This window comes from Archocentrus centrarchus, chromosome 4, assembly GCF_007364275.1.
Source record: "Archocentrus centrarchus isolate MPI-CPG fArcCen1 chromosome 4, fArcCen1, whole genome shotgun sequence".
Lineage (NCBI taxonomy): Eukaryota > Metazoa > Chordata > Actinopteri > Cichliformes > Cichlidae > Archocentrus > Archocentrus centrarchus.
In genome coordinates, this window is record NC_044349.1 from 19700273 (window position 1) to 19755189 (window position 54917).

The 54917-nt window shown below is 41.3% G+C and overlaps 2 protein-coding genes across 2 annotated transcripts; both read right to left on the minus strand.

Annotated features, from left to right (window-relative positions):
• Positions 1–1475: 1475 nt before the first annotated feature.
• arhgef18b (rho/rac guanine nucleotide exchange factor (GEF) 18b) lies at positions 1476–35055 on the minus strand. Its single transcript, XM_030728232.1, has 25 exons — positions 35017–35055; positions 34394–34502; positions 33869–34049; positions 25378–25445; positions 23702–23747; positions 21664–21871; positions 20850–20956; positions 19475–19615; positions 18753–19003; positions 18469–18594; positions 18228–18345; positions 17859–18113; positions 17655–17731; positions 17258–17436; positions 16961–17034; positions 16606–16791; positions 16254–16412; positions 15791–15906; positions 15059–15121; positions 14820–14867; positions 14315–14596; positions 14030–14179; positions 6758–7103; positions 6033–6176; positions 1476–5594 (listed from the first exon to the last, which is right to left on the minus strand). The coding sequence occupies exons 2-25, from the start codon at positions 34418–34420 to the stop codon at positions 5278–5280; spliced, it is 3669 nt and encodes a 1222-aa protein (XP_030584092.1). The 5' UTR covers positions 34421–34502; positions 35017–35055; the 3' UTR covers positions 1476–5277.
• Positions 35013–45171, minus strand: LOC115778865 (uncharacterized). The gene is made up of 8 exons (XM_030727226.1): positions 45155–45171; positions 43614–43720; positions 38723–38871; positions 37853–38475; positions 37107–37251; positions 36275–36401; positions 36116–36170; positions 35013–35091 (listed from the first exon to the last, which is right to left on the minus strand). Exons 1-8 carry the CDS (start codon positions 45169–45171, stop codon positions 35013–35015), a joined length of 1302 nt encoding a protein of 433 aa, XP_030583086.1.
• Positions 45172–54917: the final 9746 nt, after the last annotated feature.

Consider the following 54917-nt stretch of genomic DNA (forward strand, 5'->3'; position numbering starts at 1 on the left):
AATACAACAAAGAAAACTGTTGAGCAGCTTGAATCCTTTATCAGACAAGAATGGGACAACATTCCTCTCCTAAAAGTCCAGCAGCTGCTCTCCTCAGGTCCCAGACATTTATGGGCTGCTGTTAAAAGAGGAGCGAATGCTCCACAGTGGTAAACAGCACCCTGTCCCAACTTGTTTGAGACATACTGCTGCCATCAAATTCAATATTGTTCTTAAAATGATGCATTTTCAAAATCTGATGTTTTCTGTGTTCTATTGTGAATAAAATATGTTTATGAAATTTGAAAATCATCGCATTCTGTTTTTAACTCAGTTTGTAAGCATGACTTTTGCTTTGCTATATAAATATGTTGCACCTTCCTTTGTTTGATAGGATTAAATGTGTCAGGTAATGGTGGGTGTACAGCAATTAATTTTAAGTGAACTTTTTGTACCTTTTTTGGGGGGGGGGGGGGGGCTGCTATGACAATAAAACATGACTGCAAGGGTCGAAAGTATTTATAATGACCTAATGGCTCATACCAGTTAGCACTGCAGTGAACTGAAAAGAGGAGAAAAAAAAAGCATCTAGCAAACCACAGCCGACAGAGAGTCCATCAAACTAAGATTAGTCTCAGTGTTTTATGAGCCTGTTTGTCTGCACGTCTAGGCTCTGCGGAGATTCTATTTGTTTAACTTTGTGGTGAGAACAGGATCTGACACAAACTAACAGCAGCCAAGACTCCTGACTTCCTGCACACAGCATTACATAAAATGCCTTCTAGCTGTGAGGCAGTCGGACTGAGGTAGATTGGAGACGTCGGATGAGAGGGGGGAAAGAGACAGGGAGACACGAATTGGGCAGAGCAGTGGAAGGAATGAGACAGAAACAAAGACGGAGTAAAATGCAGCTTCCCTCCACAGGGGAAGCAGCCTGGAAAAATAATTGTTGAGAGGAGACAGAGGAAAGCCACTAATGACAGCAGACAATAAAAACTGGCCGCTGCTGCAGCGTCTTCCCAGCCAGAGTGACAATAACGGAGGAACTGGCTGCCCCGCTGTTAGTGATGTCCACAGAAGAACTGAGCAGCCACAACCACAGCACCTGAATAGATCTTTGTCTGGGAATAGACTGTTATTAAGTCGTCTAAACACACGGTCAATAACACCGTTACTGCACCTCCTAGACACTGAGAGACGGCAAGGGTGCGAGCTAATTGGGTGGTCAGGATTATTTTGATGAGCAGTGAATAAAATTCCAGATGAGTCAGAATTATATGTTACACATGCATGTGGTAGATGAGAGAGACGACAAGCCCTCGTAAATAGAAATTTAGTCGCACGCTTGACTTTTGCCTAAACAGCAATAATCCAAACGTGCAGCTTTGTCGGCCACGATTGAAAAAGTCACGAGGCAAGAAATTCACAAAGACAAAAAAGAAATAATTTCAAGACTTTGTTTTTTTTTTTTTTTTTATTACTAAATTTCTCTAAGTCAGCTTTTTGTGTCCGCAGGTCATTCTAATGTTGCAGAGTGAATAAAATAAAACGGTACAAAAATCAATTTTGCTGTGTGCTACAAATGTCATTAGACAGCTTTCTGGAAATGAAACGTTCACAGACGGCAACAACGACGAAAACGCCAAACAAAGACGGGCATTATAAACATTCATTTTCCCCTTCAAGTATGCTACTATCCAAAGTGACTAGTGTAAAAATTAGCAGAGGAAATAAAATAAGTATTTACATATTACAGGTCCAACAGGTGCACGTGTGTGTAAAAACAAAAACACTCAAACAAAAACATTCAAAATGTTTCCACACACAGTGAAGTGACTGACTCGCTTCTACATTGTGTCTTTAAAAAAAAAAAAAAAAAAAGGACTACAGCAAAGCAACATTTAAGACTTGAGTTGATCCACAAAGCAGCCTTCATCTCCCCGTTAAGGTTTAATTAAAGTCTGTGACCTGGAGCAGAACCACGACGCCAATACACGGGTTACACACAGGAAAGAAAGAAAGAACACGTAACCAATGGAATGGAAATGTCTCGAAAAGCATGAAACAAAGTCTGACAAAGCTTAAGTAGCTCTTTCATCAGTTCTCGTGATCTCCTGACGAGTGAGTCTTAAATGTTAAACAGCAGATTAAGTTTGGTGATGAACTTATGAACGCCTTGAGCTGCTGGGAATGATTTAGCCGGATTCTACAGATTCCACCCACATGAGCGTCAGTGTGCACATTAATAGTCCATAAATACAAGTTTTCTACAACTGTATAAGAGCCTGATAAGAAACTCACACACTGCCATTAAGCACTTTAAGCAAGCCAGAATACAAAATCTAAATAACCCAATAATTTGTTTTAACTTCAAGGAGATTCTTTGTGAATGAAGCGATATTTGTGATCTGATGACGATGAAGCAAACAGGACCAAAAAATCTGATCTGAAGCAGGAGGGGTTTTTTTTTGTTTGTTTGTTTGTTTTTTAAACGTAACAACACTTTGTGGTCGGCCACACAACCGGCACAGTGTCATTCACGCTTCATGCAAGAGCACAGAAAGCAACCCAGTCAGCTGAATGCCTCTTTGGTTTAACCGACTGAAACAAGCAGATGATTTCATTTTTACGGCCGCGCCGTAAAACCTTGGTGAAATCGTGAACTGTACCAGAGCCAACGGGCAGTCAGTACAGCTCAGCTTCAAAGCTACAACATCAACGCATATCAGGAGATTAAATACGTTCATTTTCAGTCCGTCTATACGGCAGTGATGAGTGACTGTGGTTTCTGGCAAGAGTCTGATTCAAGAAAGGTGAAGGAGTACCATATTGTACATACACAGCCATGTGTGCAATTTAAGTGTATATACACATATACACAAAACAGACACCGTGTGGGAGGACGACAATCAGTATGTACAATAATATACATAATATACAGAAAAAAAATGCTCAAAGCCAAGCTTCAGACACCAGCTAATTTGGACAAAGAAACTCTGACATTCCCCACGCGTGTACAGGAAAAGAACAGGATCATCTCCGAGCTTCTTCTGTGAAGAAACGCTGAAGTCTGAATAAACAGACGATAGCTGTACCACCGCAGCCGTCACAGTATCGCTCTTCTGTCAGGCACTGAGGTTTAAGACCCAGCTAATGAAATGTCTTTAACAATAAATACAACACACAGCCAATGAGACCTCTGGGCCTCAATTAAAACTGACATCTTATTTACCTCAAACCCATCCAGCCCATTTTTTTTCTTTTCAAGTCATCCAAATGAGGTCAAGTGACAAACATGTTAAAAAAAACAATTTATCGCACAGATTAATATTTCATTTGATCAAAAAAAAAAAAAAAAAAAAAAAAGTTAAATAAAAATAAGACTGATGTGGATTGAAATGGAAAATGGAGAAACTTTAAATTGCTTCAGTCCTGTGTAATAGTTTATCTCATTAAAATTTTGTATATATTGATACTGGAGTTGCTAAGAGGGATGAGGAATATGATATCTAAGCACACATAATGAAATGTTTATGCCTGTGGCAAGTACCCATTTTTCCTCACCAACCAGAATCCAGGTACGCCATATCATTAAGTTCTCTATTGTGTCCATTTGTCCAAGACCATCTGGCTAGCTCTGTACATACGGAATATGTAGGGTGCTGAGAAAACTTGGGTTACAATGTAACCACCTGTTCTCTGTCCTGTCAAGGATCTCTCTCCACCCTACATATTCCATATACACAGCGAGAGAGACTCTCTCCACTCAGAGAACCCGGGTTATAATGTAACCAGCTTTTCTATTTCGCTTTAATACTTTTCAGTTTCTCCTGTGAATATCCACTCTCATGAAATGCTCATGTTGTTCTCTGTTGTCTAATTTATTTTTCTTCTGAGGCCACTGACACTGAAGCAGTTTAAAGATTCCCTTTAAAACAGCTTACAGCATGAAATCTCACAAAATGTACAGTACACTCACTACAGCTCCACTGCAAGTGGCAACATATTTCATACAGATGTGTCTCATAATGTGTGTGTGCATGCGGAGGGGTGAGACAAACTCAAAGTGGTGCCTAATAGACATATTTAACGAACTTCCTGAATTAGCGTGGGAAAGTTTAAACCTTAAATTTTAAAGGTGATGTTAATTAAAAGTAAACAAATTTATAATTCACTGTCAACAACAAGTGAAACATAAACATGGCAAAAGACTCATTTTTATGAAACATTTGATTTTGAAGACATTGCAAAAAAGATAACTGTGTGTATGTGAGAACATTGTGACATGTTAATTGTAGGGTATTTAAGGAATCCTTTAAAAAAAAAAAAAAAAAAAAAGTGTTTTTGGGAAAAATAATGCTAAGGGTTACAGCGACAATTCTGAGTTTGTCTCACTCTGCACAAGTTTCAAAAATTGTACAATTAGCCAAACTCCCCCTTGATTGAAATGATGTATTATTATGGGACAGCTTAGAAAAGACTTTAGCTGACTGAGGTCAGGTTACACAATCAGATGCCAAACTAAGGACATAGTCCTCAGTTTTAACCTTCAGTGATAAACACAATTAAGACAAATACAAATAAAATGAAAGGAAGCTTCACAATTTTAACAGCCGTACAATCAAACAGTGCACAGTTTGTCCACGAAAGTTCATTCATTAGTCTGGACCGAAGTATTTAGACTGTGCAAATGAAATGTCGAGCAGACAGTGTTTCTCTATTGAGTTTTTTTCATGTGGTACCAGGTCCAGCACGGTCACCATCGCTTCACTTCTTACGCCTCACCAACTGTCCTGGTTTCATTCCTCTTGAGTAAAACGACAGTTTCTCTTCCACAACGTTTGTTTCAGTCACATCCTCCTTCAGCTCTCACGGCTAATGTCTTTGGATTGGTATAACTTCATTTAAACCTTTTTCCACACTCTACAAGAAGCCTTTGTTTTTCCAAAGGTCTCCTCTACATGATCCATCCAATTAAGTTTAGATATAAAACTAAATAAAATAAGATTAAACTACTATAGTAATATTGACAGTTTAGGAGCAATGAGGGGTATTAAAACAAATACTCTTTCTTTCAGTGTGTGAGCAACTGCAGCTCTTCTCTCTGCAACAAACTTCACCAAGTCTGTACAGATATATGAAACGCCTTACAGAAACAACACATCTGCGCACACTGAACATCCACATCACATTATCGCATGGAAGCTGCTCTTTGTAATGGGCTTTACAGTTAATTAGGGATCAGAAACTATCCCCGGACTGTTTTCTTTCATTTTGTTCTGCTCTCTTGATCTAATTTCAGAAGAAGATGACATCCTCCTTACTGAGGTCTTCTGTGGGTAACTTGTAGGGCGGCGGCATGCTGTGGCTGTGGCTGAGCCCTTGAACATTTACCTGGGTGCTGGGACTGAGGCTCTGCGGCTGCACATGGGAATGGTACTGAAGAGCGCTGGTGCTCTGGGAGTGGGGAGGTATGATGGGAGGCTGCATGGAGGGTTGAGGATAGGACTGTGCAGGAGGCATGGGGGGCTTCTGAACATTTGGAGGGTGGGAGGCACTGATGGAGGAAACAGATTGGGTGTCTGGTCCAGCATTGTCTAAAGAACTGAGCTGATCTGAAGGAAAGGCAATGAGAGAACAAAGAATTACTACAAATACAGTTATTCATAGCTGCTTAATAGAGCCAGGCTTACTCATCTGGAATCTAATCACTTAAAATCCCTCCTCTGTTTTCTCTTTGTTACCTCGAACTGTGACAGAACAGGATTAAAGTGTTAAAATGTGTGTGTCAGCAGCAGAGCTTGCTATTAATCATAGTAAAGAATGTGAACTTGATAGGTGTTTACATAGGGTGAGGTTGGGCATGAAGGCAAACTTTAAAAAGGAATGTGACTGGGTGGGGTCAGCTTTGCCCAGGTGGAGAATTCGCCTCTCTTGTTTGTGTCTATGAGAACCAAGATTAATAATGCAGTAGGCAAAGACAGACAAGAGGAGATTGTGTCTGAGTTTGTCTGATGGAGCGAGGGAGAGAGTGTGTGCGTGCAGAACGATACCTGTGTGGTGATGCAGGGCGTGTGACTGAGGAGGGGCTGACAGCGGGACCTGCTGGTGGGGGCTGACCGAGCGCTTGGCCTTGAGGGTGTTGTCCTCTTTGGTGGACAGTTTCAGCGGGAGCACCTGCTTCATGTCCACCGAGGCTTCGGGGAGCCCAAGGGAGGGGACAGGGAGCAGAGAAAATAAGAGAAACAGAGAGAGGAGGATGAATGCACTGGCAAACTGAAGCAGCCTGGCCTCTTTAGGCCACTGTTTGATACGCCTGACCCAATTAAGACAGCAAATATGATTCTAATTAGGGTGATCAGGCCAAGCTCAGGTCAGGCAACAATCAGTGGGGAATTAAAATCCACTTTAACAGAGAATGTGCTCCACTGATTCACATCACCTACAAGAATGAGAGACTTGAAAACCCAGTGGCCTAAAAGTAACACCCATAGCACTTTTCTAGAAAGCCTGCACCTCAGCCTGAGCTTTAGAAAACTGCTTTGAGTAAACAAAGCGAAAAGGAAAAGAATCTTAATGTCTCTCATGAGTGTGAACAAAACAAAACAAGCACTGAGGCACCTTATATCAGATGCTGTCACCTTTTTGGTAGCTTGTAAATTAAAAATGAATGGCATAGTGCTGGTATATGTGAATTCAATCTATGACCTATGAGTATTAAGAAAACATCTGTAACTACTGGAATATCTGACAGCTGATCACGATTCCGACTCCTTACCGGTGCTGTCGGTGCGATGTGAAGTTTTGCAGCTCTTGCCTCCTTTCCCTTTGCTGCTGTTGACTGCTGCCAGCTTGGTGGGGATCTGCTGCTGAACCCCGACCGGTTTGTGCAGCTGGTTGGTGGTGCTGAAAAGATGGAGTGGCACTTCTGTCTTTAGCGGCAGGGTCGAAGAACCCGTCTCACGTCGCAGCATCACTTCAGGGCGTTCTGCATAGTCGGCTTGTGCCACGGACAGGCTGGAACGCACCAGCGGCTTCGAAGGCAAGTCAGAGACACCGGCGGACCCAGGGAGGCTGGAGGACATGAGGAGATCCCCATTTAGACTTCCAGGCAGGGGAGCCACCTGGAGGAGACAAAAGACTGGACCATTATTGGCTGAAGTTTTAAATTTCAGGACTTTGCATGCTATATGTGTGTGTGCACTGGTAAGCAGCCTTAACTGTGGAATATGCATGAGAGTAAAACTTTAAACAGCTGCTAACAACTACAGAGAATACACAGATCACACACCATCAATCATCTGCCTTTCTGTAACAGCAGGGCGTCATCGAATCTGTTGAGGCGCTGGGTATTTATGGGCTAAAGCGGGAATCAGAAACACATTGGACTCTTGCTGAGCATGCATTTTGGTACATTTGGTGCAAACTTTTGATGTTTTTTTTTTTTCTCTTCCCCAAAGCTGCTCGTGGACAATGCACACACAGACACACAAAATCAGAAACATAAAACCCTTAATAATCCCTGTGCACATAAAGGCATGTCTAACAAAACGGGCAGGACTTCTAAACAAGCAGGGGAACAGGAATATGGCTCAAATGACATGAGTGGATAACAGACATCGACTGCATTGTCCACTTAATTACAAGAAGGGAGGAAAGATGATCTCATGATCGAGTCAACATTACCATCCAACCAGCATTCAGTGAGACTGACCGGGAGAATTTCTGCAACAATGGAGTGGCGTGGTGTTTGTGTTAATAATCCCACGTGTTGCACTGTCAGAAAGCCTCCTTTCAGCACGCTATTTTAAGAATTGCTATACAACCAAACTTTGCTAATCCCTTGTACAACACTGTGACCCAATAACAGTGGACAAGGACATTTATCTCACATTATATAAGAAGACAAAACTACAATGAGTCTACTACAAATCAGTCAGAAAGGGTTAACTTTTCACTGTTCCACTTGCAGCTACACAATAATCTTTAATGCTTGGGTTTACTGGACAGGAAATCTTTGTGGATCCATCTACAACGGCTTTGATTAAAATAAAAGAATAACCTTACTCTATAACAGGGTGTAATGTTGTATAATATCAACATCAGTTTCTATGTGACCAAAACTAAAGCCTGGCAATCGTCTGTCTGCTAGCAGTCCATATGCAACATGATTGATGATGCTGCTGAACACGTCCTGTGGCAATAGGGAATGCACAACTGAACGGCAGACTCATCTGAATGCTCTTGCATGTGGAGACTTCCTCTAGTCGTACGAGCAAAGCATGACGGGTCGACGAGACAGAAAAGGGGCCCTTCTGTTGGCAAAGTCTCCATACAGCCTTTCTTCACCCCTCTGTTTTTCTTCTCCTCCGTAATTTTTCCTCTTTCAGCACTCACTCATCTCGGCACACAGATCTTTCATTGTTCCCACAACAAGGTGATCTGCTTTAAGCGACACAAACAGCAGGTTTCCAGGGCAGTAAACCACGCAGATGCTGCAGAGCACAAAGAGCTCTGACTGACAGCACATAAACAATTAGCACTGGCTGCCTTCCAGAGGGTTCTGGTAATTATAGGTTTGGACTAGCTAATTATAGAGCCAGGTTCCTCTCATCCTGAAAACTGCCTGGATATTCCCATATCATAATGTATCCATGAACCCTGCACAAAGGCTGGCCCTGTATACACTGGACAACACCAGGAAGGAGATACTAGCTGGGTGACTTTTAACCTGGAGTGGTTCATGTGTTGAACAGTAACATTAAATCTGGACTTTTAAAAAAATAATTTTTTTATGGTTACTTTGCAGCTCTGATCCAGGGTGAATTCATGAGATTAGTAGGCAAAACATGTGTAATCCAAAATCAAATTGCCCCTAAGTAAATCATACAGTTCCTGAATGTTGTGATTACTCACATCAAATACCATGTTGCAACATGGCATTTCATATGAGCAGTTATTCATTTGGCAAAATTATTCAGCAACTGTTTTTTTAATGACTGGTGAATCTTTTAAGTCTCGCATGAATCAAAACACATCAAACATTCGCCATTTCAGGCTTTTCCATTCTGCAGAGTAGTGGCCTTGATCTGTTTTATGTTTTAGTAAATGGATTATCTTTGAACTGCTGGATGGATAAAACAGACATCTGGAGGCATATGAACTACTCCAATTATCATGTTAACTGACATTTCAGTGACTTAACAAGAAAGCAGCCTTGTGACAGATCATCTGTCAGAGACTATTCTAATAATCAAATTCTGATAAAAATTTGAAAAGTCCATTGTTAAATTAATATGTTTGGGTTTTAATTAGTTGTTTTGACAAATGAAAACATCTCCTTAGACTCACAAGTGATCAGTACGCTGCAGACCTATCAAAAAGTTGCAACCCATCATTACTGGTCTTAAAAAAAAAAATCATTATTAATTACCAAAATTCACAAGAAGCTCAGAAAAGTGTCATTTTCTTCAAGTCTCCATTAAAAGTACTTTTTCCTCTCTCAGAGCAAATGATTCACTTCAACTACGAGTAATTTGCCAATATTTTGGTTAAAGACAGAACAGTACTGCTCACAGTGTACAGCCAACAGGTGGGGAATAGCTACAGTGACAGATGGCTTAGAGAAAATATCTGCCCCTCGAGCTTAGCGCTCTGTCTTAGCTCCACTGCTAGCAGCTGATTATAGAAGAACCCAGTCACAGACATCTAGGTTTTTGTGCACACGGTGAGGTGTTGATGAGTATTTACTGAGAGTTTTTCAGACAGACACACACACACACACACACACACACACACACACACACACACACACACACACACACACACACACACACACACACCAGCAATAATATCAGTCTGGAGGCTAAAGCCAAAGAGCAGAACTGAAAATCTCTTCCACCAGCTGGCATTTTACAACTTTTTACATTTTTCTTGACTTTGCACACACTGTCATGCTTTAGTAATGCTGGGTTTCCTCACATAAAAACTTGTAGTCAGCTAAAGGGCGTGTCTCTGATAATGGCTGGGGAGTGTGATTGGTACGGGGGGGGCTCTCTGGGGCTGTTGCTGCATATGCCCCAAGTTACTGTGCCTTTGTTACATCTGTTCCCTTATGCTTACAATTTAGGTGCTCATGCTCAACACACAAATCTAATCAGCCAATCATGTGGCAGCAACTGAGTGCAATTAGGCACGTAGACGTGGTCGAGACGACCTGATGAGAAAGAGAAGAGAAAGAAATGAGAAAAAAGAGAAAGCATCCAGTAAGCGACATTTATCTGGGTTAAAATGTCTAGTTGATACTAAAGAATGGCCAGACAGCTTCAAGCTGACAGGAAGGCAACAGCAACTCAAATAAACATTTGTTACAGCCAAGACATGCAGCAGAGCATCTCTTGAACATGACAGTGAGTTCACTGTACTCAAATGGCCTCCACAGCCACCAGATCTCAATCCAATGCTGCAATGATGCAGCATGGCCACAGTTCACCTATCTCCCCATGTTTGTTTGTTTGTCTTCTTGGATGGGTGTTCTGTTAACTGTAATTTCCCCATTGTGGGATCAATAAAGTATCATCATCATCATCATCATCATCATCATCATCATCATCATCATGCCAGTATGAACCAAAATCTCTGAGGAGCATTTCCAGCACCTTGTTGAGTCTGTGCCACCAAGAATTAAGAAAGTTCTGAAAGCAAAAACGGTGGTCCAACCCAGTGCTAGCACGGTGTACATTATAAAGTGGCCTGTGACTGCAGATTAATAAAGCTACGAGATCAAGGTTGCAGTAGGTTGCTGGGTTGATTATGATCACCTATCTAGCATAAACAGCTGTTTTTTTACATTGATGTTCTGTTTGCCTTTGAAGACTGGTGCAGAGAAACTGATCTAGTCTGATTTTTAACAGGTCTGAGTATTAACAGCATAATGCTTCAACTTTTACAGGGTTTGAGAGGATCAAAAAGAATATGAGCAGGTATGCTCACAGAGGAGACATACAGGTGCTGGTCATAAAATGAGAAGAGCCCCAACTAAGTATTGAGTGCTGTACATGCTCATACTTTTCAGTGGGCCAACATTTCTAAAAATCCTTTTTTTTGTATGGGTCTTAATATTCAAATTTTCTGAGATACTGTATTTGGGGTTTTCATTAGTTTTCAGTTATAATTACCAAAATTATAAGAAATAAACATTTGAAATATATCAGTCTGTGTGTAATGAATGAATATAATATACAAGTTTCACTTTTTGAGTGGAATTACTGAAATAAATCAACTTTTTCATGATATTCTAATTTTATGACCAGCACCTGTAAAGGCTTGTCTCTAATAAAAGACCAGTCATCACCTGCAGGTGAGGCAAATGAAGAACTCAGTCAATATGTGAAGTTCATGTGCATCAGTTACTCATGTCAGGTAGTAAATCAGTTTCATAGGTTTCTGTTCTTAAGTTAAACAAAAACAAACAAAACAAGAGACAAAAGCAGTCATAAACTGCACTGTCTGAAACAATCTGGAAAAATGTTCGCCTCTCCCTCCAGGCCAGGGACTCAAACTTTGCCCTTGTTTTCATAGGACCATTTTTACCATTTATGTTTTCTTCAAAACCCCCCCCCCCCAAAACTATCTGTGCATTTTCCCCATTTTCTTAGTTGGTTCTTGATCTGCCGTTCATGTTGTTTACCTTCACTCAAAAGCACGGGTTTTATTACTTTCCAATTACACGCGTATTGTGCAATCAGACCCAAGGTTCTGCACTGGGCCACGGCCAATACAAATCCCAGGGCCAACTATGATCAGATGAGCTCAAAGAAAGCTTTTCTTTGATCTGCGCTGTCAGAACATGTCACGACTTGCACCGTTCTTGCTCACATATGTTAAGAAATGCACATACAAAAGCATGGTTCTTTTTATGAGATCTAATCATAGCTCTCTGGGTTTGCTGATGAGTCTTAATTTTGGTTGGTAGCAAATAAATGTCTGTTGATATCAGCTTGGCCAGGAGCCTGGAACAGATCCTGTGGTTGTAGCTAATGAAAAGACCGTTTGATGTGTTTGACGCAGAGGGAGAAGAAACCACTTCCAAATCTCCCAAAACCGCAGCCAACAAAGTCCCAGCCAACAGTATAGAACTGAAACCCATATAAGCTGCACATATGTACACAATGTACACACACACACACACACACACATACTTAGCTGTCTGTATGTAAATATGATATAGTTCAGGTTTTATCTTACAGTTCATGCAACAAACCTCACAGAAATCTTTTTCACCATCACTGTTTCAGTCAAGACCTCTATAATTAGAAGAGGATTACTCATCACAGAGGATTAGGTCAGAGCAGGGGATGTGGTTCTCCTGGAGTCACTATGAAGTATTCTAGATATAACTCACAGTCAAAGACCTTCAGTAGCTAGTAATCAGATAATAACTGCAATAATTCATGTCAGCTGGTCTTGTTTGTGTACATCGTGAGATAGACTCCGATGAGCTAAGGTCTGAGTCATGAAAAAGGGTTTCTTAACATGAAATCTATGAGAACGCACAAATCAAAAGTCGCCAGTGTGAAGCTGAGTAAAGTTACAGTAGATAAGCATTTAAAAAAAAAAGAAAAGAAGGAATGCACAGTTGCAAAAAAGCACTGTCGACTTTTTGGGACATGTCGGGGCATGAATGTCAGCTGTCAGTTACTCAACATGGTATGCAGGTTAGAGACACTGGCCAATCAGATAACCTTTAGGCATCAATCAAATAGGAATGTCAGGGAGCACAGAAGGACTAACGACGTAACTGTTTGGCAAAACTCGTTTTCAGGTAAGCTGAAAAAGAGTTTCTTTACCACAAAGAATTAGAAAGTGCAGCACTTTCTGAGCCACATTTTCAAACTCAGTTTAAAACCTTATACAACTTTTTTTTTTTTTTTTTAAGTTGAAGAGTTTAAAGTCCCAGGTCTACACTGACTGAGCTGTGTGAGAGTAAATGTGGCAGCACTGATTTGCATATTTCTTACACTCTGTTTTATGATTTTTTCTCATGAGTACACAATCAGGGATCTCTGCCCAGGGATTACCCCCCCCCAAAAAAAAAGCTTTAGTTGCATCTGCTACAAATAAACTAAATAAAAAAGTATGTGATTCAGGTGCTGATTATGAATATTCTCTTGTGCCTATCAATTGGTATTTATTTTGTTTGACAAAAAGATAAGATCTGTATCGAGACAAAACATGCCAGTCCACACTGAAACCCATCCTTAATTTGATGATCCAGACCTCTGAAAACACTAAAGGCTGATATTAAGTAACTCCTTGACAGATTTGTTAGCATCAGGCATGAAATTACAGTCAGTGGATCTTTCTCAAAGCTCCTCTCCCATGAAGCTCACAATGCCATGCATTGTACCGCAAAGAAAGAAAGCAAAGGTAAACACAGGGAGGAAGGGAAAAAAAAAGAAAAAGAGGGGGGTAAAGAGATGGACTGCTCCATGCAGAGGTGGATTACTGGGTTGATTGTTAGAAATGTTTTCAGTTCTCAATATAACATCATAACTGCATCTATGAGCTGAAATTGATGTTTCTTTTCCACTCGGAGAAGACCTGAACACAGTACCTATAAAGGTCCTGTGGCAGCATATTAATGTTTCCGTTGCAGTGGAAATGTGGCAAAATTACAAAGCAACAATCTGAGATGTAATTTTTGCATCAGATAGGAGAAAATGAAAAATTACATATATATATATATATTCATATTCACTAGAGAAAGGGCAGATGTGACAGAAGAAAAGAAATCTTTTTGTTTATCAATGCATAAATTAGCCATCATGTTAATGATTTTAAATTTTTAAAAAAATACAGATATATACTCAGTGTTGTAAAAACAGAACTGCATATCTACAGCCTTTATTTATACATCATCATTTTTCAATAATTATTGTTAACCACAGCAACAGTTACTCAGCCTAACGTGTAAGGTGATCCTGTAGTTTTACTGTTTGTCTACATATGACCATAATCATGGCTCTCACTACAACCACGGGCGCCCCACCTCAATGGTCTTCCTCTTGATCTTCTTCTGGTGTTCCAGGCGTTCCTTTTCTTTCTCCACAGCTCTAGTGGACTCTCTCAGTCTCTCCAGGTCCTGCTGGTACTTCTCCCTCTGCATGTCTAACTCCTCCCTCTCTTTTGCCAGTTGTGCCTGCATAAAACAAAGTGATGCAATTTAAAATTTGTTAAATATGAGAAATCTGTGTACAACAATTTCAGTCTTCAGCGCGCAGAAAACCAAATTTAACTGCATTCCACAGCCTTTAGGTAGCACAGAGCACCTCACCTCCAGCCGCCTGCACTCCTCCTCTCTTTGTTGCAGCCTGGCCTCAGTGGCCTCCATCTGCTGGTGGTGCCTCTCTCTCTCCCTTTCCCAGCGCTGCTGCTCCTGCCGGTGTTGAGACTGCAGCTTGTGGAGACTGGCCAGCTCTTCTCTCTGCAAGGCCAGAGTCCGCTGCTTCTCCTGCTCCAGGAGAACGTTCCCTCTGTGACGGCTGGGCACGGAAGCCCGCTCTGTCAGTGAGACCCGCTGCAGCTCAATGTGACTGTCCTGCTGTGAAACGATGGCCTGAAGATAGACCCAAGAATAGGTGAAGAATAAAAAACAAAACAAAAAAAAAAACATAAGTTCATCACAGAACACACCACATGTGCATTTTGCACTGAGACAATGATGATTAGCTGCAATTTAAGAGCTTAACATACTTTGCTTTCCATTTGCATCGTTCATTGAATGCATTTGGTGACATTTTCAGATATCAGAGTAAAAACAGTGAAGGGGAGACGTTTACCTGCAGACTGTAGAGCCTCTGGGAGAGCATCAGCACTCTGTCAAAGAACTAGAGCGCCAAAGAACAGACACGGTCAGCAAGCTCAAATATCCACACGCAACACCCAAACAATACAATATTTTACTGGTTTAACAAACATCTCATGGGTGCACCTTTCCACTCCAGTAGTCACGACTATGACTATCAAACCTGACAGTGTTCTGTAGCACATGCAGAGAGATAAGAGATGAGAAGCTTACTTCAGCCTCTGGGAAGGAGTTGGACCAGATGTGATTCCATCGCGGAGGAGCGCTCTCGTCAACCTGAGCGTCAGATACGCGACAACCACACTGATTACTATTCAGTACAGCTATACATCACGTACAATGCAATATATATGCAGTGAAAGCATTCCAAATTTGTTAACATATCGTTTCAAAATTTTTTAAAATTATTTGATTTCATGAGTTATACTGCGTGCAATTCATTTTGTGAACTAAAGTGATTCCAATAAATGCAGCAGTGGAAATACTATTCTTTGTGAGTTTAATTCAAGAAGAGAGGCAAAACATGTGAAATATGAGTCAGTATTTCTTTGTCATATTTAGAGCACTAAAACCCAGACAGTAATTAAAGGTGTGTATGAACCTTTTTCACACCTCTCACGCACACTTAAAAATCGATCCTTTAACATAAAATTACACAAACTTTGTCTCACACATGCGGACATGTTGTTAAATTTAGTCCAACTGCTTATTGTCAAGGACAGAAATTTACTGGAATTAAATTCATGTTCAGCGTGTAGGTTTATCAAGGCTTTATCTATTTATAAACAAATAAAATAACCTGCAAAAACAGGGTTACATTCAACATCGGGACATGGAAATTTTCCAGAGACTAGCTCTGTTTATTACTATTTACAGGAAATATCACTGACTCATCTCCAGATATGTGTGTGTGTGTGTGTGTGTGTGTGTGTGTAGAGGCCCTACCGTCCGCTCCAGGGTGTGGCTGCCACAGAGGTCTTTTAGCTGAGGGTCAGAGCTGGCTCTTTGACTCCTGTCTCTGTTTCTGGACTCGCCAGAGAAGTTCTTCTTCACACTGCCATCTGGCACAGACAAACAAGCGCACACACACACACACAAAGACACACGGTGACACAAACTATTTTTTTTTGACTGAAAAACATTCATAATCTATAACAGTTGCACAGACACCTCACACATATAGACACAAGTACATGTATGTGTAAAATTGTGCACACAGCTTCCTAAAATGCTGAGATTTTTTTGTTTGTTTGTTTATGAATAAATTCAAATCAACAAATCCACTGGAAAACTGTATGCCTTTATTTTTGTTAAATAATGGCTGACTGACCAGTGATTTACAACTGAAAAAAAAAACCACATTATTAGATGGCAGACTTCTCTGTGGCGTGGAGTGTGCTGGACTCACTCTTGCTTAAAATGGAGGGGCTGCTGTCATAGCCCCCAAAGGTGTCCGCTCGCCTGGGCAGAATCCCAGAGCCATTTCCTTCATCTGTCCGGGAGGGAGGAGGAGGAGGAGGAGGACTCTCTCTCACTCCAGACTGCAGCAGGTTCTGGAGGTTCTCCACTGATGAAAGAAAGTTAGGACCACAATAAAACCAGAAATTTCAGCAATATTACTACCTACTAATTTATTAAACAGTTGATTAATAAATTAGTCTGTGTGGGTGTAATCTGTGTGTAAATGCCATTCAATGGCACAGTGCTTTTCCCTTTGAAACTAAAACAAATTCAAATATTATCATGTAGCTTTGTCCTACCCTCAGTGATCGCTCCTTTGAGCAGGATCTCCCCCTGCTGGAGGTCTGAGAAGTCTCCTCGAAGCAGCAGTCTGGAACATGAAGCTGCGTCTTCCAGACCTGCCACAGATTCTGCCATTTCCGCAAACAGCTGAAGCTTCTCAGTTAGAGTCTGCATGATCACTGCATCCTTCTGGCTTAGCCGTTCTACAGTTGGGAAACATGACATAAAAGACTCAACGGCTTTAAAATGAAATTAGAGCTCATTCCTGGAGAATAAGCTTCAATATTCTGTACGTCTAGAAATTTTAAGGGTAATATGACACATGAGCACCACCTTGTGGCCTTTTGTTGAAATTTGTTGATTTGTAGTTACCTTGAAATTCTTTAAACCTTGACGCTCGCGCCTCTTCTTCCTCACTGAACAGCCTTTCCTCAGTGTGAGGACAGCTAATAGGGGGAGAGGACAGAAGCCAGGCGGTAAAGACAAAGGAAGTAAACCATGTAAGGACCCTGTGTGTTCTTTGAGATAAAATGTATTTAAAACAAATTGTTTCTTCTTGTTACAATGTGTAGAATATTTACAACCAGTGTAGTTATTTTATATTAGCTTGAGTAATAAATATGTGCTCTGGGTAAAAACAACAAAATCTCTCTGTGTTACTGCAGCTACCTCTCTGCAGCTTGTCGGATTTGTGTCATCCATGAGTTTCGCTCCTCCTTCGAGGTGGTGTGGATCTCATACATCTCTGGCTCATTGGAAGAGGCACAGATAAGGAACATGGCTTTCTCCTCATGGGCAACCTCCCTGACTATGAGCTTCTGGAGAGATATAACTGATGGCTTGTTATCCTGGGTGAACAAGAAAAAAAAAACAAAAGAGGGAAGGAGGAGACAAAGAAAAAAATGCCTTTAGATTTCTCATACATGGCAAAAATGGATGAATTTACCAATATGTCATGTATCACTGGTATAATTCTGCTCCTTTTCACAAGTTCCTGCACATTAAGTGTACTTCTCTTTGATGCCATTTTGTTTATGATTTTTATTTGTCGTACTGGCATACTCACCACTGCAGCGAATACATATCTCTGATCTTTTTCTTGTAGCAAAAGCAACACATCTGACAGCAGCACTGCAAGAATATCTAAAGGAAGAACAATCAGGAATTAGAGAGCCCAGACAAAATGATGCATCATTGATTTATAAGAACAGAATACATGCTTTAGAAAGCAGGTGAGCAAAGCACCTTATTTTATCATGTGATAACTTACCTTTGAGTCTGCCCGAAGCAGCTCTCCAGCTGACCGTGCCCTCGTGAAGCAGCCGTCTCCGGCCCTCCGCGAGGTCTTCCCTCCGAAAGACACGACCGTCTTTGAATTTTCCGTGTGCCTTTGGCTCCATCCTGCTGCGTATTTCTCGCAGCCGCGAGTTCTTCTCATGGAGATTAATCAACATGTCCACCTGTACGATGGTGTCTTTAATCAGACCCAGTGCCCGGGTCAAATCCTCATGCTCCTCTGTACCAACTGGGGATAAGGAAAAAAAAAAAATAATAATAAAGCAACAAACACAATAAACTTTTCTGATCTATGTTATTTTAAGTCATTCTGGATAGCAACTTATTTATTGAGCAAAAGGACCTTCGGTGTTTTGAAGAATGCGCTCAACTAGTACTGGGTACTTTGTAATCCGCTGAGTCACCAATAAAATACACTCAGTCACTCCAAGCCTCCGCACAATGGACAAGTTATTGATTTTCTGTAAAGAACAAAAACATTATTTTATTTAAACGTGCATCAGGCTGCATGTGAACTTATCGTCCTCTACAGCAGATTTACTGAGGCTGGTCAAAGAAATGAGAAGACCTCTGATGTATCTTACTCGTATGATGTTTTGGAACTTCTTGCTGTTTTGTAGCTGATCTTTATAGTAGCTGACAGCTTCACAGTGGTGACTGCAGAAATCGCCATAACTGTCCTTCATCTTCTGTCCTATTTCACCTGAGAACTGAGGAAAGAAGAAACTCATCTCTGCCACCAAGACTGGTTCATACTGCTAATTGATTTAACATATATAAAAATCCTGCATCATATTGCACACATGTAACTCTGTTACTGCATGTATTTATGGTGGGCATGTGTATGCATGTGTGTCTCCCCCCGTACCTGTGCGATCAGGATGTCTGCCAGTCTGTCGATAGTGTAGTTTCTGTCACTAGGCGAGATGAGGTTTTCTCGTCGCCGCTCTTTGAGACGAGACAGGAAGTGTGTGTGAAGGTCAAGGAGGTTTTCCAAGCGGGGGAATAGACAATCCAGCCTTCCCGCGTCCATCTGGAGGTTCTCCTTCAACTCTCGGACGTAGACGCGGAGCATTATTTTCAGTGTTCTCACATGGTGCATCTCTGTCTGCATCAGCTCTACAGGATGACAAACGCATGTTCTGTGAGTCACATGTATGTATAATGCACTGCAGTGCTGCAGAGTACAGTGCTGCGATGTTATGTAAACCTCCCATAACCTGTTCTCCCCCACACACTTGGCTAATGTGCTTATTAAATCTGTTCACAGCCAAAGGGAAATAGCTTTGATTTTTACACATCGAGGTTTATTTACAGGTTTTGCCTCAAGTGATGCTACTTGGGGCTTGAATAAAAAAAGAAAAACCCAAAAAACATATTTTATGTTTGATCCTTTGGAATAAAAAGAGTCCAAAACACAGAGTCATACAGTGTCATAGTTGAAGTGTATTTCAATCAATGTGCAATTACTGGAAGATGCCTTTAAAATGTAAAAGTGCTATCTTTATGCAGTTTGTGAAGATCTCCCTGATTCACGGGACGAGTGACTCACTGACTGGACGGGTACAGGAACAATGACATCACACCTACCGTATATCACCTCTTGTCTCTTCACCGTTTCTTTAGAGTGCTTTTTAAGATGCTGCTGATCAACTGCCAAACTCCATGAGTCTGCCTCCAAATCCTGAGCATCAGACTCCAGATCAGCCCGCACAGCTGCATAGTGATCATCTGAGGAGAGGAGCTAAGGCATCAGAACTGAATTTCTTTGCATTATAATAACAATAATAATGAAAAAAAAACCACTTTTGAATACTGCACAATGTTTGGGGTCCTCCAAGACAAAAAAATATAATAGTATTTATAATAAAGGGTATAAGGGATCATTTGTGCAATGAGTAAACTGAATAATAAGCTGCTGTGATGCATTTCAGTAATTTTATTGAAGTTTTATGTATGTATATGTATGAATGAATGTGTGCTGATTATTATCAGAATTCTCATTATGATTTGTGACTTGGTGAACTAAAGTTCATTTTCCACAAATGCAGACAAAGTTATTTTAATTAAAAAAAAAAAAAATACAACTTAGGTTACCTTAACAAAAGTCTCCATTGTGATAAATACATTTATAAATAATGAAATCATTTTGAAGAGATGATTCATAAACTGCGACTGGCTGGTGACCTGTACAGGGTGTACCCTGCCTCACGCCTTGTGACAGCTCTGATAGGCTCCAGCTGGGGCTGAACTAAATTATCTTTCGGCCTGCCCGTAAAAATCAGAATTTTTTTCAATTGATAAAATCATCAGCTCTGCCAGCAAAACATGTGGCCTTTGTTTTCTTCCATATCCAGCAACGTTCTGTCTGATTACAGTAAACTTGTTCACCACTGCCAGCATGCGCTTCACAGCAGGTGTGACAAATACTGGCAACACTACTTCTTACATGCTGCAGTCGATCACTTCCAGCAACACTGGACCTACGTCACGCATTAAGCACAAGGTCACTTTCCTTGAAGGGCCGATAACAAGAGTATGACTCCACCTCAAGAACATATTACTGCAGGTTTCAGCTTCTTTAAGTTAGTCAGTTAACCATAGTGCATGTTGTCATGTGAATAAAAAAAAGCTTGACTTGAAGAACTTGATTTTCAGTTCAGTTCTGCAGTACTGTTTTCATAAATCAGTCCTTAAAATGGCCCAGTTGGTCTGCCTCGCTTCCACACTCCAGCCTAGTAAGACACCACCACCACTACCACACACTCTCCTCTCTGGATTCATGGAAAAAATAAAAGCCCTGAGGGCAAACTGTCACTCAAGCAAAAAGCCCTTAGAAGACTCAGCAGCCTGAGAAAAGTAGCTAACAATTTCCCACAGAGCAACCATTCAAACCAAGATTAGGACTGTTTTTCAAGTAATTTCAGTTCAATCCTCACTTAAATCACTCAGTCAGCTAGCTCACCTTCTACAATGATGGACTCGGCGGTCGAAGGAGCGAGGGAAATTGCGTCTTCATTGCACCGCTTGGAGCGGAGAGTATCCGTCTCATCCATCTCACCAGGGAGGGATCTGAGGGAAGACAACCACAGGTCCAAGGTGGCATACATGGTGAAACAGAAACAACTTGATCGCACTACTCGCTGATAGTCCAAATAATCATAGGAGCCAACACGTGCATTTACAGATCGGAAGTAGCAGAGACATTAAAGAAGGTAGAGTGGAAAAAACAAAACAAAAACAGCCAGTTGCATTTGTCGTTCCCAATTTCTTCTTCGCCACTTACTGTTGCCCATCTGTGGCTCTCTGGCTTCTGCTCGTTTACACCTCCCTCTCCCGCTGCCTCCCCATCTCCCCACACGCTACTGAGCGATGTGGCAGAAAAGCAGTCAGCTGCAAGCTGTCTAGACTTTGCTTCAAAGGACGTTATATTAGAAAAGACAGCTTGCCTTTATACGTGGACTATAAAAACATCTTACGGCAGCACAGAGAAGATGCTGTTTGAGCTAAAAAGGCAAGACTCTAAAAATATGCAACATTTACATACAGCAGATCCTGAAAACATCTACAGTAAAGGATTATACATTTATGAGAAAGATCACTCACTTTGTGGTGATTTTTGAACTTTTCAACTCAAAGTACAAAAAGGCATGCTGTCATAGAGAAGCAATCTTTTAAACAGGAGACTAGTGAGAAAAAGTTTGTATAAGAAAAAAAAAAAGTTCTGTGTTCAATGCAGCTCTGAATAAAGTCTAACTTGTAAAGGTAGCAGTACTTACCCTGAACTACTGTTGTAATGAAGGCTGTAGCCAAGGCTGGAGGTAGAAGCCGTGGAGGTGCTAGTGGTGAGGGCGACAGTTTGTGAAGTGCTAAATCCCAGTTGACTAATGGTCATGCCTGGGGCACTGAGCAGACCTCGATGGCCATCCAGGGCCTGATATCCGGATGGACCCGCCTGATCCTGCTCTCTGTCCCAGTCTTTTAGCGCTGGGAAAGAAAGACGAGAGACAGGTGACTGGATGTAATGAGAGGACATAGAGGGGGAACGGGGCAAACGAGAAGAGGAGAGAGTGAAAGGAGAAGATGACCAGCGAAGTGGCGAAGAGGATAAGCTCTTCGAATCCTGCCCAAGTCGACCCCAGTTTTTTCTCAACCAAGATCGTGGCAGGGATCGGAAGAATCTGCAGGTGATCATGTCGCGGTGCATCAACACTCGCATCCCCACACGTCCAGACAGACCCCACGATGAGGTGGAGGAGCCTGGGGAGGATTGTTTAACAGCCCTGGAGCAAGCTTTGGAGGTTCCCTTTGTTTGGCAAGCTCTTTTGGCAACCACTAGCTCCATTGCAAATGTCTCCAAATCGGATGAGTGACAGAAGAAGGAGCGTAATAATCCACACTCCAACGTGAAGATCAACAGTATCCGTTGTGATATTGGTAGATATTATTGTACAAGCAATAAGTGAGTTCACCAGCGTAAACAATGAGAAGGAGAGAGCAGCACAAAACACGGTTTTAGACGCAACACATGAGACCCTTTAAGAGCAAGCTCCTCAGGAGAAGTAAGTTCCAGAAACACCCGTCCCCCTTTGATATTTCTCGCACTTTCCGATTCTTCACTTTTCCTCAATTCCTCCCTCTCCTCCTCATCTTCCTGACCCCCTGCACAAGCTACTGATTGGCTGGAGCAAGGCATGAGGAGAAATCAGGTGTGGCTGACAAGACTCCAGCTGCTCATAGAGAATAACAACTGCTACAGGAGATTAACTTAAGCTGCTGCTGTTGCCCCCGCAGCTGCTCACCTCCCCCGTGGGTTCAGTCACATGAAACTGGACCTGCTGCATGTTACAATCAATGATGAGTGAAATTTACTAGGGTGGACTAATTGATAGTAATGAAAAGAACACTAATCAGTTAAAAGGGTAACTGATGATTTTATGCATTTGTACTATAGTTGAGAATGAAAAGACCAAAACCACTTAATATATTCATCCTACTAAGTAGTATTATCTGTGTAGCTGGAGAGTTATTAGCTTATTCAACTGTACCATAGAGCTACATTGTACAGATCTTAACAGTGGCTTTTGAGAAACTACTTTCAAGACACTGTTCTTGAAAGTGAAGGCTCACGCGGTGGTTCAGCTGTGTCTTTTTTTGAAACAGCTTCTGGACAACAATGGTGCGGTAAGGGAAAGAAGAAGAATAAATCAGGTAATAGTAGATAGCAGAATCAATTTCTTGGTGGGTTTGGGCTTTTTGTGGGATTTGTTTACTCGAAGAAAAATATAGAAACTCATCACTCAAATTATATAAAGAAAATGATATTCTATAGTAGCTTTAACTACTATATACACACACTATAACAGTTGGTAAAGATCTGCTTTTTGTTTAGTTTTCTTCTCCTGTGTCTTTATATAAATTCTGTATATAAGGATTTAAAAAAAAAAATTCTAAATCTAGCCCTAACCTTAACCTGTCTGTTTTTAACAGTGGCTGATTATCACCTTTACCTACTGGCTGCTGGAGGCCAATCTCCCCCTCCTATGCTCAGTATGTAGGCACACACACCACAGAGAAATAGACTCACATACACACACAAATGCAGTATCAGAAAGAAATAGGACAAGTCTGTGTTCAGGTGTCATGAGGGTTCATGTTTTTAATCCTCTGCAAACCACCAGTTTGCCAAAAAGCTTTCCAATTAAACATAAAGGGACTAAAGCCACCTTCTCAGCCATCAATGCACCCCCTATAGTTACACTGATACTGTCAGTGGGATTTGTGAGCAGTACATCCACAGATAAATGCTCTACTTACCAAGGTTAGGAGAACCTGATGAGCCAGTCTTAGGGAGAGTATCTCTCTGCATAGAGAAAATACAAAAAAATACAGCATTTTTATGGCTGTTTACTCATGCTTTTATCAACTGAGTGACAGATTACAACATTTTTGAAAATTGCACAGTCACTGTATAATCTGTACAGAATGAGACTGCTCAGTTGACCAAGGGCTTTGCTTCACAAGCAAAGTCCATTTCAGGCAGACTCATAAGATCAGACAGAGGCATGTAATCTTCAGTCGAGCTGTCCTAAAGCCCAGCCGCAAATGAGACCAGAAAAGCGCCCTGTCAGAAGTGGATTTATGCATCTCTATGAGGGGACGAAGTAGCTTCATGCCGTGACTGACACTGCATAGAAGACTTATATGTCTTCTATGCACTGAATTAATCATTCAGTGGTGGTTCAGTGATGTTCTGGGGAGGCATTTCCGTAGAGGGGTGCACAGACCTCAACAGGCTAGGCAACAGCACCCTGACTGCCATTAGCTAGCAGGATGAAATCAGGATGGAATCCTGGGTTCCTCCTGGTGCATGACAATGCCGGCCTCATGTGGGGAGAGCAGGAGAGCATGCAGGCAGGATGAAAGAACTGATACCACTGACTGGACCCCATGCCCACCTGACCTAAATCCAATAAAACACCTCTGGGACATCATGTTTTGGTCTAACTGGGACCACCAGGCTGTACCTCATACTGGCCAGCAGCTCAGTGATGCCCTCATCCAGATCTGGGAGGAAATCCTCCAGAACACCATCCATCGTCTCATTAGGAGCATGCTCCGATGTTGTCAGGCACGCACACAAGCATGTGGTGGCCATAGAAACTACTGAGTACCATTTTGAAAATTCAGCTCTCTGTGGGTTGATAATTTTCATTTCCATCAAACAATGTGGAATCCTTTCGTTCCTGACACAATACCCATTCCATATCAGTATAAACATCCAGCATGATTTTTTTTCCCATTGACATCTGATGTGTTTTCAAAGTGTTCCTTTAATTTTTTTTAAACAGCGCATGATTAAAATTTGACATTATAGCCTTTTAAATCAATATGTCCAGCACATTGTTCAGTGTTTTTTTTTTTTCCCCACTTTAAAATTTAAAAATGTCTGGCCACATGAGCCACTCTGTGCATGTCATTCCCCCTGCTCTGTTGCTGCTTTCCTGTCAAATCTCCTATCAGTAATAAAGACTAAAAATGCCCAAAAAAAATGATTTTAAAAAGTATGACTTCTAGACTAGTCATGTCAAGGCTTTCTGAATTTTGTGCGGTTCTTCTCTATACTTTCACAAACTTCTAGAGAATTAACCAGAACAGCTACACTGAATGCTGCTGATACGGTAAAGCGTCAAATTTTGATGTTTCACCATCAAGCGAAAAGCTGTTTTAACACGAATGTTCAAAGTTCCCCTAAAAAAAAAAAAAAAAAACCTGTCTGAACACTTGTACATGTCATCACTGAATCATTGTCATAGCGTTGCACAAAAACATGAAATAATACTAATGGTAATCTAACCACACAAAGAGGACAGAGGAAGTGATGTGCAACTCCTTTGTGCAACATCACAAAAGTCCAGGCCTGAAGACATCTAAATACATGCAGTAAAACCCAGCGTGGGCCAATCATGGCTGCTTGCAGCGTTAGTATTTACCTTATTCTTGCTGCTGGTGCACTCACCCAGCAGAGATTTGCAGCTCTTGTGAACGTTCACAGCACAATCTGAAAAACACCAGGGCAGAAACTTAGAGTCAGTGTATCATTAGTCTTGCAGGAGCCATTGTATACAGTACACAAAAGCAACAGTGATGGGTTTTGGCTTGAACCAGATGAGAGCAATGATACCGTAAACCATGTTTAAAATAAAAAAAATTAAATGTAAAAACTGACTAGCTCCTGAAAGCAATGCGCAAAGTAAAAAGCTGTGATTCAGACAAGGCAAAGAAAGACAAGTGTGAAGGATAGTATTTTCCGCTGGTGCAAACAACCACAATGTTTGTGTTCAGAGGACTGTTAGTGCCAAGTAAAACTGGTGTTACTGGTGCAACAGTGGCTGTGGTTTCTGTTTGTTTCCACACGCATGATGCAGTCAGCTCAAGAGCTTCCTTTTTCTCAATAACAGGTTTATATTTTTGTCCACCTTTCTGCCATTATAAAACCCACAGCTTCTGCTGTCATGTTTAGATGACATAACTATATATATATATATATATATATATATATATATATATATATATATATATATATATATATATATATATATATCTCAAGCTGATTGCACAGATAAAATTTGTTATGAAAAAATAGGTTCTCCTCCATCATGTACTCAATTACTGAAAATACAGAAGACCAGTAAAACAAAACAAAAACTTACAACCTGGCCACATACCGTATGAACCACATATGGTACGCTCCCAAAGCCTTGCCTGGCGGACAAGGCTCGCCAAACAAATTAGTTATGCTTCAGCATGCAAAGTGTTTTCCCATCCCCTCCAGGTAAAACCAGGATAATACAAACAAGAAAGACAAGTACAGGGTTGCATACACAGACTAAAGCCACAAATGCTTATCTAATGCTGTGACTGGTGAAAAGCAAACTTCAGCTGACTGCATCAAATAGGTGCGTCACAACAGGAAGTGTAAAGTCAGGGGAGGGGCAAAAAAAAAAAAAGACAGGCTGTACAGTAATTATTCTGAATGTGATTTTTTTTTTTAATGTAAATCATTCAGCGATGATAAAGTGCTACATCTGTTTTATATCTTAATATTGCATTTTCAACACTGCCAACTGAGGGGAACAACAAAGGCAGTGTGACGACCGTTTAAAATCAGGCTTGTTAACAAAGGTGACACTGGCACGAGCCATACGAGCACCTTCCACTAAATGCTGCGCGAACTGCTCCAAAGGTTTCTCGCTCAGAAAAATCATGAAGCAGCGACACATGTGATCATTTGTGTGTGAAAACCACAAAGATAAGCTTCACATACTCTGTGAGTAACATATATTAGAAAGCAAAAGCCCTCTGCATGTAGCTTTTTTGCCTTTTAGATCCAGCTCTGGCTGCTTTTACTTCACTTCATCCACAATCTCTACACCCCCCCACCCCGGGTGTCTGCTGCTCACTCTCTCTCATAATAAATGAACAATTGCTGGCTCAGCTGAAGGAAAAGAAAACAGAAACTGGCTTCTGAATAATCTAAACCAGCACTGCTGTGTCCCTTTTTGAGCTGGGCTGAGCATAAATTACGCAGATATATATAAAGTTGTAAATAGCACAAAACATCTAACATGAATAGCTTTCTAAGTTGTGTGGCTTCAGAACATGTACCCATTTTCCTCTTTTAGACTGTGCTGTTTTGCAGTTAGAGGGTGGACAAATCTGGGTTGTTTTTTTTTCCCACATTAAGAACAAACAAGAGTCAACACAAGCAGCAAACCCAGAGATAATTTTCAACTTTTCATCTTGATTCTAACTAATAAATGAAACATAAATTCAATCTTCTTGTCAGCCTGGCTATTTGACAGATGCATCCTCTTCTGACCAACCCTCTGCAATGTACTCCTCCATTACATCCATGAGTCTTCTCTGTGGTCCTTCTGCTCCCTACTGATCACTACAGATCACAGTGTCATCTGGACACACCATAGTCCACAGGGACTCCTGACTGGCCTCATCTGTCAATCACCATTACAAACAAGAAAGGTCTCAGAGACGATCCCTGTAGCCCACCTTGAACCCATCTATCACTCCTACTCCTGTCCTGCACCACCCTCGCATACTTTGCTGCCACTCCTGACTTCCTTATACAGTACCGTAGTTCCTCTCTTGGAAAAGTACTGGTAACAACAAGAAAAAACCAACAGAAAAACTTAATTATTAAGTGTATCTATCTGGAGTAAAAAAATCCATGTCATAACAATGTTATCACACAATAGAAGTAAAAGATTAACCTAGATAAGCAAGAACAGTACGTTTTTTTGTTTCTTCATATCGCTGAGCTTATCAGGTACTCATTGCAGCTTGTTTAGCAACAGCACACTGTGCAATAGTCTTGGTGAAAACATGCCAATTGTGAAACAGAAAATACATCAAAGGCTAGAGATCAAAGTACGCACAGCTCAGGTGTGAGGACGCAATGGTGCATCACCAGTTGGATATTGTTGTGTGCAAGTGTCTGCTATCAGATACTGTTGAGAAATGTCAGAAGTTCCAGTCACTCACTTAAGTCAGTAGCTGATCCTCGAGACACTCAGCTCCCTAACAAAACCATGACCACACTGCTGACTCCCCATCACATAAGAAGGCCTCTTGTGGTATAGAGTGGACACTTCAGTGAGTCACAGTAAACTAGAACTGAAAATGATGCCTAGCTCTCCACTGTGACTGGCAGAAAGAAAAAACTGTGCTGCTACTCTAACTCTAGAGAAAATGCGTTATCTTACAGGACTGTCAACTGGATTTGTTAGAGGTCAAGAGTACAATGGGTGGGGACGTCCAGGAAGGCATTGCCTCATACATTACATCAAGTAAACACTGTTTTCACATGTGGTCCTGAAACACTGTCAAATTCAAGACAGTGTGAAACTGCAATTTCCGCCACAGGCGGTTTTACAAGTGTTTTCGTGAAACTACAAAGGATGTGTATTTTACATCCCTGAAATGTGCAGTTTTGAGTTTGCAGAGGCTGGTTTTGAATCCATTTGCGGCTACCTAATGATGCTTGGGTGGCTCAGATTCAAGAAGCTGTGTATTTTTGTGAATCTTGTGTTTGATTTAATCAGCAAAGCTCTTTTTGCGTGCATACGATGACCACCCAAATCTAACATCTTAGAGTCACTAGAACTTAAGCCACAGGGCTCTCAATCACCACAATCAAAAAAGTAAAGGCTAGTGTTCAATCCTTCAGTTCCCAAGACTTAGAGGTAGAATCCAAACCAGAACCCTTTGTACGTGAACATCATTCAATTTATGTGCATGAAAAGCATTGCTGGAAGCATGTCCTCTCTGTCAACTAAGTTCCATCCACGCATGCATTTTCTTAAAAGCTTGTCCAGCGAGGTTTACAGGGGGCTGGAGCCTCTCCCAGCCAACACAGAGCAAGAGACGGGGTACTCCCTGAAGAAATCGCCAGTCCACTACAGACCCACTGACACAAACAGCTAGAAAACCATGGACAATGACATCCACACTGATGCCCACCAATCAACAGCTAACCTAACAAGCATGCCTCTGAACTACGTGGGTAACCTGGAGAAAACCTATGCAGGCACAGAGAGACCATGAAAACTAAAATGCAATTTAAAGATATTAATCTTCCACAGAATAAGTTAAGATGGTGCAGCATCACATTCTGAGAGGAAACTAACTTGATGGTGAAATTCAGTAAGTTTAAAATATAAAAGCAGCTGTGTGAAAACCCCAATCATCCTTTGCATTTCAAAGAAATAATACCACAAACAGCTGAACAGACCGACCAAAGTAAAAGAGGAAACTAGGCCACTTTTTAAAGTTAATGCATGTGGCCAAAAAAAATGACATCAGTAGCTTCCTGTGCAATCATGCACACAAGCTTTAAAAAAAAAAAGGGAGTTACTCTTAATTAACCAAAGCAACAGTGGCAAAACAATTGGGATGAAGTCCTAAGTAGTCAGCCAAGCCAATGACATCATCTAATGAAACAGGAAGAAGTTGAGCTCAGGGAGTGGTTTACAAAGTGAAGTGAAACATCTCTGTTGATTGCAGTTCACCACCTAAAAAAGACCACTAATGCTGCACCTCTAGTAAGTGTTGAAATTAGCACAACAATAATGTTTTCTTTTTCGCACACTTGACTTCGATTGGGTTTGAACATTTAGTTTAATTTAAAAAGCAATCTATCATTTTTGAACTCCTGGTAATAATGGTCCAAATCCTTCTACTGTTCCCTGATAATGCCCCTGAGGTGCTTGTGCCCATTTCTTGACTAACTGGGTCAAAAGTAACCAAAAAAAAAGTAGATAACAATGGTCCACAAGAGGAAAATACTATTATGAAATCCAAACTTTCAATCATGTAAAATGCACACACACAGAGAGCCAGGCATGCTTGAAGGCAAAGCAGTGATGCATAAAGAAGTGGTGTGCTAACAGGCAGAGATGGGTGAGTCCCAAAGTCAGTGGAGTGGGCTGTTATGCACTGGTAGACCTGCCAAGCACAATTAGCACCATGTGACCCAGTCAGAACAGAAAGGCTGAAGAGTGAGGTGACAGGCTGAATGGTCAACCTTCAGCCCCGGGCATTCCTGCTGGCTGATGCCAGCAAAGCCCTGGCAGAGTGCATCACCTGCCCGGTTGAAGAATGGCAAGAATTTAATTGAATACACTGAAGAATATATATTTACGAAGAAAAGAAATAAAAATGCCTATCTCAGCTAAAGGGAGGGAGCAAAGAAAATAAAGGGTAACGACAGAGACAAGGTGGAGACAGCCTCGGTTTGCACTGCTCTGACATTACTACTGTAAATGTGAAATACACGTTATATTAGAGGAAACGCCAGCAAATTAGACTTCAGGCATATTATCTTGGCAGCTAACGTTAGCAATCACCTGTTGAGCTTCGCGCAAAGTCTACAACCTGCAGCAAAGCCAAGTCGCCGAAAAGCCACATAAAGTTGAGCAAAGTGGACGTATTCAACAAACATACGGGTTTCGTGGCGTTGTGCGTTTGTTTATAATAAAAACACGAGGTTTCAACTAACCTTATGTTTCGAATATAAAGGTTTGTACGCGAGCTAACAACACGCTAGCGCTGCGTGGCTAATAAGTAGCCAGCACAGCATTGAGAATCTTCAGGAGCTAATTTGGGCCGGCTATGTATAAATTAAATTCTCGAGAAAGTAAATAATTATTGCCAGTATTATCACACTGAAAAAGGAAGAAGCGCCTAGTTGGCTGTGATTAGCTTTTAGCTGGCTTAGCTAGCGTCAGGGATGACTGAAAAGTCCACAAGAGGGAAACAACGGGAGTTATCCACCTGATCCCGCTAGAGACCATCGCTACCGTAGCCGCTTCTTACCGCTCCAAGAAGACTCGGGTTTGTCTGAATCAGCTGCATCCAAGGGGAACTGTAGTCTGCCCGTAAGTTAAATAAAACGCACCGGCCAGTGAGATCAGCAGCAACAAGTATCCCACATACTCGGTTTTGTCCAGTTTGTGTCTCCACTGGGAATAATCTCTGGCATACAAACGACGCATTCCACAGGCTGAATCCCCACAGGGCTGAGTTCAAATTAAAGGGACACTCACTTGTTTTCTCACGCCTGTGTCCGCGCACCAGCAACACATGAGCATCTAGGGTTTGCCACTTAATCACACTCTGCAGCAGTGACGGTTGATGAATGGATAAATGTACCAGAGATTCCTCATTATTGTCTCAAACCAGATTGTTTAAGACAATAGTGGAGAGTGTCCGGATACCCGAGGACTGGAGAAGAAGTGTACTGCTACCGATTTTCAAGAACAAAAGGTGGTGTGCAGAGCTGCAGTGATACAGAGGGATAAAGCTGATGAGCCATAACATGAAGTATGAGAAAGAGTTGTTGAAGCTAGGTTAAGGATAGGAGTGATGATCAGTGAGCAGCAGTATGACTTCACAGATGTGACGTTTGCTTTTAGAGTGTTGATGGTGAAATTTGGAGGACAGAAGGAGCTACACCGTGTCTTTGTTGATCTAGAGAAGCCATATGATAGGGTGCCAAGAGAGGAACTGTGGTACTGCTTGAGGAACTCAGGACTGGCATAGAAGTGTGTGAGGGAGGTGCAGGACATGTATGAGGACAGAGAGACAGATGGGTTCAAGGTGGGGGTGGGAGTACATCAGGGATCAGCTCTGAGCCCCTTCTTGTTTGCAGTGGTGATGGACAGACTTACAGATGAAGTCAGGCAGGAGTCTCTGTGGATTGTGATGTTTACAGATGACATTGTGTACACGTGTAGTGAGAGTAGGGAACGGGTGGAAGAGAGCCTGGAGAGGTGGAGGTATGCTCTGAAGAGCAATGAAAGTCAGTCGAAGCAAGACATAATACATATGTGTGAATGAGAGGGAGACAGATGGAAAGGAGAACATGCATGGAGTAGAGGTAGTGAAGGTAGGTGATTAAAAACCTGGGATCAACCATCTAAAGCAACAGAGTGCAGGCAGGGTGGAGTGTCAGGAGTGACTTATGACAGAAGGGCAGCAGCAAGAGCAAAAAAGGAAGGTTTACAAGATGGTAGTGAGACCTGCTCTGATGTATGTTTTGGAGATGGTGGCAGGGTTGAAGATGCCTAAGATGTTTTTTGGGAGTGACCAGAATGAAAGATTAGAGGTTGAGTGAGACAAAGTATGAGAGGAAAGGTGCAGAGGAGGGTAGTGAATATATTGGACAAATGATGTTGGATATGAAGCTGCCGGGCAGGAGGAAAAGAGGAAGACCTCAGATAAGGGATGTAGTGAAAGAGATCACAGTTGGTGTGACAGAAGACGATGGCAAGAACAGGGTGAGATGGAGGCAGATGATTAGCTGTAGCAAGCCCTAAAGGGAGCAGCTGAAAGAAGAAGGAGAAAATGCCTTATTGTTTTCTGTTGCTGTCAAAAAGAGGCAGTCCAGTGTGGAACATGCTGAATGTGTGGTGCACTGTGCCTTACTTAAAGATGCCAGAGCAGCTCTGTTTAATAAGCAAGGAATAAGAAACAAACATATATTACATCCCCACTGCCAGACCATAAGGTGTCTAAATATCTTGGATGTATTAATATGGGCTTTGTCTGCAACAGAATAGAAGGAGCAAGGAAATATTAAGTTATAGTCATGATATAATGATGCAATTGCACAGAATGACCAAATGCCCCCCACAGCTCGCATCCACATGTGCCAGTAAAGGGAGACAGAAATGGTAATAATATGGAAAACACTTCTGTTTCCTTGTTACTGGAAACTTTATTTGTTGATGTGAAATTCTCAACAGCCAGACCACATGGCTTATGAGAAGACAGTCTCTAGATTACAATAATGTAAACACATGTGACAAAAGTCCGCACTGCTAGCATCAGTCACTGTGATGGAAAGGAAATACGCAGTGGGAGTTTAAAAGTGTCACTTTAAAATAACCTTTCTAAACATAACTGGAACATCATACTGAGTTTGTCTAGAACCAACTGTATCATTAGACCATTTTACTTTAACTCCAGTTGTGTGAAAAACCTTCTCACAGGACTTTGTGAACCACCTGTAGTAGCAATAAGTTGAAGTATTAATTTTCTCTGACTTTATCAGTCTCTTACACTATTGTGGAGGAATTTGGGCCCACTCTTCTTTACAGCATGACTTCAGTTCATTAACGTTTGTGGGCATTTCTTTATACTCTAAAGGCCCTCCCACAGCACTGCAGTCAGGTTGAGGTCTGGCCATTTCATTTCCTTTGATTCTTTTCCAGACATTCTGCTGTAATTTTGCTGCTGTGCATGACGTGTGGCATGACCCAGTTTTGTCCAAGTTTTAGCTGTTGGACAGACGGGTTCACACGTGCCCGACAGTTGGTATGAGGTCTTTGTGCCGATATGCTCTCTTAAATTCTGTGGAAGCTGTAAGGGTGTTCTTAGTTTTTCTTTTTCATATGATATTGTCTGATGGAATGTGACTACATAAATTTACAGCAGGTAAATCTTCAGACACTTGGGTAATTTGCTTTTATGCTGCTTTAAATGGTATCTTTTTGCACAGTTGTACCAGCATGTAATACTTAAAAAGTAAAAAAAAGAGAAACTGAAAGGGAACACCTTATCTTCAGCAAAACATCTTCCCAGCAAAAAAGTGCAAAGGAGACGCCGAAGTCGCTGTGACGAATGGTGAAAACTTGCTATTTGATTTGTCTTTTAATGCTTTAACAAAAATGTCAGTATATAGAGGTTGAACTGGTTTTATTCATTACAAGTTCTTGTTGTATTTGCATGTGTGTCTGTGGTTTGTTTCCCTGTGTGCTTGAGTGCTCCACTAAGTGGGCGAGTGAGTGTGCATGCAATATAAATAGACGCGAGTTTGTGCCTGAGCGCAGCACCTGTGAACATACGTGTCCGACTGAGAGCAAGCGTGGGTGCGTGTACACCTGTGGCTGTGGTGTTACTCACTCATGCACTGCAGGCCATGCTTTTTTTGCAGCGCCTTGCTGCACAAGGAGCACGTGGCACAACTGGAGAAGTAACCTGTCACCAAATAATGCCCATTGCTGCCGCTGTTGCTGCCACACAATTTCTCCCTGTCCTTGTCCTTCACCTTCTCTTTCTGTAGCTCTTTTTCACGGTTCTTACCCTGCAGAGGAACAATTAAAGAAAAGGGGGTAGTTATTTTCTATGCAAATTTGTGTTCTCCTTACATACTGCAAGGCTGCACATGACATCATATGACTGAGGCAGGATGCACAATTAGGTTTGTGTAAGCAGATGAGGTTGTGTGTGCTACATGCACACCACTGAACTGTTTATACATAAGGATTTTGAACTTGTGTTCGTACGGAAGAGAGCAGCTGCTTTAAAATGCAATGGCGCATTTTGTCACAAAATAAAGTTATTCGGCCAAATGTGCCATTGCATTTCAGGCAGCAAGTATAATTCACCATAAAGTCATTGTGGCAACACTTGCCCGCACAGACTTACCTTGTCTTTATTGAAGGAGCCGGTCATCCTGTTCCTGAGAGAGCTCAGAGTCCTCTTAACTTTTGTGCCCCTCTCCACCTTCTCTATACGATCCTCCTCTTCCTCATTCCTGGTAGAGGAAGAAGAGAATACAGTAAAGTACAAACTACGAAATTAAGCTAATGTAAACACACAAAAAACATCTCGATGACATTCTGTCTGACCAACTGTCTTCTTTTTTTTTTTTTTTTAAATCAGATAATAACACAGGTACTCTCAGGGTGCTTTACATAGTAAGATAACAGTCTTAAAATTATCACTGCTGAAAACCTCATACAATTTCCCCTGAGTGCACACACATGAAATTAATTATGGGAAATGGGACATTGTGGAGTAGTGACAGTTATTGTGATAGTTTTTTATAAAAACAAACCACATTATTGCAGAACAAAGAGCAGCCTGCACTGCACTGACACTTTGTGTTTCACTGCTTTCAGTGGTGTGCATACCCTGTCACTGATGCTAGTAAAACACCTTTATGCATGCATACAGGACATATTGTAACTATAGTTATTTTATCAAAAACATAAATGTGAAATGAGCAGCTTTAGTGACAAGGGAACAATGATTGGGGCAGTACTTACTCGTTGGAGAGGAACTCGTACCAAGTGACGCTTCCTGAATCTTTGGTGTCTGATCTGTTGTTTCTCTGCTTCGCTCTGTCAATGACAATGATGACAATTACAGTTTTGATTCCAAACTGTCTCAAATCTGGCCTTTATAGACATGCCTGTCATGGTTTGAGTTTATAAAGTAAAGAAAACCAAAGACATTCTTAGTGTGGTTTAGGCTCAGCTTTATTCTTTCGGTTTTATCGATCAGGAACATGCAAAACATGCCAAAAACGTGCATGCACTCACAGTGCAATATGTGCACACACACACACGCATACTGTGGTTACAGTCTGGCTCTGCTGATGCTTTATAGACTGGGACGCCATTAGAACAGCAGTGAAAGCACGCAGACCTCCCTCTCCTGTTTACTTACCCATGGTACTGCTTTAGCTCCTGCAGAACTTTCTGTACCATCAGCCTAAGACAAACAAGACACTGAGACTAAGTGGTGGCGAGGAGAGGAGAGGAGAGGAGAGGAGAGGAGAGGAGAGGAGAGGAGAGGAGAGGAGAGGAGAGGAGAGGAGAGGAGAGGAGAGGAGAGGAGAGGAGAGGAGAGGAGAGGAGAGGAGAGGAGAGGAGAGGAGAATTCTGGGAGCTGGGTGTCAAACTGTGATTTTGAGAAGAATCCTCCCCCGTCTGCTGTGTATACACACTATCTGAGTACCCCACCCCACCCCAAACAGACACACACACACAACACAGACACAAAGGGGCCATCTAAGGAACTGGGAGAGCAAACTGTGGTAGGAGGAGGTTCCTGACATATGACATGGAGCAGAAATGTCAGCAGAGAATGGGGAAAGCCCCTCTGTTATGTGGGAGTTAGGTAGCTTTACCACACTATTTAAAGCTAAAGAGCAGTATTTAAGAGCTGCAAGTATAATTCTTTAAATCAAACTTCTTTCTTTCTTTCTCTTTCTTTCTTTCTTTCAAGAATCCTTAAACTGCCAGTCAGACAGAAGCACCTTATTGAAAGAAAATAATGCTTCGCTATATACCCACAGTCATAAAGAGCTAGTGTTTTGCCCTATTCTACCTGTGGATGTGGTTAATGATGGTGAATACTTACATATGTGTCTGTCCTTCAGTAGAATGCAGGTTTTCTTCAGGGTCAAACTCCTCGGCTACAGACAAGAAAGACAAACTGATCAATCATGACAAAGGATACCTTCAAATCATAAAACATAACTTAAATTTGTTCTGTACATATTAAAACACTCAGCCTCACCTCCTGCTGCCCGGGCCGCCTGTTTGGATGTCTGTACAACACGAGAAATGTGTGCAGCACGGGAATACTCGTCTGTAGCGAGGATCTGTGAGCGAGAGTATAGTTGCCTGCCAGGCTCACCGTGGTCCTGAAAGCATTGAAGGATAAACACACATCACATGTGCATATCTATATCATTTTTTTTTTTTTTTACATCCAAAACACACAGCAGATACATTTCCTACATAATAATACATTTTAATTGTGGTGGCGTTTATGAGTTGGTAATTTATATTCAGTCATTTTGGTCACAAAGGTCTCTGCCTTTTGGTGCAAACCGTTTTTAGTTAATTGGTTGTTTAGCATCAAATTCTGGTCAACTGCCTTATCCCCTTAAATAAAGTTTGGCAATATCTTACAGTTTTCTTATTGTAAACACAGAAAAAAAAAATCTCTGTGTTACCACAGAGGACCACTCTTTTCCAAACACTATTAAAAACATATTAGCGAGCCACACTGTTGCTCTGGTTGTTGTCTTCATTCATTGCAATGCCAGAGAAATGCTCCGTTTACACCTGCTTGAGTAATGTTATGAAAAATCAACAGCATCCTGCAATTTGAAGAAATCGCTGCGCTTGAGTTCAACACGAAACTGTGTATCTGTGACGTGTTTTAAAAGATTCATGTCTACAAAGGGAACTAATTGTCTTAACACACATAAAAAGTTGACAAGTGACAAATGCATTGTTGCTTTTGGTCTTTTATGGGATTACTTTAACAATACAAGTTTAGCTCCTCTATGTCTTCGTCGCTTTATTACTATCCCAGTGACCCTGATTCTTAGACAGTTTACCCTCAGGCTGAAAGCATCAGGACTGCTGAACTCCTCCTCAGGACATGGCGAGCAGCTGTAGGTGGACTGGAAAAGATTATTCCGTTGCTCATCATCATCATCTCTCTCTCCATCACTGTCTATGGCCTTGGTATCTAAACTTAGTCTGGCAGCACAGCAAACAAACACAAAGCAGATGGTTAAGCGGTTGGGAAAATAAATAAGTATATTTTTTAGGTCTTTTCCGGTTTGTCACTCATGAAGTATTTTGGTGCGCATTTCATTTTCACAGCCCAAAGAAGCTTCACCATCATTATTTAAAAAACTGTGAAAGGCCAACCAAAGAAACCACAGGAAACATTCAGCTTACTTAAATAACTCAGGCAGGCTAAAGAACACAGTGTTTTTGTTTTTGCGAGTGAGTGAGCAGCGCTGAGTAATACTGAATCAAGAACTTAGGTTATTCAATTCAATTTTATTTATATAGCGCCAAATCACAACAAACAGTTGCCTCAAGGTGCTTTATATTGTAAGGTAAAGACCCTACAATAATACAGAGAAAACCCAACGGTCAAAACAACCCCCTATGAGCAAGCATTTGGCAACAGTGGGAAGGAAAAAACTCCCTTTTAACAGGAAGAAACCTCCAGTAGAACCAGGCTCAGGGAGGGGCAGTCATCTGCTACGACTGGTTGGAACTGGTTGGAACCACAAATAAGCCAGCAGTCTGAGAGCAAAGTGCTCTATCTATCCACCGTTTGTCTTACCTCCTCCCTAGGGTAATGGGGGACAGAGGGACTCCCCAGCTGTGCCTTCGAGATGTAGACATGGATCTGATTAGAATAGGAAAGCTGTCCAGGTCTAGCTCTCCATCTAAATCCATTGTGGACTGCTCCTTTCCTTCCTCCAGTGCTGTTGTTGGTGTTGGTGTTTCCATTAATTCCAACAGTCCATTCAAGTTCAAGTCTGTCAAGTTTGGCCCTACTGCAGGACCTAGAGCGTCATCACCATCAATGATGCCACCTGGTAACAACTTAGGACTAAGCTGAGTGACCACAAAGCTTGGAGGGCATTCCTCTGTAGGCTGTTCATAGGAAGGGGGTGGTGCATTTAACTGTGGGGAGTGCGTGGTCAGAAAAGTCTGTGCAGGTTGGTTTATGGTTGTACTGGTTGTGGTTAGAGATTCCTGTAGGTCAACACTTTCCTGGATTATGCACTCTGGGACTGCGGTCACTGTGGATACAGTAGTCTGTGAGGGCAGTGTACCTCCCTGCAGATCTTTGAAGTACTCAGAGTCTCTGAGAGAGGAGCTGATGCTCTGCAAGTCCTCCACACTGCTGCTTTCCTCACCGCATGGGCAGTCATAGTCGCTCACCACTGAACATGCATCCTGAGCAGAGAGCATAAAGGCAAGGTATAACACAACGACATCCATTGCTAATATCAACATCATGGCTTGTCAGAGGAAAAGTCAAGGAACTGTGCAAGCCTGGGGTGAAAATGGAAGTTCAGCATGATGTTTCATTTAAAATCTATTTAGCATTTGTTGAGATATTTAAGTCTGGACCAACAGACACACGGTGCAATTTCTAAACCCCAAAATAATAATAACGCTCAAAAAGAGTATTTAGCTTTACCTGGTCGTCACTGGTGCTACCAAGGGAGACATCCTCAGTGACTGAAGCAGGGGATAATGAGGAGGAAGATCCTTTTCCACTGGTAGGCTGGACACTGAGTTGGGCAGTGGGAGGCTCACAGGACTGACTGCATGGCTTGCACTCTGATGCTGTAAAAACAATTGGATTTGACCATTATTTTTATGAAAAATATATATATGCAAATTCAAAAACAGCATGAAGACAAAAGGCACACAAAAGAAAGGCGGACTTTGCTGATTTCATCAGCTGTATAAAGCCTGTGTAATGGATTTGAACCGTTTTAGTGCACATTGGAAGCCGCAGGCCCTGCTCCAGCCCCTCACTGAAAGCTCCTTTACATTTCCACTGCATAAACAGATTCCTCGATTCACATGATGCCACAAACTACCGTCACCACTAGCAACTGCTCAGTGAGCCAGCATTAGTCTCCGTGTCAGTGCTGGAGGGCTGGCGATTATTACTTTGCCTTACTGGGCTTTCAGCAGCCCCAGAAGCTGCTTGCCTGTATTAAATCATATACTAGTATGCTCATGTGATGTGAAGGATATATACAGAGAAGAGGCAAATGTGGACTTTGGGGAACTTGTGCTCGAGCTAAAAGTGTGTCATTTTATTATTGATACTTAAATTGTGTATGTAATAACATTTGTAGTAAAAAAAAAAAAAAATTTTCCCTTAATAATCCATTGATAAATAAATGCTTTACTTCAAAGGTTCAGATTTTTAACACTGATATAGCAACAAACAACTCTCTGCTTTAGCTATAAATAATGGTGTGATGTTGTCTTAGCAGAAAATGAAAGCTACATTGCTTTCTGTGCTGAAATCAAAGTTTCTCTGCACTATGTTTAGGCAGCCAGTCCGGTCATTCTGGGTATTAGCGCATGCAGGCCCCTGAGTTTGAGCAGTTGAGCAGAGAGCACTCTGGAGTATGTCCTGCTGTTTTGCGGCTCACCCTGCTCACTGTGTGCATCTATGATTGTACACACATGATAAAAAGAAGAAAAGTAAAAACAAAACAATAAAACAGCAGACTCATTCCAATACTGAGCTTGGATTCAGTTTCCTTAGCTGTGACATACAGTATCAAGGCCATAGTGTGTTTTACAGTGGTATAGGTGCAGGCGCAAGTAAAACACTGAGAGTTTATATATATATATTCAAATAAGTGAACACATCATCATGCATGTCTCATTTTATTTATTTATATCAAAGCCTATCTTGTCTGGCAGGTTTTGCAGGCAGAATTGTGATCTGAATGCACTGTTGTGCCAAACATATGTGTGTCTCATTTTTATTGTTGTGTTGATTTGATCTGTTCTCTCTTCCGCAAGAGATCTTGAGCTCAGTGAGACTTTGAACAAAAACAAAGCTTATTAATTAACTATAGTCATCATCATATTTGTAAATAAACAAAAGCAAAGCAATCCATTAACTGTTTTACGCTCTCAAAATCACTTTTGAGTAAGCGACCTCCACTATAGCTGTACGGTAAGATGAAACGCAGACTGAGTCCTGCATTGTGTCCTGCTGTAAACCAGTAGCATCCACTCCCAGCTTTAGTGTGACAGCCAGGGATGCTGTCACGTAAACACACAGACAGACACACTGTAGATCCAGTTTTCTATATTACTAAATCACAGGCTGAGGCCGCAGGGGTGGCAGTGTCCCCGCCGGAGGGAGAATTTGTTTGCGTCCAAATCCCACTCGTCACGTGTAAACTTAAGACACTCGGTACAGACACTGCAGCAGTTGCTTGATTTTGTCTTGCAGCGCCACTGTGGCCTTTTATGGTTGGCCTCTCACAGACATGAGACATGACACAAAGATGAAATATGTGTGTATGCATGTGCATCCTCAGGTGGGAACATTTGTGTGTCTCCAAGTGTTTTGGGTTTGTAACAGTCAGCTGTTTTCTTTGCAATCTGGCTCCACACATTAAAGCGTGGTCTGAGTCTCGTGCTAAAACTAGAGGCTGTTATCAACTAATAAACAACACAATAGACACAAACAGCTCAGCTAAAACTCTTTAAGGTGTTACATTTATGAGTTATTCAATATTAGGCCACATTTTGCCTTCTAAGCAGCACCCAGATCGTCTCTCCACCTTTTAAGAGGTCTTTATTATTCAGTTATGGAGTTATTTGGGCTATAGAAGTTAATGAACTTGATTGAGCTCAATAAACTAACCACAATAGGCTGCTGAATAAATGCAACTGCTTATTCATAAAGAAACCGCTGAAGCTCAGCATCAACATTGCAGCTAATGTGACAAAGGAGGAAATGAACGCACGTGTTTGCCACAAAGTTTGCTGTACGTTTGTTTGCAAAACTCCACCATAATCACAAGAGGAACTCGTGTGAAAAGGTCATTTGATTTTGTGACAATGAGTTTTCACATGGATGTTCCAATTAGCACCTTTTATTTAGACATAACCACTATTATGATACCCTGTGAGCCAATGAGAGAAACCACTGGTAAAATAAATCTAAAAGCTCATTTAATATAAATAAAACTACTGTGTCATTTACCTCTGGGACATAGACCTTACATTAAAGTTGTGGTGACCATTTAGTATCTGGGTGATTCAAGGACTGGTGACAAAGTGTGGGCTTGCCTGTCTGTGTCTCTGTGTGCATGACTGCTTGTGTGGAGGTGAAGGCAGAACACAGAAGCTGTTAGATCTGAGAAGCAAGCATAAAAAAAAAAAATTAAAAAAAACTGCCGTGCTGCAGATCCTCTTTGATCAGAAATTCATCTGACTGCTGCTTCAGAGAGCCGAGCAACACGGGCGCTTCAGTCGAAAGCAAAATGGAAACGTTCCGCGAGGCTCTTGTGTGCAAAACATTACATTTGTCTGACTAAAATCATGAAAGCATGAAGCAGGAAATCATTGCATCTATAAAGCCTTGCTTGTCAATCACACTTTCTAAATGGATAAAAACAGTGAAACCACACTTAGAAAAAAAAAAAAAGCTTTTAAGAGTTTAACTGTAGCAGCATGGAGGGCACTTTTACAATGAATAGTGAGAGATATATGCTTGAATTCGAAGGTGGATCGTGATATTGCAAAGGGTTAGAAATGACTCACTGAACTTTGCACTAATGTCTCTTCTGCTACACTAACTGTCACCAACCACAAACCCCAACCAGGTCAAACTGGTACACAACAACTGTGTGAAAATCACCAAAGGAGACAAGAACAACAGAAAAATAATAAAAGAGTAGCCAGGAGGTATTGCATACTTGTACTTGTGCAACATCTTAGGGTCACATTCAATCAGCCTCTGCCGGGTCACCCACAACCCCTTACTCTTTCTGATTCCACCCTGTGTTATCCAACATACACACAATGGCTAAAATATGAACTCAATGTAAAACAAAATTACCTCTCTTGAAGGACCATCTCTTCATCCAGAGTCTGGAGAAGGATGGCCAGGAGTTGTTAAGAGGAGAGTCCGCCATAGGAGCAGCGCTATGGGTAGGCCAGCAGGAACTGGAGCTCGCTCACGCTAGAGCTCTGGCACCCAGCAAGAGGAAGAGGGAGGTGAGAGGAGGGCAGGAGGCGAGGGAGTGAAGAAATGACAGAGAGAGAGAGAGAGAGACCAAGGCTAGGAGCTAAGAATTACCTCCAGTGGAAAGAGAGAAAGAGCAAGAAAACAAGTTTACAGTAGGAGGGAGAGGTAGAAGAAGAACAGGAGGCATGAAAGATGAAGCAGTTTGCTTTGGACAGGCTGAGTATTTCAGCTTCTAGATAGTAAGTACTTCCTGAAGTACATTAATGTGGTTCTTTGAAACAAAAGGGGGGGGCCGTGGCACATTTGCTGTTACAAGCTCTCAGGTTTACTCTAAAACTTTCCCAAGAGAAGGTAAAGCTCTTGTTTTTAGATTAATTGTAAAGCTGATTGAATGACAAAGCCAAGTAAATGGAGGAGGAGGGGGGGGATTTCTATACATACTCTTAAAAAGAGTCTTAAAGGCATTAGTACTGTGCAAAAGTCTTGAGTCACTCCTCATTTCTTTATATTTTGCTTCTAAAAGAGCCAAACTTGCAGTAGTTCTCCAGGCTTTCTGAAGGTCTTTTCTGAAGTTTTTCTTTTGGCTGCTTTCTTGCTTGTTTTCAGTCCAGTCCCTTGTAGCTGACCATTTTCAGAGGAATGCTTTTTTTGATTTGGTAAGCCACTTAACACTGACCTGTGAATCATTCATGCATGCAAAAGGCTCCCAACTCAAGGGATGAACCCATGATGTGTCTACAAGCTTAGCAAAGAGCCCATTTTAAATTGTGTTTTTAAGCACTTTGTTAAAAAACTATCTACAGCAATAGTATACAGGCCTGAAGTTGCTTTAGGGAAATAAAAACAGAAAAAGAGAAGGAAGCATACGCAATGAAATTACAGATCTATACCGGGTTTTTTTTTTTTCTTTTCTTTTCATTTTCTGTTTTGACTCACAGGGGATCCAAACACCACAGAAACTAAATCCAACACCTAAAGCAGTAAATCAAGTTAACAACTAAAAATGCTATAACAGGAGATACTGTACAAACCTCTGTCGGCTGCAGCAGCTACAGGGCTTGACGTTCCTTACAACTATTTCCTTTGCAGCAGCGTAGCTGCGAATGACTGTCAAGTTCAGCTCACTGCACATCATGTGGAAACCTCTCCTTACTTTCCCACAGACAGCCAAGCAAAACAAGGCCACAGAGAAGACAACTGGAAATGTATTCAAACCGAAATGCACTGCGTCTCACATTTGAGACAAACAAACAACTTCAAGTCAGGAACTGGGCTGCAGCAAAGAAGACGCTGTTTGAAACCTGTAAAAGTTTATGACAAACCTAACAGGAGCAACATAAAGTATACTTACACTGGATGAGAGGTAACAAGTGACAGAATGTAAAGTCTTCCTGTTCACAAAAAAAGAAAAAAGCAGAAAAGGAGGGGAAAAAAAGATTATTTTTTTTTTTGAATCTCCTTCAGGTTCGACTGTGTTCCGTGAGAATGTCGCGCTGGTCCTCAAACTGAGCGCAGACAGCCAAAACAGTCACCGTCTCTCAACGCCGCTTCCTCTTTTTCTCATTCTGTACAGCTGAGCACTTAATCTCCCACACGTACAGTTTCACACATCACTGCTGCATGGAGACTTGCAGTGGCAGCTCACAGGCTCGATGATAGCTCAGCAGTGCGTTTAGTGCAAACCACAGAGTAGCTCTCTGCTCAGAGTGAGTGACCAACTGGCAGTAAACCTTCGTCCTGACATGACAAACTTTGTTATTCATAAAATCAGACCATATTTACAGATGCACTGGATTTCATCTCCTTAAATCCACCTAAATCTAGGAGCAATACCGTAATAATTAAACATCAGTGCATGCATAAACACTAAGATATATTATTATATCATGGTTCTCTTTGCTGTGACTCACAAGTGTGGAATTATTTGTGTTTATAGTGGTTTCAGTGCATAGCTTCATCATCACGAATGCTGCACTGCTGCTCTTATACTTGCAGATCTTATTTCTGAATCAAAACTAAGGCTTGTGCAAACTGGCTCTGCAGCCTGGTATGTTTCCCTGAACGCGTCTGCATGTTTCCTGACAGAGGTTTTGTGATTTTACACGAACCCCCCCCCCCCCCCCCCCCCCCCCCCCCCCCATAAATTTAGTTATTTTGCATCAAACTTTATTGGCCAGAAGGAGTGCATATTCTCAGTTCTTTTTCTTCTTCTTTCCTTTGCAGTGCATGGGTTTACCACAACAGGCCTCTCAGGCTGAAAAAAACATCTCGACAATGACAGTGAACCACCGTCAAGATATCACAGGGCAAAGCTGCTCAAGAACGTGATCTGGCCACAGATCTTTGTCTTGACTAGGATGCTGAAGTATGAGAATAAGACAGCAATGCGCTGAAAAAAAGGCACAAGTCAAATTCATCTTCATGTATCTGACAACAAAAGAACAACAGTCATTGATTTATGTATGTGGAGCAGTATTACTAAAATACTCCTCTATGAACCCTGTCAGGGTTTTAGTGTTATGTATGATATAAATTATTGTTGCAGACACAGTAACATTAAAGTAGTATTTTACTTTACTTTTTCCTGCACTGGCAGTGTGTTGTGTTTTTATTCTAACCTCCTCCCTACAAAATGACGACTATTTGACAATTAAAACGATTTTAAAAAGTGCCTAAAAATACAGTTAAAGTTAGTTATTGCTAAGCTGTCAGTTGCATGTAGAATAAAGGTGACCCTTCCAATTATTGACTTTCAGGCTTGTTAGAATTGCACAGACTTTTTACCTTCTTTTTACCTTCTATCCTATATTTCCATTTATGTTTGCACCATTGCACCTTTTCCCAATTTTCCCAGCAAAATATAAAGAAATGAGGTACAGTGCAGTACAGTACCTCTGTCTCGACCTCATATTGATGAAGATTTGATTCAAAAATTTAAAATTTGGATCCATCACACCATCTGACCTGATTTCCAGTCCAGTTCTTGTGTAATGTGGCATACCCCAGCCTTTTCTCCCTGTTTCACTTCCTTAAGAATGATTTCTTCACAGCCGCCCTTCCACTGAGAACATTTCTGATGAGGCTTCAGTGAACAGATGGATGTGTCAGGTCTTTGCTGGATTCTTTCCTATTTCTTAAGGACATGACTTTCATATATTGTTCATCTACTGTGGATAGTTTTTTTAGGTCCGTCACTTCTTCTTTTGTCACGTTCCTCCATTATTTTTAAAGATGCACTGCACACCGTGCTGAGATATGTCAAGTTTTCATCCAACAGGTCTTTGGGAATTTCCTTGTTGGTGTAAAAATATTTTTTGGCTGTCAGGATCTTTGTGACTTCAGTGTGGTGCTCAGGAAAATGCTTCGGCCATCACATTGATCTTTAATATGAAGCACATCTAGTGTATAAGGCTGAAGGAACAACAACCAACACACAAGTCTCCAGTTATTTTTCTGCATACTGGATAAAAACATCTGTATACAATGTTACAATTTTGTAAACTGAGCCAAAGTACCATGACAGGGTCTTAAGCAACTCAGACCAGTGCATTACTATGTTCAGTATCCATATTTACCAGATAACTTGGACTACACAACAGGAAGGAATTACTGAAGAGAAATCCAGAAAAACACAACCACAGGGAGAAAGGGGGGAAGCTCCTGCCTAGTCCAAAACTGCACTCTGGTCTTCACATACTGGTGGTTGGTATTTATGCACCTGGAGAAGACAGAATGTCCCAGCCAATACTTTAAGCTAAAAGCAGAAATATATGTATAAGCATGATTTTTTTTTTAAAAAAAGCGAATAAAATAAAATTAGGAGCTGACCTAAGGCTTCATGTGGCTTAAACTAAGGATAACTACAAGACAATCAAACCAAAGCAAATGAAAACCAAACTGGAAAGCAGCTGATACAGTATAGGCTCCCAAGCAGGTGAAGTAATCTCCTCTCTTTGATGAGAGAAGCTGTTAATTAGGAGCCGAAAAGGAGGAAGCAAAAACACAGGCCCAACCAACAAAACCACAAGATCAAGGGCTGAGACACATCTTTGACAATTTTTGCAGATTTGACCACAGAAATGGAAACAAATGGTGTGTTTTGCAACAGGCTGCTAGTGACAGAGTCAAAGTCTATAAATGGCTCTTTGCTAAGCTGTGTTTACTGAGTTATGTGGAGGCACTGGTCCATCCCTTGAGTTAGGTGCTTTTTTTTTTTTTTTTTTTTAATGCTTGAACGATTCATAGGTCAGTTTTTAGTGGCTTAACAAAGAAAATAAAATGTGAAAATGGTCAGGTACAAAGAAGACTTTAAAAATTCACAAGAAATGAGGAGTGGCGCAAGACTTTTGCGCATTACTGAACGTGTGCATTTCATGTGCTAAAAATATAAGCTGGCTTCACAACACTTGTGAAAGTTCGTCACTCAATCATCACATCTTGCTTTCTACATGAAATGTTTTTTTTTTTTTTTTTTTGTCTCTTTTTTTGGTTATACTACTCATCCAATTTGGTCTGAAATTACCCAACAAAGTCTGGTGTAATGTGCTGGATTTTCTACAGCCTGAAAGCAGAGTCCAGAGGCGGTGCAGGACTCTGAATTACAAAATAATGAAAAAAATATCGCTGCAAGCAGCGAGACGAGACAGTTTCTAGGAAACAAGTTGCGAGAACAGCAGGGAAGAGATGTTAAGATCTGTCAGCGAGCTGTATGGTAAAACACACTTTCGTTAACTACAGCGCCCCCCAAAGGTGTAATGACACCAAATTTTAGTGAACACTGGACAAACTTTGTGGCCTGTGAAAACTTTTGTAGGATTTCCATAAAATTTTATATGGCAGAAAATGATGTCATAGGGTGCATAAAACTCAGCTAGATCCGAGGATTCCAACAGTATCTCAATTTCATAAATTGGCCACATGGGTCACAAGTTACCGTCGCAAATGCAAGTCCAACTTCTGCCCCAGGGGTGGCGCTACAGTGCAGTGAGTGTCCTGAGGAATTGTGCCAAATTTCACAACTTTTGACCAGACCTGGGGCTGCCAGACGCCCATTGGAGAGGAAAAAAGTTAACGATGATGACGATATAACAAGAAAACCTACAATCACTATGGGTGCCCGCAGCCTCTTTGCTTGGCCACCAGTAATAGGTTGAGGGGAAAAAAAAAAAAAAAAAAAAAGCATGTTGCTTTTCCCAGCTTTAAATGTTGGAGCTGGAGATAATGTTCACCACACACTCATCACTCTAATAAAATAGAAAACGCACCATTTCCCTGGCATGTAGTAGAATTACAGCGCTAAGTAGCACAAAGATGCGGTAATGTGGACATGTATGAAAACCGTGAGCGTGTGGTCATTTTACCTGCCTCAGGCCACAGCTAAAAAGTGCACAAAGACACATATTCTCCAATAATTTTATTCATAATTTTAATATAAACAGTTAATTGTTGAATAATTTACACACAGCAAGATTTTTTTATTTTCATATCATTGCAACATTTTCTGTACATGTCACTACTTGGCTCTCCTTTGAAAACATAGAAAAAATAAATTGTCAAGCGTTCATTTAGTCATGGCACATTTTTGATCCTGTACAATATGCATGTATTTCTGTGTGTGTTTGTGTGTGTGAGAGACTGTGTAGTCAATATGTTAATATTCGTGGTACATAAAGATAATGGCACATTTGGATCCAGTGTGAGGGATGAAGCAATCTCTTGTGGGTTTGCAGGCTTGGGGGTGGGATTGAGCTGTACATACACACATATACACCTGCTGTTTGCATATGCACCGACATTTCAACATAATGTATACACAACATATCCCAAAATTAATACATCAGCATATTCATCGGCAATAAAACGACATTAATAAAGAGGTATCCTGCGAGGCTAAACACAGCATTCTGGGGACCACCTATGTGCACGGAGGAGAGAGGAAACTTGAAGTAACAGGAGGAGGACAAAGAGAGCAGTGATGAAGATTTCAACCGAAGACAACACAGACTCAGCTCCGCTTGCTTCAAACGACACATAAGAACAGGGAACAGGACACAAAGGAATTTCAGGTACCGGTGTGTAAACTGGAGCAGACCACTGGACCAACAGGTGACCCTCAAAAGTCATTAAGAGGCTTTTCATCCTCATGTTTGTCATCTAACAAGAGGGTCATGACTCCTGAAGTACAGACAGTACTTAAATTCATGTATAGCCAGAAGTGTTCAGTCTTCATGCTCTTTAAAGAAATGGTTGGATGTTTTAAGAAGCTTGTTTATTTTATGGGAGAATAACTGCATCAGAAGGCCGACACTAAGCTAGAGCACAGAGGCAGCTGGCTTAGCACAAAGTCTGATGTTGCAGGTGAAGAACGCAGCTAGTCTGGCTCTGACCAAAAGGTATGGAAGCTCGTTTCCACTACCGGAGGGGAAAAAAAAAAAATCTGGCAGACAGAGCTAAGTTTAAATTCCAGTGGTGGAAACAAGCTTCCATACAAAGCTAATAAACTCACCTCAAAAAAGAAAAGAAAAAAAACTAAAATCCTCCAACTAACTACTAAACACATTATAACTGATATGTTTAATCCACACACACACAAAAAAAACTGTTTAATTTTTCTTTTTCAGTCAAGACTCCGAATTTAGTGCAGTCGGCAAGGAAATAGTTCAGCAAATAACCATTAATAAAATGTCAAAAACAGTTCAGTTTTCTATGGACTAAATAATCAAGATGTAATGTGTCAATTAGGAAGGTGGATTTGGTTAACCAGAGTCATGCCAGCTGTTTCTCGCTATCTTTTATGCAGGACTAAAGCTGGAAGGCTACTACCTAGCATTTAAAGGGGACCTATCATGCTAATTTCAAGCCCGTTGTGTTTATTCTTGGGTTATAGTCACTCTGAATGATTAACAGTTCAAAATAATCCTTATTTATCTCATTCTGGGCCTTGGTGCAGCCTGTTACTTCATCCACTGCCTGCAACAAGCTGTTTTGTTTTAATGCTCCTGTTCCTTTAAGATTAGCCCCTCTGTGTGACATCATAAAGAGCCAAGAGTAGAAAAAAAACAAACTGTGAAACCAGGTTTCTTTTTTATAGCAATTTGAAGCCTGTGGATTCTGACTCCTTGGGATTGCCCTGCACGTTCACTGAACACATTTTTTGAAACTTGAACATTGACCCTGTAACAGCTCATAGCAGAAAATATGAAAACGCATAATAGGTCCCCTTTAAATCTCCGTAAGGGCATTTATGAAAATATTGCACAATTTCTTTAACACCCCTCCAGCTCTGCAGTCAAAACTTGGAGATATACCTCTCAAAGCATCACTTCAATGTTCTCTTTAGCTTATTCAGGATTTTATCACTTGTTTTTTCTTCTTCTTCCTCAAAAGAATGTGCAGTGGTCTTTTCCAGTTTTTCACAATTTAAAAAAACAACAACAAACAAATTACTTGCGTCTCTTGACAAACGCTTTGATACAAAACATCTGACGGGTGATGCATCGGTGACACGAGAAAGGCTGTACGGGTTACATGCCGCTGCGACTGGGTGGAGCGGGTCAAATGCACGACCTGGTCGGCCGACATTCAGAACATGCATCGGATTGAGAGCAGGACTGGTTCGCAAAACATTTGGGGCCACATACTGTTTATGTGTTATTATACAGCATTAAACCCTCAGGCTGGAGTTGTGCTGCTCCTGTTAAATGCAGTAACAGACTCAACTCTGCTCTTTTCTGTGTAGGGGGGGTTGTTTCATCGGGGAGGGGATGCAAAAAAAAAAAAATCTCTTTTTAAATTTAGAAAAAGTTATATACACATTGATAACAATGTTAAATTCAAAATGTACAAGAGTAGTAAAAGTTTACAGTCAGAAAAAGTAATTGTATTTGTCCTCCCTACTTTGGCTAAAAAAAATAGATATCAACATCTCTAAAATGTAATACTTTTTTCTTTAAAATAAAACAATAATACATAACAATGCTTTGTTCTCACCCTGTGCTGCATTACTAGTATGCTCTGTCCGAACAGAGTTCAGCAAAACAAAGCTAAACTTCCCTAAAACGAAGTTCTCTCCTTTTTCAGGGGACAAGATGATCTGCTGATATTTACACCAAAGAGCTTATTAATCAGTTCATTTAAAAAAATAAATAAATAAAATAAAATCATGGAACAAATGAACGCATTTTTAAATTTTAATATGCACTCACTTGTTGCTAACTGTGGGTGTTTGCATTTGCTTTGGGGTGTCGCTGTCATAAACAGACACGATGAGAAGCCAAAAAAAAAAAAAAAAAGAAATCAGTAAGCATCAAATTATCTGCAGGTATAGCAGATATTTCATTTTCATGCACAAAGCAAGCCAGAGCTTAGCAGATTAGAGACACAAGTGGGGCTAAAAATCATCAGTGATGTAATCAGATATAAAAAAAATAAAAAAAAATACAGTATTTTCCTTTATATATATATATTTTTTAAAAAGCAGTTAGCATGGTTTTCACTACATTTACAGCCAAAGAAAACAATCCATCAAGAACAGAATTCATGTGTTTTTCATCTCATGTTTTGAAGTGGGGAAAATCCTCTTTTGTGATTGGTGGAAATGTGCCAGTCAGGGGTGGTTCTGCTCAGGAGGGGAGAAGATTTGATGGGAGGGGGTCGGTCAGGTGGGGCTTTAGTCTGAGCAAGGCACTGTGGGGTGGGGGCCCTGTTTTCTTTGACACCCCTGACCCGCAACACTCCCATCCGACCGCTAGAGGGCAGTCCAAACCAGATCACGTGCGAGGGAGAGAGAAGCATTCCTGATTGGGGGGGAAAAACAAATATTAATTCAAATTTATAAAAAGTGTGTTTAGGTTTTTGTCGCCCTTTGGCTCATCATCTCCTTTTTGCTTTCTGCTAGAATGCTGAGAGCGTGCACGTCAGTCAGAGAAGATAAAAGGTAGGTAGGTAGCTCTTCTTCCTCCTCCTCATCTTTATCCTCCAACCACAAAGCATCAGGCCGCCTCCCTGAGACGAAAAGTTACAATCGAGATTTCATGTCAGTTAACAGTTCTTATGGCACACAGGATTGTCCAAGTCCAGCTTTTCTCCTCTGCAGGGATGGGGACGGGGACGGGGATCCTCTTTCTAACCAGCCCAGATGTCTGTGTCCTGATCAGCCACAACAGACCCAAATCCATGGCATTGACAGAAGATAAAGGTCATCTCTTGACATTCACAGTAGAAAAAAAAAAGTATACATACAAGAGCAAAAATCAAAAACAGAAGTACAACTGGAGGAGAACTGGGATCTGAACAGACTGTTTTGACCACAAAGAGACAGTTTGACAGACTGGTGAAGATAAGTAGGGCTTGCTTCCAGGCTACAGTGTAGTCTAGATGTGATTGAAATGCATGAGGTTAATGACTGAGCTTGGTTAGCCTTGTCTGGATGAAGGTGGTCACAGATATGAACTGAGTCACAAGACTTTTCCTTTTGTTGACTCATGCCACTGTCACATCCTCAGATATCAGAGCCGCTCTGCAGGGCTGGTGTACATGGAAAAGGGGAACAATAAAGCTACGGCCCTTCTTCCAGTGACTGGGGGGGGGGGGGGGGGGGGGGGGGGGGGGGGGGGGGGGCATTTATTGTGACTAATTTTATCAGCTACAGTAACAATCAAAGGAGAATCTGCTCACAAAAACATATAGAGGAGAGGGGTAATACTTGTTTTGGAAGTGTGCTCCTAAACTGTACGCACAGGTTTTGAAAATGAGCTGCAGTAAGATGCCCAAAATCTAAAAGAGCCCCCCCCCAAAAAAAGAGCAAACAGAAAATTAAGAGCTCAATATACTACAAGGGAAAGGAATTCATCGGTGGTGTTGGTGTATGATAAAGTGATTTTCTTTTAGATGATGGGATATCGTCAGGGATGATTTAGGCTGTATAGACTGATTCCTCCATATGCACTGAGGTAGACTCTGGCCAAACACATAGACGTCAATAATTACTAACTAACTAACTAACGAGCACTCCTGCAATTCACCACCAGTGACTCCATCTGTACAAAAACAAACTAGCCGCTTACATTTTACTCCACTCTCAAAACCTTAAAAAAAAAAGCTTGACCATAAAGCTAACTGAGTTCTTCTTATACAGTGACAATGATAAGAAAATAAATATCTGGTATTTCAAAGATATGGGCACCACTGTAAATTAAAAATTGCATATGTGCGTGAACACCACAAGATAAGCAACCAAGGTGGAGACAAGAGATGTGTCCCACTCCTGAAATACAAAACAGTTCCAACTGGGCTTTTGGTATGTAGTGTACGTATGATGGATGATGATGATGATGCAAAAACAGCTTCCTCCTCATAATGCAGTTTAATATTTAGTGTGGAATTGAGACAAAGCTAAGGTCCACCACTTTTCAGTCATTTACATACAACTGATGGGCATCAGAATGTTTTTTACTCTATTTTTTTCTGCTTTTACGTTCCCAAACTATGTCACAGATTATTTACAAAGTACGAAAAGCCCACGACTTTAATAATGAGCTAAAATCTACATGATAACCTCAGGCCCGTCTCAGTGGCAACGGCACAGACTCGGGCCAATCCACAGTGTGACTGCTAAAGCACTGGGTGAACGGTAGTGTCCAAACTTTAAGCAGGCAAGGCAAAAGCAAGGACAAAAAAAAACTGCCCCAAAGATGACTTCTTGCAAACACAAATATAGATGCAGCTTGGATTTATTAGCCTCTCCATCCAGCCAGGTAAGAACAAACAGGAGAACGCCGAGGTGTGTGTGTGTGTGTGTGTGTGTCTGTGCGCATGCACGCACTACAGGCAATATAATTAGCCTAGAAGTGGCTCTGGGTTTGAGAAGGCACTGGTAAAAACACGGAGGCAGCTTCTCTGCTTTCTCTGACTCGGCTCTGTGGGTTCTTGTTGATAGAAAGCAACGCTTTGGCTATTCTGTAAGTGTTGAATGCTGTTCGGTTAGATTGGCACCCACACTGGACTGTGTGTTCAGAAAAAAAACCCCAAAAAACCAAACAAAAATCATGACCGTCTCTACTGATCTGCTGACTATGCCTGTGCCTGGAGGATGACAGAAGAGCAGGTACCATCTGCCTGCTGTGAAACACTAATTGGCCTTTGGGCTCTAAACGAAGGCCACAGTGGGTCAAGTGAAGGGTCAGCAATGAGGACACTTAACTTTTTTGAACCTCTGAATAAGGGTACAGCGGACAGGAATGTTTTTGATTCAACACCGAGAATAATTCGAGAAGTTTCTTCTTGTGTGAATGTTTAGAAAAATCTGCCACTGTATCTCTATGAAGTCGACTATTACGGAGGAAAAACAAAAGAAGCAAAGTGTCTTTCATGCATGTCTGCGTGCGTGCATTCTGAGCCTGATGCAGTGACGTATCAGCTGTGCCAGCAGGCAGGCAAAACAGGAGGATGAGGGAACAAGGAGTTCCAACTAAATCCTGGAATGTCAGACCTGAGTGAAATAGCTGCTGCACACATTGTCCCGACTGCTTAACTGCATGTGATAGCAGGGGGAATAATGGGATTAGCAATCAACTCACAATCCCCCCCACCCCACCACGCTCCCTCTGCTCTCTCAAAAATGCTGAAAGATAAAGAAAGGCAGACTAGCCCCCCCCCACCCCCCCGTGTTTTATCTGCTGGTGACTCTTAATGCAGGTGGAACTTTCCGTATTTCTCTCCAGCCCTGAACCGCAAAGCCTGGAAATTTCCATCAGGCTAATTTTGAGCATCAGCAGCAAACAGGATGCCTCGGGTTGACTGAAGAGCAGAGGGAGGTGCGATGCAGAGAAAAGCCTAACGAGGCGACGACGAGAGGGTGTCGTAACGTGCAATTCTGATAAATCCTTCCGTCTAACGCTGGTCAGATAGGAAGAGGATGCTACTTTTAAAACCAGCCAAAAAAGATCATCATCGGCCTCTCTCTGCCCTCCTTTATCCGGCAGCTGCCGTGAATTCATGCTCTGCCCTTATTCCAAGCAGCACCGACACACCGGTGTCGCTCTAACCTCACCGACAGTTAACGCAGGCGGGCAACTGGCACAAAAAAACTCAAGAGTCACAAACCTGCAAGAACAAAACGTGTGGGCCTCAACTCCAGAGAAAGACAGCAGACACGGAGACAAACACCTTTGACCTAGAATCAACTCATTCTTACATATAAAGTTTTTTTTGTTGTTTTTCTATTTTGTTTTGTTTTTTTTGTTTTTTTTTGCTTTTTTCTCTTAGCTGTTGTCACAAACTGGCTCAGAGTAAAGTTTCCTCCAACTATTGAGCACTTTGAGAGGGAACCAAAATAAAAAAAAAAATAAATAAAAAATGCAGTTAGTTTACAATATTACAGGTCTCTCCCCTTTCCCATCCAGATGGAGCAAGTACTTGTGGAGGGAGGCAGGAGGCCTAAGACACAGAGAGCACTGATGGTAGATTAGTGTGATTTCTGGGGCTATAAAATTGGAAATAAAAAAAAAAACCAAACAAACCTGACAAAAAGTACTAGCAAAGCTCCTGATGAAAAATATTACAAATATAAACTATTTACAACGCCATCTATTATATATAAAATATTGGTAGTGAAATACCAATATTCCACATATACTATATATATATATATATATTA

What these genes read in the sequence shown, in the direction of transcription:
- arhgef18b (XM_030728232.1), bottom strand. Translation starts at nt 34,420, where the DNA reads ATGACCGGCTCCTTCAATAAAGACAAG. An exon ending in CGAGTCCATCATTGTAGAAG is followed by an intron (nt 19,616 to 20,849) that starts GTGAGCTAGCTG and finishes TCCTCTCCTCAG; the next exon opens with ATGATCACTATGCAGCTGTG. An exon ending in GCCACACCCTGGAGCGGACG is followed by an intron (nt 15,122 to 15,790) that starts GTAGGGCCTCTA and finishes TCTGACGCTCAG; the next exon opens with GTTGACGAGAGCGCTCCTCC.
- LOC115778865 (XM_030727226.1), bottom strand. An exon ending in GGCGGCCCGGGCAGCAGGAG is followed by an intron (nt 36,171 to 36,274) that starts GTGAGGCTGAGT and finishes TCTTGTCTGTAG; the next exon opens with CCGAGGAGTTTGACCCTGAA. An exon ending in ACTGAAGGACAGACACATAT is followed by an intron (nt 35,092 to 36,115) that starts GTAAGTATTCAC and finishes TGTCATTGACAG; the next exon opens with AGCGAAGCAGAGAAACAACA.